The sequence below is a fragment of the Triticum urartu genome, chromosome 2, assembly GCF_003073215.2.
Source record: "Triticum urartu cultivar G1812 chromosome 2, Tu2.1, whole genome shotgun sequence".
In the NCBI taxonomy this organism is placed as follows: Eukaryota; Viridiplantae; Streptophyta; class Magnoliopsida; order Poales; family Poaceae; genus Triticum; species Triticum urartu.
The window spans coordinates 71,245,950-71,317,577 of NC_053023.1; the positions used below are offsets into that span (position 1 = coordinate 71,245,950).

General features: G+C 52.7%; 1 protein-coding gene across 1 annotated transcript; it reads right to left on the bottom strand.

Moving 5' to 3' along the window:
• Positions 1-14,838: 14,838 nt before the first annotated feature.
• On the bottom strand, positions 14,839-45,162 carry LOC125535098. Its single transcript, XM_048698148.1, has 3 exons — positions 44,802-45,162; positions 44,444-44,519; positions 14,839-14,978 (listed from the first exon to the last, which is right to left on the bottom strand). The coding sequence occupies exons 1-3, from the start codon at positions 45,087-45,089 to the stop codon at positions 14,839-14,841; spliced, it is 504 nt and encodes a 167-aa protein (XP_048554105.1). The 5' UTR covers positions 45,090-45,162.
• Positions 45,163-71,628: the final 26,466 nt, after the last annotated feature.

The window sequence follows — 71,628 nt, forward strand, 5'->3', positions numbered from 1 at the left end:
AGACTTAGTGAAAACAACTAAGTCTCTGAAAACAGATTTCCCGGGTGCCTCTCTTTGCAAGCTTGCACAAGTCACGACACACATCCTAAAAATGCATGGGTTGCACCTCTGGAAAGAAGACAAAATCCTTAACAAAACATATGAAGGACTCACAGGCATAGCATGCACACAATAATCATGGAAAAAATGACAAAAGTCTAAGATGAACTAGCAGATCTGACAAATAACTCACGAAGCCTCCTTCTAACAGCATTTTGGGCAACAAGATGAACTCAAATGAAAATGATGCAATGGCATGAAATGATGTACTCGTCGAGACGAACATTTTGATATACTATATGCCCAAATCGGAGCTATGGATGCAAAGTTACGGCAGGTCAAAGTTAGCACAAAAATTAGGGTTAGGAGGGAAAGTCAACCGGAAATATCTCCAGATCCAGATCTGCACGGGTTACGAGGATCGTCGGGGTGCACTGTTCGCCAGAGTTCTTCGGAGATGGCCGGCCAGAGTGGAAGACGAGGCGGCCGGAGAGAGGGAGGCCGGACTTGGCGCAGTTCCCGAGGGGCGGCGAGGCGGCGTGGGGCGCGGCTACCGGAGTTCGTCGCCGGCGATGCCGCACGGCGGCCGGAGATTGAGAGGAGGCGGCGGGGCGAGCGAGGCTCCCAGGCGGCGCGGGCGAGGGAGGCAGGCGGCGTGGAGGTGAGTGGCGCGGGCCACGTGGCGGGATGCGGCTGGCTGGGCGCGGCGGCGGACGCGTCCGACCGGGGGCGGACGTGTCCGTCGGTGGCGGGGATCTGTTTTTTTAGCTAGGGTTTCGTGGGAGGAGATGATCCGAAAACGGGGGGGGGGGTTATTTATAGGCATAAGTGGAGCTAGGAGAGTCCAAATGAGGTGCGGTTTTCGGCCACGCGATCGTGATCGAATGCTCTAGATGATGGAGCAAAGTTTGGTGGGTTTTGGGCCAAATTGGAGGGGTGTTGGGCTGCAACACACACGAGGCCTTTTCGGTCCCTCGGTTAACCGTTGGAGTATCAAACGAAGTCCAAATGATACGAAACTTGACAGGCGGTCTACCGGTAGTAAACCAAGGCCGCTTGGCAAGTCTCGATCCAATCCGGAAATGTTTAATCCCCACACACGAAAGAAAGCTAGAAAAGACCACCGGAGGAGAACGGAGCGCCGGAATGCAAAACAGACAACGGGGAAAATGCTCGAATGCATGAGATGGACATGTATGCAAATGCAATGCACTTGATGACATGATATGAGATGCATGACAAAGACAACAACACATGGAGACAAAGACCCGAACCCGAGAAATAAATATAACTTAACGCCGGAAACGGCAAGAGTTGGAGTACAAATTGGGAAAGTTACATCCGGGGTGTTACAACAGTCCAACACTACGAAAAGATCTCGTCCCGAGATCTAGGACTGAAAGAACTCCGGGTACTCAGAACGGAGGTGATCCTCGCGTTCCCAGGTAGCTTCACGGTCGGAATGGTGTGACCACTTGACTTTGAGAAATTTGATTGACTTGTTGCGAGTCGTGCGTTCAGTCTCTTCAAGAATAGCAACTGGGTGCTCACGATAGGAGAGATCTTCTTGGAGCTCAATGTCCTTGAAGTTGACGGTGCGGTCAGGAGTCTTGAAGCACTTTCGAAGCTGAGAGACATGGAACACGTCATGAACATTTGCAAAGTTTGAAGGAAGCTCGAGTTGATAGGCGAGGTCGCCTCTCTTGCTGACAATCTTGAAAGGTCCCACGTATCTAGGGGCAAGCTTCCCTTTGATACCAAAGCGACGAGTACCTTTCATAGGAGAAACACGGAGGTAAACATGATCTCCGATCTCGAAAGCCAAATCACGGTGCTTACTATCATAGTAGCTCTTCTGGCGGGATTGGGCTGCTTTGAGGTTATCACGAATGACTTTGCACATTTCTTCTGCTTCTGTGATTAAGTCATTACCCAAAAGCTGACGTTCACCGGTTTCAGACCAGTTGAGAGGGGTACGGCACTTCCTTCCATACAGAATTTCAAAAGGGGCCTTGCCCGAACTTGCTTGAAAACTATTGTTGTAGGAGAATTCAGTATAAGGAAGACAATCCTCCCACTTCATGCCGAAGGAGATCACACAAGCCTTGAGCATATCTTCAAGAATCTGGTTGACACGCTCGACTTGACCGCTTGTTTGAGGATGGAAAGCAGTGCTGAAGCGGATGTTGGTGCCCATGGCCTTCTAAAAAGAATCCCAAAACTTGGAGGTAAAGATGCTGCCACGGTCTGAAGATATCACTTGAGGAATACCGTGCAGAGAGACAATACGAGAGGTATAGAGTTCCGCCAATTGAGCTGCAGTGATCGACTCTTTGATAGGCAGAAAATGAGCCACTTTGGTGAGTTTGTCGATGACAACAAATATAGCATCATTGCCACGCTTGGACTTTGGAAACCCAGTCACGAAGTCCATCTCAATGTGGTCAAACTTCCATTCTGGAATGGCAAGAGGTTGGAGGAGACCAGCTGGCCTTTGGTATTCTGCCTTCACCCTTCTGCAGACATCACATTCATTCACGAATTGAGCGATCTCGCGCTTCATTCGAGTCCACCAATAAGCTTTCTTGAGGTCCTGATACATCTTCGTGCTCCCAGGGTGGATGGAGAGGAGAGAATTGTGAGCCTCGTTCATGATCACTTTACGAAGTTCACCTTTGGGCACAACAATACGATCCTCGAAGAAGAGAGTGTCCTTGTCATCAAGGCGGTAGCACTTGTACTTGGACTGACTCTTGGAAATCCCAATCTTCACCTTTTTCACCATAGCATCGAGAAGCTGGGCTTGGCGAATCTGGTCTTCTAAAGTAGGAGAGACTTGAAGGTTGGCAAGGAAACCTTGAGGAACAACTTGCAGATTAAGTTTGCGGAAAGCTTCACAAAGCTCGGGTTGATAAGGCTAAAGAATCAGACTGTTGCAATACGCTTTCTTGCTCAAAGCGTCAGCAATCACATTAGCCTTGCCTGGAGTGTACTCGATACTCGGATTATAATCTTGAATCATTTCGACCCATCGAGTTTGCCTGAGGTTGAGATTAGGCTGAGTGAAGATGTACTTGAGACTCTTGTGATCAGTGAAAATGTCCACTTTTCTTCCCAATAGAAGATGTCTCCAAGTCAAAAGAGCATGCACAACTGCCGCCAACTCGAGATCATGAGTGGGGTAGTTCTTCTCATTAGGCTTCAACTGGCGAGATGTATAAGCAACAACTTTCTTCTCTTGCATCAATACTGCGCCAAGACCTTGGAGAGAGGCATCACAAAAGACCTCGTACGGTTTGGATTCATCAGGCGGAGTCAGAACTGGAGCAGTGATCAATTTCTCTTTCAAAGTGTTGAAAGCAATATCACACTCCGGAGACCAAACGTACTTGACATGCTTCTGAAGAAGATTTGAGAGAGGCTTCGCGATCTTAGAAAAGTTTTCAACGAATCTTCGGCAATAGCTTGCGAGACCGAGAAAACTGCGGAGTTGCTTCACATTCTGAGGAGGTTCCCAATTCACAATTGCAGACACCTTCTCGGGATTCACGGCAATGCCCTTGGCAGAGATGATATGACCAAGATAAAGAACCTCATCGAGCCAAAATTCACACCTGGAGAACTTGGCATAGAACTGATGTTCTCTGAGCTTATCAAGAACCAAACGCAAATGCTTGGCATGATCTTCCTTGTTCTTGGAGAAAACCAGAATGTCGTCGAGATAGACCAAAACGAAGTCATTGGTGTAGGCGTTGAAGATGAAGTTCATCATGCGAGAGAACGACGGAGGAGCGTTGGCGAGGCCAAAAGACATGACAGTGTATTCATATGAACCAAAGCTTGTTCTGAATGCTCTCTTGGGAATATCTTCTTCACGAATGCGAATCTGGTGATAACCCATACGGAGATCAAGCTTGGAGAATACTTGGGCACCTTTGAGTTGTTCGAATAGCTCATTGATGTTGGGAAGTGGGTATTTGTTCTTGATGGTCTTCTTGTTCACTGGACGGTAATCAACACAACGTCGGTCCGTTCCATCCTTCTTCTTCACAAAAAGAACACCACAACCCCACGGAGAAGAACTAGGCCGGATAAGACCCATTCTTTCTTGCTCATCGAGTTGCTTCTTCAGCTCCTTCAACTCTTCAGGTCCGAGCTTGTAAGGACATTTGCACACAGGTTCCGTGCCAGGCTCAAGTTCAATAACAAATTCCACTGGCCGGTGCGGAGGCATTCCTCGGAGCTCTTCTGGAAAGACGTCTTGATATTCGCAAACGACTGGAATTTGAGAGATGGCATCCAATTCACCCTTCTCATTGAGAGAAAACAGACGGATGGTATTATCCCGAGCGGCAAAGACAATTACATCCTCAGATGAATGAGTCAATTGAATCTGCCTGGCTGCACAATCAAGCTGAGCCTTGTGCTTAGAAAGCCAATCCATCCCGAGAATAAGATCAATATCCGAGTCACCGAGAACCATTGGAGAAGCCAGAAACTTGAAATCACCCATCAAGATAGAAATATCCGGAACCATCAAACTAGAACTCAGACGCTTAGCTGGAGAGATGACTTGCATAGCTCTAGGTAAAGCCTTAGTACTAAAATTGTTCTCCGATGCAAATGGGAATGACATGAAGGAATGCGATGCACCAGAGTCAAAAAGTACTTTTGCGGGAATATCATTAACAGGAAGGTTACCCATGATCACATCTGACGAGTCCTCTGCCCGAGCTGCATTCATCAAATTGACCTTGGCATGCTTGGGGTTATGCTTGGCCACAGCTGTACTTGCCGATCTGACAGGAGGAGGAGGAAGACGCCTCTGGTTGAGACACTTGTTGGCATAGTGACCCTTCTGTTGGCACTTGTTGCACGTGACCTCTGAAAGCGGACGGTGATACGGAGCACTCGATCTTGGAGCTTGAGACGAAGCCTTGTTCTGAAAGCCAGGGTTGGGTGGGTGGGAAGAACCACTGCCACCTTTGCTCTTCTGCTGATACGGCTGACGGAACAGAGGAGGAGGAAGCCAAAACTTCTGCTGCTTGGCCACTTGAGTAGAGGAAGAAGGAGTAACATCTCTGACTCGCTTCCTGGAAGCATCACACCTCAACTGAGCAGCCTCTTGCTTCAGTGCGATGTTGTAGAACTCATCGTATCTCAAGGGCTCGAAGAGGACAAGTGCGAGCTGAATTTCTTCTCCGAGACCACCCCTGAACTGATATATCATGCTCTTCTCATCAGGCACGTCCTGCTTGGCAAAGCGGGCAAGCTTCTGGAACAACTTGTTGTAGTCATAGACAAACAAAGAGCCTTGCTTCAGATTGTGGAATTCCTCACGCTTGCTTTCAACCACACTCTACGGAATATGATGAGCTCGGAAATCTCAACGGAAATCATCCCAAGTGATAATACGTCCACCTCTGGAATCCTTGTACTGCTGGAACCATTCTGCAGCTTCATCTTTGAGTTGGAAGGAAGCGAACTTGACAAAGTCCTCAGGCCTGACGTTACTGCACTCGAAATGCTTACACAGATCCACAAGCCAATCGTCAACATCGGTTGCCTCAACACAATTGCTGAAAGTCTTTGGCCTGTTAGCAAGGAACTGGTTGAGTGTAGAAAAGTGACTCTGATTGCTGCCTTGATTCCCTTGACTGCCTTGATTGCGGTCTTGGAGAATTTGCATGATCAGCTGTGTGTTTGCATTGGTTGCGGCCATCACAGCTTGCCATGCCTCTGGAGGAGGTGGAGGCGGTGGCGGATCAGGATTCGGAGTCGTGCGCGTTGGAGGAGCCATCCTGAAGAGGTTGACCACATTAGCACATTGATAGATAAATATTGAAGCTGAATCCAACGGAATGAAAATTGCAACATATAGTCTTCACATCCGAACAAAATGAACGAATGCATTCCTCTTCAAATGGTCACGTATCCATAAATTGAGAAGCCACGTAGAATTAAGGTAGAGAAATAAATCAACAAGGTACGAATCAAGAACGAATAATCGGTAAGAAATCCCAATCTTTAACCAATATCCGTGGAAGAAGAACTAGAGCTACTAGAATTCCCACCTATGAAACTCCCGAACCTTTCCGGTTATGCAATCAGGTGTTGGGGATACAGGGGAAGCATAATATCTCACCCAAACTAGCAAATCCTACATCCAGCTATATCCATCCTTCAACACATAACCAAGAAACCTTCGGAAACCATCTACCTCAACCTTCGAAAAGCATCCGTTATACAAGTTATGGCGATACTCCCGAACTCCCGCCCCATTACTGGGTGGCGTCGAGGTTATCTCACCAACGAACTGCATAAAAGAGATTTTCGATGTCGGCGAACATATCTCAAGTATTCCAGAATAGCAACGATAAAATTATGATGACAACACCTCAGAGCTCAACTCCCCGGGACACTTCCACTAAACCCCTGATAGGAGGCACCAAGACAATGTTCTCATCATAAGCCATCGGAACGATTCCAAGATACTCGCGTGATCCTAAAATTTTTTTTTAGTGAAATTTGAGAAGAGAAGAGTCAAAACTCTATGTCAGGATGCCTTACCAGAGCGATGAGGAGACTGGGAAGTAAAGGAATTCCTAAGCTCTCCGATATATAATTCCTAAGTGACTCAAAACATTTTTCTAGACACAACTCGGCTGCTAAAAACGATCAAGCAATGGGGCCCCTAAGGTCGGGGAAGGCTCTGATTACCAACTTGTAACACCCTCGATGCGACTATAGCTCCCACGTGTCGAGGCACGACTTAGAGACATAATCGCATTGAAGGCATATGTCGCAAGTTAGGCAATCTTCACAACATCCCATGTAATATGAATAATAAAGGGGAGAACATAGTTGGCTTACACTCGCCACGTCAATCAAGTACATAAATAACATTACATCATCCAAAACACTCATGGCCCGACTACGGCGCCAAAATAGAAGAAAAACCAACACGCTACAATGGTCCCAATCACCCCCAACTGGGCACCACTACTGATCGTCAGGAAAAGACACGTAGTAACGCTGAGAGTCTTTGTCGAATACCCACTTGAGCTCGTACTCGTCACCTGGAGCGGAATCACCTGGACCTGTATCTGGAGTTATAGTATCTATGAGCCACAGGGACTTAGCAATCTCGCACCCTCGCGATCAAGACTATTTAAGCTTATAGGAAGGAAAAGGCAAATATATGTGGAGCTGTAGCAAGCGACTAGCATATATGGTGGCTATCTTATTCGCAAAAGAGAGCGAGAAGAGGAGGCAAAGCGCGAGCGTGAAAAACTAGAGGAACAACCTGCGCAAGCATTACTCCAACACCGTGTCCACTTCCCGGACTCCGCCGAGAAGAGGCCATCACGGTAACACACGCGGTTTATTCATTTTAATTAAGGCCAACTTCAGGTTTTCTACAACCGGACGTTAACAAATCCCATCTGCCCATAACCACGGGCACGGCTTTTGAAAGTTCAAATCCCTACAGGGGAGTCCCAACTTAGCCCATGACAAGCTCTCACGGTCAACGAAGGAATAGACCTACTCCCAAGACGTTCCGATCAGACTCGGTATCTCGGTAACTCAAGACACTTCGACAGGCTAAAACAAGACCAGCAACACCGCCCGAATGTGTCGACAAATCCCGATAGGAGCTGCACATATCTCTTTCTCAGGGCACACTCAGATGAGACTAGCTACGAGTAAAACCAACCCTCAAGTTTCCCTGAGGTGGCCCCGCAGGCAGCTCAGTTCAGACCAACACTCAGAGGAGCACTGGCCCGTGGGGGGGCTAAAATAAGATGACCCTTGAGTCTGTAGAACCCAAGGGAAAGAAAAGGCTAGGTGGCAAATGGTAAAACCAAGGTTGGGCATTGCTGGAAAAGCTTTAATCAAGGCGAAATATCAAGGGGTTCCCATTATAACCCAACCGCATAAGGAACGCAAAATCCGGGAACATAACACCGATATGACGGAAACTAGGGCGGCAAGAGTGGAACAAAACACTAGGCGAGAGGCCGAGCCTTCCACCCTTTACCAAGTATATAGATGAATTAAGATAACATAGCAATATAATGATATCCCAACAAGTAGATAAATGATGTTCCAACAAGGAACGGCCTCCAATCTTCACCTGCAACTAGCAACGCTATAAGAGGGGCTGAGCAAAGCGATAACATAGCCAATCAACGGTTTGCTAGGACAATGGTGGGTTAGAGGTTTGACATGGAAATTTGGAGGCTAAGCAAAAGTTAGGCATCGTAGCATTGGCATAGCAAAGAGCGAGCAAACTAGCATAGCAAAGATAGTAGTGATTTCGAGGTTATGATCATCTTGCCTGCATAGTTGTCAGAGTTGACTGGATCCTCAAAACCAAACTCAACGAGCTCCTCGGTAGCGAACTCGTCTTCCGGCTCTACCCAAACAAGACAAACAAGCAACAAGGATACAATCAACCACGTGCAAGACCAAGCAATATGATGAAATGATGATATGCTATGCGGGATGCGATGCGGGATGCAAAATGCAAGATATGACAGGAAATGCATGAACCTGGCCTCAACTTTGAAAACCAAGTGTGCCACTGGAAAGAGGGGATGAAATCGCTTGAAAACGATATAAAGATCATTGGAATCGGAGTTACGGTTTGGAAATGGCAAGCATTTTAAGAATGACACCAGTCTGCAATTTACAGCAAGTAGGCATCTAAATGCAACGAAACGAACATGCTACAGCCACCAAACGTGACAAAAAAATACATGGCAGGGATGAACAAAAGATTCTTACCAAAACACTAGCACTGAGCCACGGCCAATTCATCCATTATGAGGTTCAAACAAGCATGGCAAAAACGCAAATGCAAAACAGATTCCAGACTTAGTGAAATTAACACTTGTCTGAAATTTCAGATCACGAAGCCCTCTTCGGAGCAGCAAAACAACATGATACATGACCTGATTAGGACAAGTAAGAACATGGAATGTATCTACTCAACAAGCTTAACAAAAGTACCTAAGTGACCTTGAGCCAAAAGGGATCACAGAATATACTAACAAGCACACGAACATAGCAAAAACATAATCAGTTTTCAGACTTAGTGAAAACTGAGACATGCTGAAATATAACTCACGAAGGCATGTAAACGAGCTCGATGCACTCACTACGGTACAAGTAATGGCAAGACAAGCACACATCCATTAAGAAGGCATAAAATTCTAGCTAGACATGGCAAGAACAATGGCATAGCATGCACGGATCAACTACAATAACATCGGCAAAATCGCAAACAAGTTGACGATCTGCCCAGATTCACCACGATGCAAAAGTAGAGCTCGATTGACTCAAGCTAGATTGCTCCATAATTGCAAATAAAGACATGGATGGATCGAGCATAACATGATTAACAAAACTCCTTTACTGATCATCCTCAAAAGTGGCACGGATCACTAGGAAACAAGCTTAACATATGGCATCATGAACTAAATAATCCCAGACTTAGTGAAAACAACTAAGTCTCTGAAAACAGATTTCCCGGGTGCCTCTCTTTGCAAGCTTGCACAAGTCACCACACACATCCTAAAAATGCATGGGTTGCACCTCTGGAAAGAAGACAAAATCCTTAACAAAACATATGAAGGACTCACAGGCATAGCATGCACACAATAATCATGGTAAAAATAACAAAAGTCTAAGATGAACTAGCAGATCTGACAAATAACTCACGAAGCCTCCTTCTAACAGCATTTTGGGCAACAAGATGAACTCAAATGAAAATGATACAATGGAATTAAATGATGTACTCATCGAGACGAACATTTTGATATACTATATGCCCAAATCGGAGCTACGGATGCAAAGTTACGGCAGGTCAAAGTTAGCACAAAAATTAGGGTTAGGAGGGAAAGTCAACCGAAAATATCTCCACATCCAGATCTGCACGTGTTACGAGGATCGCCGGGGTGCACTGTTCGCCGGAGTTCTTCGGAGATGGCCGGCCGGAGTGGAAGACGAGGCGGCCGGAGAGAGGGAGGCCGGACTTGGCGCGGTTCCCGAGGGGCGGCGAGGCGGTGTGGGGCGCGGCTACCGGAGTTCGTCGCCGGTGATGCCGCACGGCGGCCGGAGCTTGAGAGGAGGCGGCGGGGCGAGCGAGGCTCCCAGGCGGCGCGGGCGAGGGAGGCAGGCGGTGTGGAGGCGAGTGGCGCGGGCCACGTGGCGGGATGCGGCTGGCGGGGCGCGGCGGCGGACGCGTCCGGCCGGGGGCGGACGTGTCCGTCGGTGGCGGGGATCTGTTTTTGTTAGCTAGGGTTTCGTGGGAGGAGATGATCCGAAAACGGGGAGGTGGGGGGGCTATTTATAGGCATAAGTGGAGCTAGGTGAGTCCAAATGAGGTGCGGTTTTCGGCCACGCGATCGTGATCGAACGCTCTAGATGATGGAGCAAAGTTTGGTGGTTTTGGGCCAGATTGGAGGGGTGTTGGGCTGCAACACACACGAGGCCTTTTCGGTCCCTCGGTTAACCGTTGGAGTATCAAACGAAGTCCAAATGGTACGAAACTTGACAGGCGGTCTGCCGGTAGTAAACCAAGGCCGCTTGGCAAGTCTCGGTCCAATCCGGAAATGTTTAATCCCCACACACGAAAGAAAGTTAGAAAAGACCACCGGAGGAGAACGGAGCGCCAGAATGCAAAACGGACAACGGGGAAAATGCTCGAATGCATGAGATGAACACATATGCAAATGCAATGCACATGATGACATGATATGAGATGCATGACAAAGACAACAACACACAGAGACAAAGACCCGAACCCGAGAAATAAATATAACTTAACGCCGGAAACGGCAAGAGTTGGAGTACAAATTGGGAAAGTTACATCCGGGGTGTTACAAAGGCGGCGTCTCCCGAGGCCCGCCCTGGAGCGACGGCGGGTGCGGAGTCGCGGCCCATGGTTCCTGTGGCCGGGGCTCCCGAAACCCTAGCCTTTCCTCGCGAGGCGACGCCTGAGGGCGCCCGCCTGGCTGACTCCTCCAACGCTGATCATCTTGCCGCTTCTTCCGCACCAGAGGCCGACCCCTGCGCCGAGCGCTTAGGTCGGTTCCGCGTAGATTTCGAGGCCCTCCGCAAGAGAAAGGAGGCCTTGGGTGGCAATGACCGCCCTTGTCGCCCGTTGAAGCGTAGGAAGTACTTTGCCATGGACGAGTAAGTCTTCTTATTTCTTTGCTCATTTACTTTGCTATCCCTGTGACTGATTGTGGCCCTTTCAGGCCCTGCCCTGCGAAACTCGCTGAGTCATCCCGGGAGCCATCCCCCAAGCTTCGCCTTCTCCGCTGGCCCTGGGCTCGCCGAGCTCGAGCGGCTCCCCTGCTGCCAGACTGGTTGGTGGAGTGGCCCGCTCCATAGGGCACCTTGAGCCTGCGCGCCCGCTGGCCTTTCTTCATGAGTCCTCCTGGGGCACATCCAGTTTGCCCCGCGTTCCTCCTCTGATCATAGATGGTGAATGGCCGAAGTGTGTCTTTGGCTCCTCCTCCGTGGGTGGACCGACGCCAGGCTGGATTCCTAGAGAGGTCCATTTGGCGATGACTAGGGCGCCAACCCCAAGCCCCGCGCCGGGAGGGGGCTTGCTGCCCTGGGGCCCTCCGCGTGCTCCGGTGGAAGAGGGTGATGCAGAAGACGTGCTCAGGCGCGCTCGGGAGAGACACGCCCTTCGCAAAGAGTTCCACCAGAGGGCGGCGGATGAGGTGAGCCGGATCGGGGCAGAGCTTGCTGACGAGGATGCGTGCCTCGAGGCCGAAGGTTTGCGCCTTGCTGAGGAGAGGCACAAACTAAAGGTAGCCGTCACCCTCGCACGTCACCAACGTGATCTCGACAACGCGAAGGCTGAAGCGTCGCTGGTAGCTGCGTGGGAGGCCTGCTCCCAGGCCGTCGAGGAGGCTCGGGAAGCAGACCGACGGCGCAAGGATGCGGAGGAGCGCGCATGGGAGCTCCAAGCTTGGAGCGACTCCCTGGAGCAGCAAGTGGAACTGCGCCAGGCGGCCCTTGAGTCGATGGAGGGGGCCTCTGTTGACCGGGCGGAGCTTCTGAAGCGCGAGGAGGCGCTGACGCTGGAAGCCGCCGAGCGCAACCTTGACCTTGAGCGGTTGGAGACGAGGGAGCGCCTGGTGGCCCGGGCAGAGGATGACGTTGCCGCGCGTGAAGCCCGTGCCCAGGAAGAAGTCGATTGCCACGTGGTGGAAGCTCGCTCGACCTTCGAGCGCGAATATGAGACGAGGTTGGGGCTGATCATGGCCGAGGCCGAGGGCAGGACCACAGCCCTCAGGGCCAAACTGGCCGAAGTGACGCGGCGTGCAGACTCCTCCGCAGCCGCCCTCAGCGCGGCGCAGGCGGAGGTGTCCTCTTCCCGGGCCGAGCAGCTTCTTCTCCAACAGAGGGTTGATGATGCCGAGGCCGTCGCGCAGCGGAATGAGGACGAGATTCGTCTGCGACGGGTTCTGGAGCATGTGCATGCCCCCATGCTTCAAACGCTCCGAGAGAGGGCCAACACAGCTTTGGGCAATATCTGCGAGGCTGCTACTAAGGAGCCGCACGAGGTCAACTACGCCGCCAACCTCCAATTTTTCACCGATGTGGTGACGCTTCTGGAGAACAGATCTGAGAGGTCCCGTTGGCTTGTCCAAGAGAGGAGCCGAGCCTTGCTCGGGCGTGCCTTCTCCCGTGTCTTCAGCCATCTGCAGGACAGGGACCCCCACTTCGACTTCGACGCTGCCATCTCACGCGTGCCCATTGCCGTCCGGGGCGACTTGGCGTGGTGGGTGGAGGACAACGTGGGCGCCCTCGTCAGGGCCTTTGCGTCTGATGACGACGGCGTGGTCGTGGGCGCCAATGAAGGCTGCATTGTGGACGAGCCTGGCACCGACGGAGATGCTGGCGGTGGCGGCGACAATGTCAACGATGCCAGCGATGCCTCAGAGGATGCCCCAGAAGACGCGGTGAGTGATATGTCCGACTGACCGCATGTCACTGCTGTTTATCCTGCATGAAGAAGGTTCGGGCTTGGCCCTGAAGAATGTAAGAGCATTTTGGGAGGGGGAGCCCCTCATGTAAAGGTTTGCAATTAGTACCCTGGTAAGCATAATGTTGCACGTGAACTTAGCCACTATCCCGGTGATGGGTCAGCTGACTTGTGTACCTTCCGACCCCAGCAAGTCCCGAGCGGGCCTGCGGGGGCCGCTGCACCTTGGGTGTCTTCTGATTAACTTGTAGATCCCGCGATGAAAACCTCCAGAAAGGGTGCGGTAACATTGGTCCTGGTTGTGAACGTGCCTTGCCCGGCCCGGCTCACAAGGGGATCACGAAGGGGGCAGCCGAGGTTAACTTTGGACGCAAAGCCAAAACCAGAACGCGAGAGATTGCTCGAACGAGACTAAACACCCCTTCCCCCAAACACACGGAAGCATCGAGCTCAAATCCAACTTAAATCCAAATCGAAGAACTTTGTCAACAAGGAAAGGCAAAAGCAAAAGGCCGCATCTAGCACCTAGACTAGTCTTCGACGTCTTCTCACCAGCGCGGAGCTAAGTGCTGCCACTAGGCGTGGGCGGGAGCCCCCGAGGCCCGAGGGTGGCTCTCCGGAGACTCCGGGGCATGTACAGCCCCACTCATTATTACGTGAGAGTGTCACGGGCAGTGAGCTTCACAGGCACTGGGCCTTCTTCACAGGTACTGGCCTTGCTTCATATCGCCAGACGAGGGCCCCGCCTTGTGCCTCACTCTGCCGCCATCGATGGCGACCGGAAACCAAGGACGACGCCAATGGGGCAGAGCGGTCGCCAGCGGTTCCCCCGACGACCACGGGTCCCCTGCCGGGGGCAGGCCCTGGGGCACCTCCCCGGCAGGGGGCCTACCTCCTGAGAATGCCTTGCTCCGACCGCCGCGGGGACGAACCAGAATCTCGGCCCCTCTCTTGCAGCCCCTTCTCCCTCCTCCTGAGGGGTATGAGGCTGCAGAATTGGGGCAGCCACCTGCTGCGGCGACCTGTATCTCCTGTGACTCATGGTTAGCATAAGCTTGCTCCTGAGGGATGAGTGGTACCCGATAGTTGCCGCTGCCGGTGCGGTTGTCGAGGCTCTCTTGGGATTCCTGAAAGAGCTCAGCTCCTGGCGTCTCCTCGCCCCAGCCTGTCCCGAGGAATGAGCCATGATCTTCTTCTAGTGCGCACCCCTGATCCACCATGCGGGGCACGTAAGCTTCTGGGGTCACCGCCCTGTGCGCCTCGCCGTAGCGCCCCGCATGCCACGCAGCCTGACTTGGAGCGCCGTTTTGGGGGTGATGGCGTGGCGGTCCGCTGAAGCCGAAGGCCACGGCGGGCACCCCTTCGCTGGCTTGAGAAGGGGCCGGCGTGACTTGTCGCCTGGTGCCGGCGGAGGTGTTGGTGCTGAACGGGCCCTGGAGTTTGCCGGAAGTTGCGTGCACGCGCACGACGCTGCCATACGGCCCGCCTTGGGTCTGGGGTGGCAGCGGGATGTAGAAAGGAGGCGTTCCCGAGGCGGCGGCATCTAGGAGCTCGGCGACTCGCTCCAGCACCACGTCACGGCCGCCCTCCAGCAGCCGACACCGTAGCAGCTCTCGGGCCACCATGAGCGTGGCCCTGGAGTTTGCTAGCTCCCGTCAGGTGTACGGCGCCGTGGCCACGGCGTGGTTTGAGGCCCTTGCCGCGGCCCGCACCTGCCGTGGTGTGAGGGCAGGTGGCATTTGGTCGCGTCGCCCGCGCCCCGCAGCGTTCTGCGGAGCGCAGGCTGCCTAAGGCGCAAGGTTGAGGTCGCCCTGGGCCGGCGACACGGCGTGGGCGGGCCACGCTACCCAGCGGTCGGTGTTGGCAGCCGGGTCGCTTGACATCTGAACGGCGAGGCGGACGGAGAAGGATTCCGGCGCACCCCTACCTGGCGCGCGAAATGTCGGATTTCAGGTTCCGGCAGACCCTTGAGGTTCGAACACTGGGGTGCGTGTGGAGATCTCTCCCCTACCGATCTACGTCCAATCCCCTCGCGTGATCTAAGCTAGAAACAACGAACAACACAAGGGACACGAGGTTTATACTGGTTCGGGCCACCATTGTGGTGTAATAGCCTACTCTAGTGTGTCGTGCGGTGGATTGCCTGTGGGGCTGATGATGAACAGTACAAGGGAAGAACAGCTGTCAGCGTTCTGGGAACCGGGGTCCCCAGACTTGCCTGCCTGTGGCCTGCGGCGTGGCTCAAGTGGGGGCCCAACGCGGCCCATCTTCATCAGCTCAAGATCAAGACCCTTGCGAGGGGCCAAGCCTCGCAGGGGGGGCGACCGGAGGCTTCGTCAGAGGCAGCCTCGTCAGGCAGGCTCATGAGGAGGCGGAGAGATCAAGGCAGGGGTACCTCACGAGGAGCCCGTGACGCAAGCCATGACGATCGAGACCAGGCGGGCGCCGGCCTGCGCAGTGTCCTTGTTTCCCCTTTGGTGCAAATGGGGCAAGCACAGGCCAAGGCATCGGGCAAAGGTTACCATTCCGGTGCAACGAGACCAATACCAACAGAGTAGTAGGACAGAGGTCACCGTGGAGCCCAAGACGGCGTCATCACCAGTACTTTTGGCAGCCAAAGACCACCTTTGGTCAGGATAACTTGTACTAGATGTTCCCCTTCAAAACGGACAATTGTTGGCTCCCTTCCCGCTCATTATTTGGGGAGAGGCCCAGGGCCTCTATAAATAGAGCTAGCCACCACAGATAGAGGGATCGGACAGAGACACAAAGAGGGGACATACCTAGACATCTAGAGATCTGGTAGAGCCCTAGCAGAGAGAGAAAGAGAGAGGCGATTGAACTCACCCAAGAAGTTCATCGCACTAGCTCAAGAACACCTCTCGCGAGGCTGTTCGTCCCTTGTACTGTTCGTTATCAACCCCTGAGGAAATCCACCACACCACACACTTGAGTAGGGTATTACACCACAACATGGCCCGAACCAGTATAAACCTCGTGTTCCTTGTATTGTTCGTTGTTTCCGGCTTAGATCACGCAAGGAGATTGGACGTAGATCGGTAGGGGAGAGATCTCCGCGTGCACCCCAGTGTTCGAACCTCAAGGGTCTACCGGAACCCGAAATCCGACATTTGGCGTGCAAGGTAGGGGTGCGCCGGAATCTTTCTTCTGTTGTTCGCGTGCGATCTTCCGTCGTGTCCATGGCTGACGCTCGCCGGGCTCGTGCCGAGCGCCGGGCTGCTCTCGCCACCCGCGTCGCCCAGACGGCACCCGTCGGCGGACGCCGTCGTCGTTCCCCGTCGACTGCCGCCAACGCCACCACCGGCCCGGCGGGGAACGAGCAGCAGGCCTCGTCCCAGCATCCTTCGATGCGGCGGGAGGGCCGCACCGCCACACCGTCGCTAACTCCAGCGCCGCCCATCGTCGCAGCTCTCCTGGGTGGCTCCCAGGCACCACCCTCGAGCCATCACGTCAAGCCGTTCACCCACCGGATCAGCACCGCCTCCAAGCGCCGAGAAGCCCCCCCGGGCTGGGTGGCGCCCGAGACCGATCTAACCTTCGACTCGGAGGACCACCCCTTCAACCCCATCAGTTCGGGCGCGCTCCCAATGCTGTGCACCCCCACAATCTGCCAAGTGGCCATCACTAGGACCCTCATCGACGGTGGTGCCGGCCACAACGTGCTCTCGGTGCAGGCCTTCAGCCTCCTCCACGTGCCGTGGAGCGGCTCCAACCTAGCAGGCCTTTCTCGGGCGTCGGAGCCGGTTCCACCACCTCCTTGGGACAGATTCGCCTCCCTGTGACCTTCGGCACCTACAACAACTTCCGCACGGAGCTGATCGACTTTGACATCGCCCCCATTGGCCTCCCCTACAACGCCATCCTCGGCTATCCGGCCTTGGCTCGGTTCATGGCAGCAACTCACTCGGCGTACAACCTCATGAAGATGCCTGGGAGCAGCAGCGTCCTCGCCCTGTCATGAGACACAAGGGATGCGCTGTAGGTGCTCCAGCTTGTTTTCAGGTGGCCGCGGTGGCACAGCCCACTAGCACCGATGCCCTTGAGCCCAAGGGGGCTGCACCGGCTAAAAAGAAGCAGCTATTCACCCAAGACAAGGCGGAAACCAAGCAGGTACCAGTCGACGAGGACGGGTCCACTAGCACCACCTTCACCATAGGGGCCAACCATGAGCCCGAGCAAGAGGAGGCCCTGGTGAGGTTCCTGCGTGCGAACAAGAAGGTGTTCGCATGGGAACCTAATCAGTTAGCAGGGGTCCCAAGGGAAGTGATTGAGCATCACCTCAATGTGTGCCCCAATGTGCGCCCCGTGAAGCAGAAGGCGAGGCGGCAGTCCACTGAGAAACAGGCTTTCATCGTTCAAGAGACCTGGAAGCTAGAGGCGGCAGGAGTTATCCGCGATGTCCGCTACCCTGATTGGCTGGGTAATCCGGTCGTTGTGCCAAAAAAGGGAGGAAAGGAGCGCATGTGTGTCGACTTCACCAACCTCAACAAGGCCTGCCCGCAGGATCCATTTCCGCTCCCCCGCATTGACCAGATAGTCGACTCCACCGCAGAGTGTGACCAATTGTCCTTCCTAGATGCCTTCTCGGGCTATCACCAGATCAAGATGGCGGTATAAGATGTGGAGAAGACGGCTTTCCTGACCCCGTGTGGAGTGTACTGCTATACGTGCATGCCATTTGGGTTGCGCAACGCAGACACGACCTTTAAGCGGCTGATGCACATCGCCTTAGGCCGGCAGCTTGGGAGGAACGCTGAAGCTTACGTCGATGACATTGTGGTGAAGTCTCGTGAGGCAAGAACCCTGATACAGGACCTAGAAGAAACCTTTGCGAGCCTCAACGAAGTGGACCTACGGCTCAACCCGGAGAAGTGTGTGTTTGGAGTCCCCTCAAGCAAGCTCCTGGGTTTCCTCGTATCCCACAGGGGTATCGAGGCCAACCCAGAGAAGGTCAAAGCAGTCAAAGACATAGCCCGCCAAGGACCCTCAGAGAAATGCAGAAGCTCACCGGGCGTGTAACTGCACTGGGGCGCTTCATCTCCAAGCTGGGGGACGAGCGTTGCCCTTCTTCAAGCTGATGAAGAAAAAGGGCCCCTTCGAATGGATTGAAGAGGCCGACAGGGCATTCCAAGACCTGAAGAGGTACCTTACCAGCCCACTAGTGATGGTAGCTCCGCGTCCTCGGGAGCCCCTAGTGCTCTACCTTGCGGCCACCCCCTACTCCGCTAGCGCAGCCCTGGTGGAAGTCAAGGAGGAGCGTTGTGCCAAGGCCGCATTGACCGTCCGAACTGAAGCAAAGCAGAGCCGGGAGGGCCTCGCGAAGGCCGCAACCACAGCCAGAAAGGAACAGCCGCAGCAGGAGAACGCACCTGAAGCAGGAGGGGCCTCTTCAGGTGACCAAGCACTGGGGGCTCCGTCGTCTCAAGAAATGCCTCGACCTCTGGAGGACGCAAGCTACGCCAGCACCCTCAACCTCATCGAGCATCCAGTGTACTTCGTCAACATGGTGCTACGGGACGCAAGGGCGCGGTACCCCATGCCTCAGAAACTCCTCCTCGCGCTACTAGTGGCCTCACGCAAGCTGCGCCACTACTTCCAAGGCCATCCCATCAAAGTCGTCTCAGCATACCCCTTGGAAAGAGTACTCAGGAGCCCCAACTCAGCTGGGAGGGTCGCTGAGTGGAACATTGAGCTACAGGCATTTCAGCTAGAATTCAGTATGACCAGAGTCATCAAGGGAGCCGCACTTGCGGATTTCGTGGCAGAATGGGCAGAAGCGCCGGGTCTCGAGGCAGGCGAAGACCGATCACTTTCCCCGGGAAGCGAAGCACCGGACGGCTTGGTCATGTACTTCGATGGGGCGTTCTCCCAACACAGCGCGGGAGCTGGCGCAGTGCTCGTATCCCCTACCCAGGACAAACTCTACTATGCCGTACAACTCTGCTTCCAGCACGGAGAAAAGGTCTCCAACAACATAGCGGAGTACGAAGGCCTAATAGCAGGCCAGAAGGCCGCAATTGGCTTAGGGGTAAAGCGCCTCATCATCAAGGGCGATTCGCAGCTCCTCGTCAACTTTTCTAACAAGATATACGAGCCAAAGGACGAGCACATGGAAGCCTACCTCGCTGAGGTTCGCAAGATGGAGAAACAGTTCTGGGGCTGGAGTTGCAACACGTGCCCCGGGGCACCAATCAGGAAGCTGATGACATTGCCAAGAGGGCATCTCGGCGGCTGCCTCAGGAGCCTGACGTCTTCGAGGAGCAGCTCTTCAAACCCTCGGCGGTGCCGCCACTGTCGAGCATGGCGCAACCAAGGGAGGAGCTCCCTCAGCCGCCTGCCTCAGGAGCCCCGATCTGCGGCCCGGCTTCAGGGGCACACCTGCTCCTAGCGTTAGAGCCTCAGGAAGGGTGTTGGATCCCAGAGCTCAAGAACTACCTGATGCAAGGGACTCTGCCGGAGAACGAGGAGGAAGCGGAGCCTGTGGCGCGGCAGGCCACAGCTTATTGCATCAAGGATGGAGAGCTCTAGAGGAAACGACCAAATGACATGTCCCTACGTTGCATCTCCCGAGAGCAAGGGAAGGAGCTACTGGTGGACATACATGGCGGAGACTGCGGGCACCACTCGTCGTCACAAACCCTCGTCGGCAAGGCGTTCCGTAGTGGATTCTACTGGCCCACAGCGCTCGTCGATGCCGTTGAGTTGGTGAAGGCTTGCGAGGCCTGCCAGTTTCATGCTAAGCAGATCCATCAGCCTACGGGGGGTCTACGGACTATACCCCTCTCATGGCCGTTCGCAGTTTGGGGGCTGGACATTCGGGGCCCGTTTCCTCGGGCGCCAGGGGCTATTGCTACCTCAACGTCGCTGTGGACAAGTTCAGCAAGTGGGCTGAGGTGGAAGCCGTCCGCACAATCCCGGCAGGCTCTGCAGTGAAGTTCATCAAGGGCCTCGTGAGCCGATTTGGAGTGCCCAACCGCATCATCACCGACAATGGTTCGCAATTCACCAGTAATCTCTTCAAACCATACTGTGCTAACCTTGGAACGCAGATATGCTACGCTTCGGTAGCACACCCCCGGAGCAATGGCCAGGCCGAGCGAGCCAACGCGGAGGTCCTGAGGGGCCTCAAAGCTAGGACCTTTAATAAGAAGCTGGAGGCCTGTGGCAGGGGCTGGTACGACGAGCTCCATTCCATGCTGTGGTCAACCCGCACAACTATGACCAAGCCGACTAGCGAGACCCCGTTCTTCCTCGTCTACGGAGCAGAGGTAGTTCTCCCTCACGAAGTCCGGCGTCGCTCCACACGGGTCCTGGCGTTCAACGAGACGCAACAGGATGCCATGCGGGGGATGGATCTCGTGCTGGGGGAGGAGCGCCGCCGGGAAGCCGCGCTGCGGGCGGCAAGCTATCAACAGGCGCTGCGATGATACCACTCCCGCAACATCCGCCCCAGAACTCTTGATGTAGGGGATCTCGTACTCAGACGGGTTCTCTCCAGGGAGGGGCTGCACAAGCTCTCTCCCATGTGGGAGGGCCCATTCAAGGTTGTTCATGTCTGCAGGCCTGGCTCCGCGTTCTTGGAGACCACGGAGGGGGTACCAATCCAAAACGCGTGGAACATTCAACATCTCCGGAGTTTCTATCCCTGAGCGAGGCCTAGCACCTAGGAAAGGCCCGGTGCCTGTGAAGAAGGCAAATGCCTGTGAAGCTGCCGTGTTTTGGGAAAGGCCCGGTGCCTGTGAAGCTGCCGCGTTTTGGGAAAGGCCCGGTGCCTGTGAAGAAGGCAAATGCCTGTGAAGCTGCCGCGTTTTGGGAAAGGCCTGGTGCCTGTGAAGAAGGAAAATGAATGTGAAGCTGCCACGTTTTGGGAAAGGCCCGGTGCCTGTGAAGAAGGCAAATGCCTGTGAAGCTGTCGCGTTTTGGGAAAGGCCCGGTGCCTGTGAAGAAGGCAAATGCCTGTGAAGAAGGAAAATGCATGTGAAGCTACCGCATTTCGGGAAAGGCCTGGTGCCTGTGAAGAAGGCCAATGCCTGTGAAGCTCGCCGCCCGTGACACTCTCACGTAATAATGAGTGGGGCTGTACACGCCCCAGAGTCTCCGGAGTGCCGCCCTCGGGCCTCGGGGGCTCCCACCCACGCCCAATGGCAGCACTTAGCTCTGCGCTGGTGAGAAGACGTCAAAGACTAGAATAGGTGCCGGACGCGGCTTTCCCATTTGCTTTCTGTAGTTGGCTTGTTTATTTCCGTTTGAAGTTTTATCGAAGCTGTTGACATTCCTGGCTTGTGACTCTTTGTCTTTCTCGCTCGCTTGCCTCATTTTCTCCCGCACAAGTCTCGCAAGGGAGGTTCACGGGCGCCCTTGCGAGTGTTTTCTGCCCCGATCGTTTGGAGCTTTCCTATCCATGTCTTCTGCGGGAGCACCCCTCCCAGTCCGTGCCTCACGGGCATCGCGACATGAGCGTAGGACCTGGGTCGATCGCCCCCACAACCAAGACCAAAAGTTACCCCTCCTACTGATCCTTGCAGGGCACAAAGCGCATGGCGAGGCCACGGCCTCGAAAGGCGAGGACCGCGTCAAGCCCCACCGAGCTAAAATAATTCCCGCACATGGGTGCATGGCGCGGGAACACAACGCAGAAATAGCGGAAGCAGCATGATGGTTAATAGCATCAGTTCTAACACGCCCCCGCAGGGCCCTATACTACCTTTTATTTCTGCGCAGGAAAAGAAGGAGAGCAAAATGGGCGCGATTCGTCGTGCACCAACCCACAGCGAAGGTTCAAGCTGCTCCTGGCGTTGCAGGGACTTGTCAAGTCGTGCGATCGCCGAGGCATTGTGGGGAAGCGCAGATGCCCACATCCAATCAATCGCCACGCGGCACCCAAGGCCGCAGGCTGTTGGTGCCCGCGGCGCTTCGCGCTCGCCCCTTCGCTTCCCTGCTAGGCCAAGCCCGGGCGCTCCTTGGGCCCGGGGGCTACTGTCGGCGTTCTGGGAACGGGGGTCCCCAGACATGCCTGCCTGCGGCCTGCGGCGTGGCTCAAGTGGGGGCCCAATGTGGCCCATCTTAATCAGCTCAAGCTCAAGACCCTCGCGAGAAGCCAAGCCTCGCGGGGCGGGCGACCGGAAGCTTCCTCAGAGGCAGCCTCATCAGGCAGGCCCGCGAGGAGGCGGAGAGATCAAGGCAGGGGTACCTCACGAGGAGCCCGTGACGCAAGCCATGACAATCGAGACCAGGCGGGCGCCGGCCTACGCAGTGTCCTTGTTTCCCCTTTGGTGCAAAGGGGACAAGCATAGGCCAAGGCATCGGACAAAGGTTACCATTCCGGTGCAACGAGACCAAAACCAACAGACCGGTAGGACGGAGGTCACCGTGGATCCCAAGACAGCGTCATCACCAGTGCGTTTGGCAGCCGAAGACCACCTTTGGTCAGGATAACTTGTACTAGATGTTCCCCTTTGAAATGGCGAATTATTGGCGCCCTTCCCGCTCATTATTTGGGGAGAGGCCCAGGGCCTCTATAAATAGAGCTAGCCACCACAGATAGAGGGATCAAACAGAGACACAAAGAGGGGACATACCTAGACATCTAGAGACCTGGTAGAGCCCTAGCAGAGAGAGAAAGAGAGAGGCGACTGAACTCACCCAAGCAGTTCATCGCACCAGCTCAAGAACACCTCTCGCGAGGCTGTTCTTCCCTTGTACTGTTTGTTATCAGCCCCTGGGCAATCCACCACACCACACACTGGAGTAGGGTATTACACCACAACGGTGGCCCGAACCAGTATAAACCTCGTGTCCCTTAAGTTGTTTGTTGTTTCCAACTTAGATCACGTGAGGAGATTGGACGTAGATCGGTAGGGGAGAGATCTCCACATGCACCCCAGTGTTCGAACCTCAAGGGTCTGCCGGAACCCGAAATCCGACAACAGCCTCGCGAGAGGTGTACTTGAGCTGGTGCGATGAACTGCTTGGGCGAGTTCAGTCGCCTCTCTCTCTCTGCTAGAGCTCTAACGGACCTCTGGATGTCTATGTGTGTCGATCTGTCTTTCGATCTCTCCGATCCCTCTATCCTTCCTCTGTGGTGGCTAGCTCTATTTATAGAGGCCCTGGGCCTCTCCCCAAATAATGAGCGGGAAGGTTGGCAACAATTGGCCATTTTGAAGGGGAACATCTTGTACAAGTTATCCTGACCAAAGGTGGTCTTCGGCTGCCAAAAGCACTGGTGATGACGCCGTCTTGGGCTCCACGGTAACCTCTGTCCTGCCGCTCTGCTGGTCTTGGTCTCGTTGCACCGGAATGGTAACCTTTGCCCGATGCCTTGGCTTGTGCTTGCCCCCTTTGCACCAAAGGGGAAACAAGGACACTGCGCAGGCCGACGCCCGCCTGGCGCCCGCCTGGTCTCGATCGTCATGGCTTGCGTCACGGGCTCCTCGCGAGGTACCCCTGCCTTGATCTCTCTGCCTCCTCGTGAGCCTGCCTGATGAGGGTGCTTCTAAGGAAGCTTCCTGTCGTCCACTCCACGAGGCTTGGCCCCTCGCGAAGGTCTTGAGCTTGTGCTGATGAAGATGGGCCGCGCTGGGCCTCCACTTGAGCCACGCCGCAGGCCACAGGCAGGCAAGTCTAGGGACCCCCGTTCCTAGAACACCGACACACACGTATACCAGCCATTGTACCTCTATAGTTAATTGGGCCTCCCTCTTCCCCCACCACACACCGATAGTCGAGCACTGCAGGTAGGTATCCATGCCATAGAGACAAACTGCAAATGTCCCATCTCACGTTCCAGTAGGCCAGCCACTCTATATCTTTGACATGGGCACACACAAATTTGTTGGCACTCTTTATCGATCGCGCGCGCGCAGACACACACACACACATCATCCCTCTCTTTGATTCTATGGACAGCTCAAGTCGATGATACCTCCACTCTCTTCTCGTGGATCGCCCCCTCTATATATATGTTATATCCAAGACTCTATTTCACACACATTGCATACGTTACATTTTTTGATTGACCCCCCCAAAAAAACTCTCAAGAACACACACACTATATCTCTCTAGGTTTGTATCTCTCTCACACAACCCCACGTAGGTGGTGTACGTATACAAGAAGAGAATAGGTGCACCGTGCACGTACTCACGCTTCGTGCCAAGCCACACCCGCGCGGGTACACGGTGGAGCTCATTTATTTACGAAATGGCAGCCCACATGCTAATTTGAACGCCTGTAGCGGTTGTTTACCTAGGGAGGTCGTGTACCACGCGTCCACGAAACAAAGTTCGACTTGACGCGTTGCCGCATTATTTTTAAATGAAGTTATAGTGCTCAATGGCACGTACACAGAATATAAAACGATTTTTATGGAGAAAAAGGTAGTCCGCTCACAATATACAATGGAGCCTGCCTGCCTGGTTTGTCGCTCTTCAGAGTATCTCACACAAGGCTGCGGTGGCCTCTCTCTACCGTTGGTCACTAATCCGGCTGCATCCCGACCGTCGGGGGAAAGGGAGTGCGGTGGCCTCTCTCTCTCTCACCGTTGGTCACTGATCCAGCTGCATCCCGTCCTCCGGGGGAAAGGGAGGAAGTGCATCATTTCTCCGTTCGATGGTGCTGAGGCAGCACGTCCCGATCTGCGGTACACGCCGTTCTCTCTGACCAAGCTCTGGCGCGGCAGGGCCTACGCCACCTGCTCGTAGATTCCGCCCGCCGCTGCTCACCTAGTTACATCCCGACAACCTCCAGGTATCCCCTCTGGCCTTGCTCCATTGCCCGTCTTACCACGTCGCTGCATGTGGATCTTCCATAGTTATTTGCCCAAAACATAGCTCGTCTGGCGTACTTTCCATATTGCATTCTCACCCTCACACCGTTTTAGACAAACACAACCGTGTTGTTATCTTCCCTTAGGACAAGGAATATGCTTCTTTTTTGTCGTCGCATGTGTCATCAACTGTTATTGGCCAGTAATTGTTTCCTTTCTACCTCTTTTTTGCAAACAGGGCTATCCATTTCACCTCATTGCTATTGCGACCTTTTGGTGAACTGCACAAATCACTTTTTCTTCAGAGTGTTTTGTGTAGTTGTACTAAAATGTCACACGGGCAACGTCTCTACATTTTAGTGCGACTACACAATGGGAGATTGGTTTTGCTCTATCCTCCTCATCCAACTCCGAGCCTAATCTTCTCCAACTAGTTAGTCTTAAGAGAAATTGCAAAGGTGACTGGCTTCTATTTGTGTGTTTATTGTTTCATCAGCAGTCCACTATTATCATAATCACACTTAATATCTTTGGAACAGGGACGCTCAACTCTATTTTAGTGGATTTGCACAAAATGATCGGAATGTTGCATGCTCCAGACAACTACTTTTTTTTCCCAACATGCCTTGTTGATTTAGACAGAGCTGGGGGGACGTTGCTGCCAATGAAAGCATGGATCAATTTTAATTTAGCACCTTCTCACAACTCCGTCTTCAGCTGTGATGTAATTATTAGCTCTAATCTCCTAATAATTGACATGCATTAGCAAGGAAGTTAGTTTTTTATTGTTTCCGAAAGAGCATCGATGGCAAGACACGCGAAACAAAAGCTGAAAGCTCACACCATTGTACAATTTCATGTCGCTGGAAAATTATTTGTATAGTATTCAATTATGTAAAAAAATGATGGAAGCTTGATAGCATTGCCAGAAGCGTCTTCATCATCCGGGTCCATGTGCCATGCACACAATTATACTCCTTCGTTCCTAAATTGTTGTCTTTTTACAAAATTCAAATGGGCATATTTTAGGGTGTAGATTCACTCATTTTGCTTCGTATGTGTACTCCCTCTGTTCCTAAATATTCTATTCGTCTTTCTAGAGATTTCAACAAGTGACTACATACGGAGCAAAATGAGTGAATCTACACTCTAAAATATGTCTATATACATCCGTATGTGCCAGTCCATTGAAATCTCTAAAAAGACAAATATTTGAGTAGTCACTCGTTGAAATCTCTAGAAAGACAAATACTCCGGAGTATATTTAAGAACCGAGGGGGTAGTGCACAACCGCATGGGAGACTCAGCCTGGCCATTGCGCCGCATTAATAGTGAGTAATGAGCACTCAAATCATAAGCCCCACCTTTCCCACTGTAAGTTGCTCTGAAGAAGCAACCATCAATACGCTCTTCTTTGAATCCACTCATACTACTCCATCCGTCACTATTTATACAGAGCGCTTCAGAAAAAAAACTATGGGACCAAGGAGCCTAGCGATCGGCCTGAAAAATAGCATTGGTAGTTATAGCACGTCATCTATTACTAGAGGGAATAATGCATACACAGATGCATGCAGTGCTTCCACCCCGGGTACACACATGCATGCACTTACTCCACTCCGTAGTAGTACAGTACATGGAGAGAAAATTGTGGACTTGATTGCGGTTACCACGCCCTAATTAATTGAGCATTAAACCAAACACGTCTAAAGTCTCTCTGGTGGTGGAAATGCATTGAGAGAAACGCATCATAATGAAGCACGCTCTGTAAACTGTGACGGAGGGAGGAGTAGTATGAAGGTGCAAAACAAAGTACGCGTATGGATCGGTCAACGCACCTCCTCTTGGCATATCACTGACATGTGGGACAGGAGTGTGAGCAAACCGATCTCAATTGACGGCAAAGAGCCAACCCGCCGTTCCTTGAGAGAGACAAGGAGCGAGAACACACATACGGGCTTGCACGGAGGCCAAGATATATTCGAGCATGGTTGGTTGATCGATATCATTCATTACATGTTGGGCTGCCTTTTTCCGCCCTTCTCCGGAATAAACGTGTACTTTATCAGAGATAAAAAAATAAGAGTACAGACGCTCCACCATGTGGTTCTAGTAGTAGTACTACTCGTACTACTGTGCTTGGCTCTTCGCCTCTTCATGAAGTCGAACAATGATGGTACTCCGCATGTTGGGTACGACAGTGTATGCCTCTGACAATCTGACACCGAATGGACTGATGCATGTCCACCGAGGGTAGGTTGCATTAGTCAAAAGGCGTAAGCGAGCTTCACCTTGTCGTACAAGCTTCTCCTTGTTCTGCGAGTTGACGGGACACACCAAAAAGTAGTGCTAGTCCATACTCCCTCCTTTCTGGTTAATATGGCTTAATCTTTTTTGCGGGTAAATGAGAGAGCTTTATTCATATATAAGCATTCTTAGGATGATCAGCCAAGACACTGGTCACTAGAAAGCAAGGTACCCCGCAAAAAAAGAAGTAGGAAGTGAGGTGTTTCATCAAGCCAGCTCTCGGCCACATTCAAAGTGCAGCAAGCACGGTTCGCACGAAGATGCGCCGCAAGGTTTGCTGACCTGTTTACATGCTGAATAACAAAAAAGAGGAAAATATTACCGAGCGCTACTATTTGTAAGAGGATATGAGCCAGAATTAAGCGAGAATTGTGGTGAGTCTTCCATGTAATCAACTTCCATTATCACATGTGAGAACCCTCGAAGAGAACCAAATGTGTTGAAAATTGCTTTATCACATTTTAAAATTATAATAAGAGTGCAGACGCACCTCCATCCGGTTCCTAGTACTAGTATAGTATGTACCTTTTATAGACTATAGTAGTAGTACTAGTAGACTTTGCGCTTGGCTGTTCGCCTATTTGGGAAGTCGAACAATAATAGCACTAGTAGTATAGTGTATGCTTCTGGCAATCTGACACCGAATTAACTGTTGCAGGTCCACCGCCTGAGCGAGGGAGAGCTTGCATTAGTCAAAAGTTTCTCCTTGTCCTGTGAGCCACCGCGCGCAAGCTTCTCCCGTCCTGCAACCTTCTCCTCATTCGGCAAGTTGACGAGACACAGCAAAGTAATGCTAGTCCATACTGCCTCCTCTCCGGTTAATATGGCTTAATTTCAAATGAGATAAATACACTGCCTGTCACTGTATATTCGTAAAAATACGGTCAGTAGACTTCATAATACGCTCATTGCGCTCAATATATATATATATATATATATATATATATATTCCGGTGTTTATACGGTCACTATCTCACCCTGACTGAGTATGTGTGTGCATGCACGTGTAGGTTGAGCACTTGAGCGTGACCGTGTGTGTTCCGTCGTGTGCTTGGACATGCATGCATTAGGGCGTCACGCGCGTTTTTGCGTCCATGTGTACATGTGACTGTTGCATACATGTAGGGGGAGTACGTGTAGGGGCCACTAAGGAGCAGACAAATCACACAGTAAGTTAGTCGGAAGAAGCAACCATCATTTCACTCTTGAATGACACATACGCAATATAAAATGGTTAATATGGAGAGAAAAAGAAAACCACTATATATACACTAGCAAGAGCCTAAGCTACAAGCATGCTTGCTTAGGTTGCTCTCTTCACAAGCATAGAACGACGTGCCTGATCCCGCAGCTGGGGGAAGGGAACAATGTTCTGCGTGGACGCGGTCGACATCGGCGAGGGAGAAAACCCATAGTCAGTGCCGTAGCTCCATCTCCATGTCGATCTTTCTCTACTTCTACCGGCTTCTACTTGTGATGAGTTTATGTCTCATGAACTAGTGCCAGTACTATTACTCTAATCACACTTCTTCAATATCTTTGCCATCAGGGATGCTCAGGTCGATTTTAGTGGAACTACACAAAAGCATCGTATGATCCGAGGGTGCCAGTCGTCTTTCCTTCGACAGGTTCTACCTGGCCAGGAAATTAAATCATGTTTAGGGTTTAGGGTTTAAGTCGTAGTGACCCCATCAGTAGTTTTTCTTTCGTACATGCTCTCACAACTTTTTTCTTTAGTTGTGAAGTAAATATTGGCTATGATCTGTGAATCATTGAGATGCATCAGCATGCGTGTTAGTTTTCCTTTGTATTTGATGGAATGTTGTAATGGGGCAACCTTGGAATAGGAATGAAAATGGAGGGGAAAGTTTCCGTTTTTCCGGAGAAAAAATGGAAACGGAGAGAAACCAACGTTTCGTTTCATTGGATCGCGCCATCGAGCAAAACCAACGTTTAAATCACGTCTGTCGTGTTCATGTCTCACCCTCCTCCATGGCTCGACCTCACATGGTCGCTCAGCATGCCACTCACCGCAAACCGAGTATACGATAACTTTCCCGCCTGCTTGTCGATGGATCGCGCCATGGATTACTAGCACTACTGAAAGAGATTGACGAGTTGGGGGAGGACATCTAGCTGTAGCACGGACTCCCAATAACATTTTACATGCGTGTTGTAGCCGGCTATTGCAACCTTTGAACGCGGAGCAGCCGCTTGCACCCGAAAGCGGCGCGGGCGACGCTCTCTCGGCCGGCGCGCCGCTTCAATGCCGGCGCCAGTGAGAGGTCGCGTCTGCTCTGGCCGGACATGAATCTGGCACGGACCGTTTCGGGCGGGAAGCACGCGCGGGTGATGAAGAGCGTTCGGGTTGGTCAGGACTAGCCGTGACAACGGTCCGGACGTGCGCAAACAAGAGATGTTGTACGTTAATATTGCTGCGTATATAATTAATAGCGTAAATAATGTGCCAGTTGGAAAAATATGATTGGAGATGGAGATGGAAATGGAATTTTACGTAAACACGGATATGCATGTCTATGTCTATGTGTGTGTGCGCGACGACTCTCGCGACCTGGAAGCGGGGGCGTGTTTTTGATCGAGTTTTCTTTCTTGGTACGTTAGAAAATCAGTTTGTCTAATTCACATGTAGATGTTATTTAAGCATATCACATCTAAGCTCCCACAAGTATATGATGTAGCAACAAGAAACAAAAAAAACTAGGAAAAAAATAGACCACAAAGAGAGTGGACATCAACTTAGATGTGACGTAACTATGTCACATCTAGATGTGTCCTAGACAAACCCTTAAAAAATTGTCCGCCAGTTTTCTTTCTTTTTTCCGGGAACGCGCGTATTCTATTTAAAACCACTACTATGGAGAGATTTTTTTACTCCATTATAGCCTCTTGTTTGATAGAGTTTCTCGCGTCTCGCTCTCTCACCCTCTCCATATCAAAACAAGATGACAGTGTCCACTCTATCTCTCTCGTCACCGGTGGTCACAGATCCGGCCGAATCCCGTCCGTTGCGGGAGGTGAGGAGGTGCAGCGTTGACATTGTCGCCGTCGGTGATGGAGGAAGCCGATGCGCACCGTCCTCTCGGAGCCGGCGCTGGCGCGGACGAAGATCCTCCGCGCCCTTGTTCGCTGCCGTCGTGTGGGCAGATCCCGCCCGCCCGCCTAAACGACATCTCGCCCACCTGAGGTATAACTTCTTGTACTGGTCCAGCTCCCCAGGTCGCTGCGTGCGGGTTTTCTTCTATGCGACTACTCCCCAGCTCCCCATGCATAGTAGCTATGGTTCGTCGGCTAGTCCAACATCACCTACTAGTACCATTATAGAGGAAATGCCACTCGAAAAGTTTTCCTGATTTATGCCTCACTGGAGGTATACATGTTGTTTCGACAAAAAGTACATGGTGGTTGTGCGGTCATTGTCCATATGGTGGTAGTACTATCACTGGTTTAGTTCCCATCAAGATAATTATGATGCTTCTGTTTGTTGGTGTACTTTTCATTAATTCTTATTGACAATTGAGATGTCGTTGCTAACCCTTTTTTATATTTTTGGAAACAGCGATGCGTGTCTCCATACCCGGGCATGTCTTCCTCAATTTTAGTGGAACTGCACAAAATTGGATGGCCATTGTTGTTCCACCTCACTGTCCTCTGCCACGTGGTTCTTCCTTCCTCGAGCTTGATTACCGAGAAGAAACAGACCACAGTGAGGATTTGTCGAACTTCATAGGTGCCTCACCCAAACTTGATGCCAAATGGATGATGCATCACCACGATGACCTATCGATGCTCATGGTTGCGCCTCATGGTTGCATCGGCTGGTGAAGCTGATCGATTTTCAATGAAAAACAAGTTGTCTTCCATCAGTGCTCTTTGCTTGTTATGCACAAAGATGATATCCTTTGTCAGTTCACCTTGGTTGCATTGGAGACGCAGTCGTCTTTCACGTTGGTGCAATTTTATCACACAATTGGCTATGAACCAAATGTTTCCTTGAAGAAGGATCGACGTTGGTACTAAGAGCATAAGTTTGTATTGATTTCTAAGCCTTCTCACAACTTTGTCTCTAGCTCCCCTGTAATTTTATTTGTCCAGCTATTAACTTTGATTTAAAAAATGGTGTGGACTAAAAACCCGGATGGACGTAGTAGCCCTCCATTTTTATTTACTCCGCATATTAGATTTGACTGAAGTCAAACTTTGTAATACTCTCAAACCTTTCCGATAATTATTGAAATTAAAATTCTTTATTTGTACACACTCTCACACGTTTCCGGTAATTTGGCGCATGTGTGGTTGTTCACTTAAGGGAGGGTAGTGTACACACGTGAAGGACAGCAAGTGCGACCAGGACGCGTGGGCGTGGATCATTAGTTCATCGCAAGTAGTACTAGTTTTCTTTACTGTACATTAAATAAAGAGTTTTGTTTCGTACTTACACAATTTAAAACGACTGTTATGTAGAGAATAAGAAAACCACTCCACTATATATTAGTCGTATACACGAGAGTACTATATGGACGTAGCTTCATTGACTTAGTGCGGCTGCCTTTGGATTTATGACATGTGGGCCCAAAATGTGGCTGGCTCACCTGTCATACAGCCAAAAGCAGGTGTAGTGAAGGCACCGGAGCTCAGTCTGTACTACAGTAGTATATATATAAGCGGGAGCCTCAGCGCTTGTTCGCTATGGTTTGCACTCTCCACACGCTCGCCGCACTACATATATGTTACACGCTGGAGGCTCAGCGTTCATTTGCTAGGGTTTGCTATATTCACAGTCTCTCACCCTCTCTTCACAAGATCTAAACAAGAATGTGTTGGCCTCTTGTCTCTCTCTCCCCCTCACAGCTGGTGAAGGAGGCGTCCGTATCCCGTCGCACCGGGAAGGGGTGGAGTGCAGCGTTCACTCTATCGCCTTCAGCGAGGGAGGCAATCCACTGCCGGCTGCGCTGTTCTCTTGCACCCAGCGCCTGTGCAGGAGGGCCACCGACCCCTTCTTCCTCGCTTCTGTACGTAGTGTGGGCAGATCCGGCCTCCCGCCGCAAGCCTTGCCACATCCCGACGACCCTAAGGTATAAGTTTCTTTGAAACTGTCGTTGCTCTAGCTGCATGTGGATCTTTTTCGATCTTTAGTCGAATCTAGGTCTTGGTTCAAAGAGGAAAGAAGGGTGCGGTGGGCTGGAGCAAGAATCTAGGACGTGGTTCAATGAGGAAAGGAGGGGCAGAAAGTAGTATAGACTGGCTATCCAGCCGCTTTGTATGTCAAAAAGGGAAAAAGGGGGTAACCCGGTACACACATCTGTAAGGAACCGATCTCTTTGTTGAAAAGGGAAAGAAACTGGGGAGTCGGGTAGTTTGTGCAGGACTAGATTTGCTGCCCTCACATAGGAAGAAGGTTCAAAGCAAACAAATATGGGACCAGCGCATATATGCTGCTTGGCTACATACTCTGCATCACCCATTTATATGTGTGGACGCACATGGTGCTGGCATGTCCCATACAACTATTTTGCTGTTGTTAATCTAAGACTGCCACCAGAACATTGAAGCAATGCCACTGTTAAAAGTAAATTACATTTTTTAACAAATGTTGTTTCAAGAGAATGTCTCTGTTAATATGAATCAATGCAAATGTTTTAGAAATGCTACTGTCATACTTTGTTTTCCATCCAAGACAAGTTAGATGCTTCTTTCTGTCACTGTTTGTTTCATCCTCCTTTATCGGCAAGTAATTGTTTCTTTCGGTGTTCTGGGAACAGGGGTCCCCAGACTTGCCTGCCTGCAGCCTGTGGTGTTGCTCAAGTGGGGGCCCAGCGCGGCCCATCTTCATCAGCACAAGCTCAAGAACCTCACCAGGGGCCAAGCCTCGCGGGGCGGACGACCGGAAGCTTCCTCAGAAGCAGCCTCATCAGGCAGGCTCGCAAGGAGGCGGAGAGATCAAGGCAAGGGGTACCTCACGAGGAACCCGTGACGCAAGCCATGACGACCTAGACCAGGCGGGCGCCAGGCGGGCGCCGGCCTGCGCAGTGTCCTTGTTTCCCCTTTGGTGCAAAGGGGGCAAGCACAGGCCAAGGCATCGGGCAAAGGTTACCATTCCGGTGCAACGAGACCAAGACCAGCAGAGCGACAGGACGGAGGTCACTGTGGAGCCCAAGACGCCGTCATCACCAGTACTTTTGGCAGCCGAAGACCACCTTTGGTCAGGATAACTTGTACTAGATGTTCCCCTTCAAAATGGCCAATTGTTGGCGCCCTTCCCACTCATTATTTTGGGAAGAGGCCCAGGGCCTCTATAAATAGAGCTAGCCACCACAGAGTAGAGGGATGGCCAGAGATCTGGTAGAACCCCAGCAGAGAGAGGGAGAGAGGCGACCGAACTCACCCTAGGAGTTCATCGCACCAGCTCAAGAACACCTCTCGTGAGGCTGTTCTTCCCTTGTACTGTTCCTCATCAGCCCCTGAGGCAATCCACCACACCACACACTGGAGTAGGGTATTACACCACAACGGTAGCCCGAACTAGTATAAACATTGTGTCCCTTGTATTGTTCGTCGTTTCCAGCTTAGATCACGCAAGGAGATTGAATGTAGATTGGTAGGGGAAACCTCAAGGGTCTGCCGGAACCTGAAATCCGACATTTGGCGCGCCAGGTAGGGGTGCGCCGGGCCCTTCCTCCTGACGACCCGCTCTCCCCCGACATCGCATCCCGCCCTCATGGCGGACAACGCGCCGCCTGCTCCAGCAACAGATGCCGACACTGGGGCCAGGGGGCTCCGGGCCTTGGCCCCTGCCTTGTGACAGGTGCAATGGCCGCGCAAGTTCAGGCCTGAGACACCACTGCGCTACGATGGCGCGACAGATCAGATGATTTTCCTACTGGCGTACGAGGAGGCCATCCTCCGAGCCGTGGGTGATGGCCAACTGGTTACCCATGGCCCTCACCGGCGTCCCACGCGCGTGGCTCCTCCACCTGCCGACGGCCTCTGTCACCTCCTGGGAGGAGCTGCGCGACCTCTTCCTCGCCCGTTTCGCCGCACCAGCGCCGCCCGTCGTCGCAGCTCTCCTGGGTGGCTCCCAGGCACCACCCTCGTGCCATCACGTCAAGTCATTCACCCACCGGATCAGCACCGCCTCCAAGCGCCAAGAAGCCCCCTCGGGCTGGGTGGCGCCCGAGGCTGATCTAACCTTCGAATCGGAGGACCACCCCTTCAACCCCATCGGTTCGGGCGCGCTGTCGATGCTGTGCACCCCCACCATCTGCCAAGTGGCCGTCACCAGGACCCTCATCGACGGTGATGCCGGCCTCAACGTGCTCTCAGTGGAGGCCTTTAGCCTCCTCCACGTGCCGCTGGAGCGGCTCCAACCTAGCAGGCCTTTCTCGGGCGTCGGAGCCGTTTCCACCGCCTCCTTGGGACAGATCCACCTCCCAGTGACCTTCGGCACCTGTGACAACTTCCGCACGGAGCTGGTCGACTTCGACATCTCCCCCATTGGCCTCCCCTACAACGCCATCCTCGGCTATCCGGCCTTGGCTCAATTCATGGCAGCAACTCACCCGACATACAACCTCATGAAGATGCCTGGAGCAGCGGCGTCCTCACCGTGTCAGGAGACACAAGGGATGCGCTGTAGGTGCTCCAGCTTGTTTTCAGGGCAGCCGCGGTGGCACAGCCCACTAGCACCGACGCCCTTGAGCCCAAGGGGGCTACGCCGGCTAAAAAGAAGTAGTTGTTCACCCAAGACAAGGCGGAAACAAAGCAGGTACCAGTCGATGTGGACGGGTTCACTTGCACCACATTCACCATAGGGGCCAACCTCGAGCCCGAGCAGGAGAAGGCCCTGATCAGGTTCCTGCGCGCGAACAAGAAGGTGTTCGCGTGGGATCCTGATAAGTTAGCAGGGGTCCCAAGGGAAGTGATTGAGCATCACCTCAATGTATGCCCCAATGTGCGCCCCGTGAAGCAGAAGGCAAGGCGGCAGTCTACTAAGAAACAGGCTTTCATCGTTGAAGAGACCCGGGAGCTAGAGGCGGCAGGAGTTATCCGCGAGGTCTGCTACCCTGATTGGTTGGCTAATCCGGTCGTTGTACCAAAAAGGGAGGAAAAGAGCGCATGTGCGTCGACTTCACCGACCTCAACAAGGCTTGCCCGCAGGATCCATTTCCGCTCCCCCGCGTTGATTAGATAGTCGACTCCACCGCAGAGTGTGACCTATTGTGCATCCCAGACGCCTTCTCGGGCTATCACCAGATCAAGATGGTGGTAGAAGACGTGGAGAAGACGGCTTTCCTGACCCCGTGTGGAGTGTACTGCTATACGTGCATGCTGTTTGGGTTGCACAACCCAGGCGCGACCTTTCAGCGGCTGATGCACATCGCCATAGGCCGGCAGCTCGGGAGGAACACTGAATCTTACGTCGATGACATTGTGGTGAAGTCTCGTGAAGCGAGAACCCTGATACAGGACCTGGAAGAAACCTTTGCGAGCCTCAACAAAGTGGACCTACGGCTCAACCCGGAGAAGTGCGTGTTTGGAGTCCCCTCGGGCAAGCTCCTGGGTTTCCTCGTATCCCACAGGGGCATCGAGGCCAACCGGGAGAAGGTTAAGGCAGTCGAAGACATGAGCCCGCCGAGGACCCTCAGAGAAATGCAGAGGCTCACCGGGCGTGTAACTGCACTGGGGTGCTTCATCTCCAAGCTGGGGGAACGAGCGCTGCCCTTCTTCAAGATGATGAAGAAAATGGGTCCCTTTGAATGGACTGAAGAGGCCGACAAGGCATTCCAGGACCTCAAGAGGTACCTTACCAGTCCACCAGTAATGGTAGCTCCGCGTCCTCGGCAGCCCCTGGTGCTCTACCCTGCGGCCACCCCCTACTCCGCTAGCGCAGCCCTGGTGGAGGTCAGGGAGGAGCACTGTGCCAAGGCCGCATCAACCGTCCGAACTGAAGCGAAGCAGAGCCAGGGGGGCCTCGCGAAGGCCGCAACCACAGACGGAAAGGAACAGCCGCAGCAGGAGAACGCACCCGGAGTAGGAGAGGCCTCTTCAGGCGACCAAGCACTGGGAGCTCCATCGTCTCAAGAGGTGCCTCGACCTCTGGAGGACGCAAGCTACGCTAGCACCCTCGACCTCGTCGAGCATCCCGTGTACTTCGTCAGCACGGTGCTACGGGACGCAAAGGCACGGTATCCCATGCCTCAAAAACTCCTCCTCGCACTACTAGTGGCCTCGCGCAAGCTACGCCACTACTTCCAAGGACATCCCATCAAAGTCGTCTCAGCATACCCCTTGGAAAGAGTGCTCAGGAGCCCCAACTCAGCTGGAAGGGTTGCTGAATGGAACATTGAACTACAGGCCTTTCATCTAGAATTCAGTACAACCAGAGTCATCAAGGGAGCAGCACTTGCGGATTTCGTGGCAGAATGGGCAGAAGCGCCGGGTCTCGAGGCAGGCGAAGACCGATCACTTTCCCCGGGAAGTGAAGCATCGGATGGTTGGGTCATGTACTTTGATGGGGCGTTCTCCCGACACGGTGCGGGAGCTGGCGCAGTGCTCGTATCCCCTACCCAGGACAAACTCTACTACGCTGTACAACTTTGCTTCCAGCACAGAGAAAAGGTCTCCAACAACATAGCGGAGTACGAAGGCCTAATAGCAGGCTTGAAGGCCGCGATTGCCTTAGGGGTGAAGCGCCTCGTCATCAAGGGCGATTCACAGCTCCTCGTCAACTTCCCCAACAAGATATACAAAGCCAAAGGATGAGCACATGGAAGCCTACCTCGTTGAGGTTGGCAAGATGGAGAAACAGTTCTGGGGGCTGGAGTTGCAGCATGTGCCTCGCGGCACCAATCAGGAAGCTGATGACATTGCCAAGAGGGCATCTAGGCGGCTGCCTCAGGAGCCTATCGTCTTCGAGGAGCACTCTTCAAACCCTCGGCGGTGCCGTCACTGTCGAGCACGGCGCAACCAAGGGAGGAGCTCCCTAACCCGCCTGCCTCAGGAGCCCCGGTCTGCGGCCCAGCCTCAGGGGCACGCCTGCTCCTGGTGTTAGTGCCTCAGGAAGGGTGTTGGATCCTGGAGCTCAAGAACTACCTGATGCATGGGACTCTGCCAGAGAGTGAGGAGGAAGCGGAGCGTGTGGCGCGGCAGGCCACGACTTATTGCATCAAGGACGGAGAGCTCTACAGGAAGCGACCAAATGACGTGTCAGTATGTTGCATCTCCCGAGAGCAAGGGAAGGAGCTACTGGCGGACATACATGGCGGAGACTGCGGGCACCACTCGTCATCACGAACCCTCGGCGGCAAGGCATTCCGTAGTAGATTCTACTGGCCCACGGTGCTCAACGATGCCGTTGAGCTTGTGAAGGCTTGCGAGGCCTGCCGGTTTCACGCTAAGCAGATCCATCAGCCTGCGGGGGGTCTACAGACCATACCCCTCTCATGGCCGTTCACAGTTTGGGGGCTGGATATTCTGGGCCTGTTTCCTCGGGCTCCAGGGGGCTATCGCTACCTCTACGTTGCCGTGGACAAATTCACCAAGTGGGCTGAGGTGGAAGTCGTCCGCACAATCCCGGCGGGCTCCGCGGTCAAATTCATCATTGGCCATGTGAGCCAATTTGGGGTGCCCAACCGCATCATCATCGACAATGGTTCGCAATTCACCAGTAATCTCTTCAAAATGTACTGTGCTAACCTTGGAACGCAGATATGCTACGCTTCGGTAGCACACCCCCGGAGCAACGGCCAGGCCGAGCGGGCCAACGCGGAGGTCCTGAGGGGCCTCAAAGCCAGGACCTTCAAGAAGAAGCTGGAGGCCTGTGGCAGGGGCTGGTACGACGAGCTCCAGTCCGTGCTGTGGTCAATCCGCACAACTGTGACCAAGCTGACTGGCGAGACCCCGTTCTTCCTCGTCTACGGAGCAGAGGCTGTTCTCCCTCATGAGGTCAGGCATCGCTCCGCACGGGTCTTGGCGTTCGACGAGATGCAGCAGGATGCCATGCGGGGGACAGATCTCGTGCTGGGGGAGGAACGCCGTCGAGAAGCCGTGCTGCGAGCGGCAAGGTATCAACAGGCGCTGCGACGATACTACTGCCGCAACATCCGCCCCAGAACTCTTGAGGTAGGGGATCTCGTGCTCAGATGGGTTCTCTCCAGGGAGGGGCTGCACAAGCTCTCTCCCATGTGGGAGGGCCCATTCAAGGTTGTTCATGCCTCCAGGCCTGGCTCCGCGCGCTTGGAGACCACGGTGGGGGTACCCATCCAGAATGGGTGGATCATTCAACATCTCCGGAGGTTCTATCCCTGAGCGAGGCCTAGCGCCTAGGAAAGGCCCGGTGCCTGTGAAGAAGGCGAATGCCTGTGAAGCTGCTGCATTTTGGGAAAGGCACGGTGCCTGTGAAGAAGGTGAATGCCTGTGAAGCTGCTGCGTTTTGGGAAAGGCCCGGTGCATGTGAAGAAGGCGAATGCCTGTGAAGCTGCTGTGTTTTGGGAAAGGCCCGGTGCTTGTGAAGAAGGCGAATGCCTGTGAAGCTGCTACGTTTTGGGAAAGGCCCGGTGCCTGTGAAGAAGGCAAATGCCTGTGAAGCTCGCCGCCCATGACAGTCTCACGTAATAATGAGTGGGGCTGCACATGCCCCGAAGTCTCCGGAGTGCCGCCCTCGGGCCTCAGGGGCTTCCACCTACGCCCAGTGGCAGCACTTAGCTCCACGCTGGTGAGAAGACGTCGAAGACTAGAATAGGTGCTGGACGCGGCTTTCCCATTTGCTTCCTGCAGTTGGCTTGTTTATTCCCGTTTGAAGTTTTATTGGAGTTGCTGACATTCGTGGCTTGTGACTCTTTATCTTTTTCACTCACTCGCCTCGTTTTCTCTCGCACAAGTCTCGCGAGTGAGGTTCGCGGGCGCCCTCGCGAGTGTTTTCTGCCCCGATCGTTTGGACCTTTCCTATCCGAGTCCTCTGCGGGAGCACCCCTCCCAGTCCGTGCCTCACGGGCATCGCAACACGAGCGCAGGGCCTGGGCCGATCGCGCCCACAACTAAGAACGAAAGTTACCCCTCCTATTGATCCTTGCAGGGCACAAAGCACACGGCGAGGCCGCGGCCTCGGGAGGTGAGGACCACATCAAGCGCCACCGAGCTAAAATGATCCCCACACATGGGTGCACGGCGTGGGAACGCAGCGCGGAAATAGCGGAAGCAACACGACGGTTAACAGCAGCAGTTCTAACACGCCCCCGCGGGGCCCTATACTACCTTTTATTTCTGCGCATGAAAAGAAGGAAAACAAAATGGGCGCCATTCATCATGCACCAGCCCACAGCGGAGGTTCGAGCTGCTCCTGGGGCTCAGGCGGATCCCTCCTCTCGCTTCACCGGGGCGCGACGGCGGGCTGACCCGCTACCTTCACCCAGGCGGGCGCGATGGCGCGGGGGCTGGTCGCGGCCACCGCTGGAGGAGCTGCTGCCGGAGAGGGAGTCGCCTTAGCTCAGCGAACCCCGAGCACCGCCTCCTGGACGCCCGTCGCCGTCTTCGTCCTGGTTAGTACCGGGGCTGGGCAGGCGGCCGCGGTCGTCGTCTTCGTGGCAGCACCCAGCACGGCGACCGTCTTCCCCAAACACTCTCACGTAGAGGGTGGCGTCGCCATCAAACTTGAAGTGCAGGGTGCACCACCGGCCCAGGCCGCGCGCGTGGGCAAATGTTTGCCAGCCGTGGGTCAGGGCCCCATTCCCAGAAACGGAGACCTCCAGCGAAGCCTAGGAGGCCCTGTTGCAGCAGTCGTCTGCCTGGAGCCAGAAGCCGCACCGGGCGCTGGCCGGCAGATCACCTACGAAGAAAACGGGGGAGCTGGAGCCGGGTGCTGCTTGGGTACACTGACCACACGATGAACTCCAGCAGCACCTCCGCAGAGCGAAAGCGTGGCCTAGGGGGGCGCACAACCACGGCGTGCCCCCCATCGGCGGCCGGGCGCTCACCACCGAGCAGGGAACCGCCTCCATGGACGCGGGAAGCCACTGCGGGGACCGTGGAATACTTGCGAGGGCGGCCTCGGCCGTGCTTGGCCGGGGGGGTCAGGCCCAGCCTGGGGGGCCTTTCCTTTCTCCACGGCCGAGAATCTCTTTGGAGCCATGGAATCGGCGAGTAGCCGAGAAGAAGAAAAGGAGCAGCAAGAAGGGACGGGCTAAGGGGACTCGCGCGGCCCCGCACTTATAGACGGAGGAGGCCAACCGTCGAGCACCACGATCGCAGGTAATCATGATCAGTTTCTCTGCATGCAGGGACTTATCAAGTCGTGCGGTCGCCGAAGCATCGTGGGGAAGTGCAGTCGCCCGCGTCCAATCAATCGCCACACGGCACCCAAGGCCACAGGCTGTTAGGGCCCACGGCGCTTCGCGCTTGCCCCTTCGCTTTCCTGCTAGGCCAAGCCCGGGCGCGCTTTGGGCCCGGGGGCTACTGCCGGCGTTCTGGGAACGGGGGTCCCCAGACTTGCCTTCCTGCGGCCTGTGGCGTGGCTCAATTGGGGGCCCAGCGCGGCCCATCTTCATCAGCACAAGCTCAAGACCCTCGTGAGGGGCCAAGCCTCGCGGGGCGGACGACCGGAAGCTTCCTCAGAAGCAGCCTCATCAGGCAGGCTCATGAGGAGGAGGAGAGATCAAGGCAGGGGGTACCTCACGAGGAACCCGTGACGCAAGCCATGACGACATAGACCAGGAGGGCGCCGGCCTGCGTAGTGTCCTTGTTTCCCCTTTGGTGCAAAGGGGGCAAGCACAGGCCAAGGCATGGGGCAAAGGTTACCATTCCGGTGCAATGAGACCAAGACCAACAGAGCGGCAGGACGGAGGTCACCGTGGAGCCAAGACGGTGTCATCACCAGTACTTTTGGCAGCCGAAGACCACCTTTGGTCAGGATAACTTGTACTAGATGTTCCCCTTCTAAATGGCCAATTGTTGGCGCCCTTCCCGCTCATTATTTTGGGAAGAGGCCCAGGGCCTCTATAAATAGAGCTAGCCACCACAGAGTAGAGGGACGGCTAGAGATCTGGCAGAACCCCAGCAGAGAGAGGGAGAGAGGCGACCGAACTCACCCTAGCAGTTCATCGCACCAGCTCATGAACACCTCTCGCGAGGCTGTTCTTCCCTTGTACCGTTCCTCATCAGCCCCTGAGGCAATCCACCACACCACACACTTGAGTAGGGTATTACACCACAACGGTGGCCCGAACCAGTATAAACCTTGTGTCCCTTGTGTTGTTCGTCGTTTCCAGCTTAGATCACGCGAGGAGATTGAACGTAGATCTATAGGGGAGAGATCTCCGCGTGCACCCCAGTGTTCGAACCTCAAGCGTCTGCCAGAACCCGAACACCGACAGTTTCCTTTGTTGCCTCTGTTAAAACAGGGGTATCGATTCAACTTGTTGCTATTGCGACATTTTGCTTCGCTACTTGAAACACTTATGTTTTAAGAGTGTTTTGTGCAGTTCAACTTGAATGTCACACCAGTGACTTTGCTTAATTTTGGTGGAACTGCACAAAAGGAGGTCGAGATTTGTTTCCAGTCTTCGTGGCGAGTTTTTTCAAATCTTGGTCTCAACCACATGATGTGTAGTGTGCTTTGAGATGCTGTGCTACTTGTTTTGGTACTGTTTTAAATAAATGTTGAATTGAAGCTATTGTATTGCTGTCTTTTCCCATTAAGTAGTGAACAAAAATGGGACCAACCGAGACATGATGCTTGTTGCTTTGTTACAACAAATTCAGCATCACCCCCTTTATAAGCCAGCAATTGATGCCACTCTCAGAATTAACTAGTGAATCTTATTTCAAAACTGCAAAACTTGTTAGGGATTGGCGGGATTACCATTTTTGTGGCCGCATGTTTCATCCTCCTTTATTAGCCAGTAATTGATTCCTTTTTTTCCTCTGTTTAAACAGGGATATCTATTCCAATTGTTGCTATTGTGACATTTTGCTTTGCTACGCAAAACACTGTTCTTGATTTCAGTGCAACTTCACAAAACGAGATTGGATTTCCTATTCGTGTTGGCAGATTCGTATTTTATCTTGTCCGTCTCATGAAAGGTCAGTACAGGCCTTCATCCACATGATTGTGCAGTGTGCTTTGAGATGTTGTGCTACTTGTATTGGTACTTTTTAAATAAGTGTTGAATTGAAGCTATTGTATTGCTGTCTTTTCCCATTAAGTAGTGAACAAAAATGGGACCAACCCAGACATGATGCTTGTTGCTTTGTTACAACAAACTCTGCATCACCCCCTTTATAAGTAGATGGAAGCACATACTGTTGTTGCGCCCACACTCCCCTGGAACTGTTTATGCTTTTCGTTAATCTAATGCCGCTGGTAAAATTAAGCAATGCCACTCTCAGAATTAATTAACTACTGAATCATAGTTCAAAATGTCAACACTTGTTAGGAATGGTACTATCCTGCTTTGTAGTTCTTTCTACATGTTTAACCAAAGTATTGTTAAGATAATGTCTATTAAAATGAATCAGTTGCATTGTTTTAGGAATGGTGCTTTTCTGCTTTGTCGTTCTTTATACATGTTGAATCAAGGCATTGTTAAGATAATGTCTCAGTCAATATGAATGAATCACACTGATGGAGAATTGCTACTCTCCTGCTTTGTTTCCCATTAAGATAAAGTAGATCAGTAGATGCTTTTCTTCTGGGAGTACAAGTCATCAACCATTTTTTCTCAGCAATTGTTTCCTTTATACCTATTGTTGCTTACAGGGATATCAAAATTAAAGCTCGGTTTTATTCCGACTTCGATTTTAGTTGAACTGCACAAAAGGAGCCAATGTGTAAGGCAAACTACTGCATTACTGGGTCAAGTTGGTCGTTCCACTTTGCAAAAACAAGCAGTCACTGGTTGCGCTACATTATAGAAGGAATGGCCGAGAAGCTTTACAGATTATTATTAGACAACGGTGACATGACTAGTCTGCAGAGACCATTGGTAATTTAACAACACATGGAGTGCCCTAGGCAAAAAGTGCCCAAACAAGTACAAGAAGCTACGACAGGACTCCATGATCATAGGCATTACATATTTTGAATGGGAAAAGCTTGTCAAAGTTTAATCATTGATGTTAGCAACAAGACGTTAGTTTAATATATTGGAATTGTTAAACGTTGTCAAAATTTGCTCATTGATGTTAGCCAAAAGACATGCATTTGATATTTTTGAGTGGCACGCCCTTGCTGTGAGCAGCGTTGAGTGTTTTTTCCTATTCCTGTGTTCAGTTTAGAAGTAAATAGTTACTCTGCTGAGATATTCCTTGTCAGCGTTCTGGGAACGGGGGTCCCCAGACTTGCCTGCCTGCGGCCAGCGGCGTGGCTCAAAGGGGGGGGGGGGCAGCACGGCCCATCTTCATCAACGCAGACCCAAGACCCTCGCGAGGGGCCAAGCCTCGCGGGGTGGACGACACGGAGCTTCCTCAGGCACGGCCTCATCAGGCTGGCTCGCGAGGAGGCGGAGAGATCAAGGCGGGGTACCTCACGTGGTGCCCGTGACGCAAGCCGTGACGACCAAGCACTACAAGAAATATGTCAACTTATGACCACCACTATTGGTCACTGAAAGGTCACAAATTTCCATTTATGACCTTTTTGTGACCAAAAACATAAGGTCAAAAGCTGGGCGTCGTAAACTGACTATAGCGACCTTTCTTCTGGAATGGTCGCAAACGTTTATGACCAAAATAAGTCCACTGTGGCGTTTTGGTCACTAGCAACCTCCCCAGGCCACGTAGGCATCCAGCGTGGCAAGCTGATGTGGCACAAGATTCAGCCTGGTCCAATTCAGTTTTCTACATGGGCCTAGCCCATTAATTTAGCCTTTCTATATTTTTTTCTATCAATTTTTGGTCAACTTCATGGGCCTGGCCCAACATTGCAGCCTTTTTTATTATTGGGCCTTGGCCTTTTCGTCTAAATAATTATAATTTCCTTTTTTTTATTAAATGGGTCCACCAGTCAGATGGGTCCCAGTTGTCAGGTTTGGGTCTGGTAAGTGAGTCCCATCTATCAGGCTCATATTCTTCATATTTCAACTAGTATTTAACTTGGCAGACAAAAGCACACATAATACTTCAAATAAGAGCAACCAGATCACGTTGCCAATACATATGACCATGTGTAATACAGTACTTTACAAGATCTACATGTGTAACGAGCTCTACAAGTGTGATACAATACTGCTTTACAAGAAAATGACGACATGCCGGACTCGCTGGACAACCATAGTCAAGGCTGGGAACAAACAAAACGGCAACATGGCTTCCTCTATCAGGGCTGCCGATGCTGCTCCTTCCCCGCCGCTGCCGCACAGGTGAATTTCCTGCACAAGTGAAATTGGACTGAATCTGTAAACTTATTTATACTCCTGGACTGTGTTTGGAATGAATTTGGAGTACAAGGAAACCAAAACAATATCTGGACTGTGTTTGGACTAAATTTGGAGTACTCCTGGAGTGAATTTGGACTGAATTTAACTGAAACAATGATTAGGACAATGAACAGTACACAAAACATTATAGTCCAGAACCATATGTGACGGACGGTACCCCAACATTACACAAAGGATGGTCAATGATCAAGACTAGTGTGCAATGATATATACCTTTGGTGACCGGGCTAGAATAATGGACCATAGCCTGAGGATCACGAAGTTCGTCGTCTTGACGTACTCGTGCACCTTCTTCATGATGTGTTGTGCCTCCACTATACTCTCCATCGTCATCTTGTCCGAGGACTTGTCGATGATCACCTCTGAGCATATCTCACCTATCTTTCTCTGCTTGGCCCGGACCATCGTGCCCACCGCTAGTAGCAAGGATGCTGCCAGTGCATAACCGACCCACTCGCTGCAATAGAAAAGATGAAACTTGCATATTATTCCAAGTCCCATTTTCAACTTGAGTACACACAAATATGTAACCAGGATTCAATGAAAATGATGCTTATAATCTTAATGATGCACTAAGCAGACTAATGGAAATATATATGGGAGGTATTTAGAAACATGTTTAATGGAAATATCCAGCTTGGAGATATTCAGAAGCATGATAGTCATAAGCATGCTGAATTAATCACATTTTTGTTCTAAAAAATGGAGAGAATAGATGTGCCTCATGAGTAATCCTATGAGATAACTAGAAGAAAAACAGTGAAGGGAATCTGTAGTATAATTCGTTCGGAACAATACTCAAGCCAGTCAGGTTAAGCAACATATGCATGAGTTTCATCTTTAGGATTAATAGAACAGGACAGATAAATTAATGTTTTTCTGAAACTATAAGAGACATAGCAGCACACATAATGTAACTATTCAAGTTTTCAACTATAAGAGACTATAGACTGTCAGTTATAGAACTCTGTATCAGGTAGGCAGTAAGCATGCTTAAAAATCACATGGACATACCTATGCATATTTCCCATACTACATAAGTACTAAACAAACTAACAAGTGCTCACTTGAAAACCTTCCATGCACATCATAGTAGCACTTCCCTCATGTCATAGAAAAAACATTTGCCAAGTAACATCATACTGCTGTTCACATACAGCGAGAGAACCTTCCATGCAAACTCCCATTGTTTTAACCCACGGGAGAAAAGAAAGGTCCTTATCATCAGGTCCAAAAGAAGCAGAAACATTCGAACAACTAGAGAAACACAGTACAACAGCAAAAGCATTGAAAGAGCAGCAGGCTTGGACTGACACATGTCATATCTTATAAACTTAGGCAAGTGCTCTCAGGTTATCCCTAACATCATGCACTAGCTTGGGTAATTAACATCAAACAATACATATCAATACAAGGCTAGGCAAGATAATAAAGACTTGGGAAAAGATAGCAGAGTTATAAAAAATGATATGTGCCCTTAAAGAGAGGGCAGTGTCAAGTGCGGCCACGACATAGGCATTAGCCGCACCCACGACCCCTGGACACTCTCACAGCCGAAGAGGAGGTGCCTTGCATATGGTCTCCTTCGAGTCTGCGAGAGAAAGAACGAGGTGAAGGTCAGTACGCATCAAGGATGCTGCTATTCTGGGTTAAGCTAAGTCAAGGGCATAAGAGATTTTAGTAAAAAAAACATGTGAACATCTTATACAAACTATCATCATTTATAAAATATAAAAAACAAATATGCAAATAGTTGTACAATGGTTGAGTGCTCATCTTATATTATAGTAGGCAATAGCATTTAGCCATAACCATTACTAAATTCTGCCATAAAATCAAAATCAAATTGTATTGAACAGCCGCATCAAATTCAGTTTGGAGCCCAATCCTGAGTAGGGTTGTAAGAATCATAAGACAATTTCGACAGCGAAGTGGATCGCTAAATACTAGTATTAGAGTATCCAGTACAAGCATCTGCTAGATGCATAGTTTGTTTATCTCATACAGCAGTGCAATGTGCAACATAGATTACGAGTGGTAAGACAAATTGGTACAGAATTGAAAGCAATCAGGCAGTTCAGTACAGGTGCGCAAACTCGTTTTTCAGTTAGAAGCTCGCTGCCCTAAACAGTCAGGTAGTGCAGTTTTTTAACTGAACCAAATTCAGTTTAGAGAACAGCCGCAGAAATCCAAAAACAGGATCACTGCACCGAGTAAACTGAAACTGCATAGCCGTCTAGTTTAGAGAACTAAAACTTAGCTAAATGAATTATTTACACTGCTAAATGAATTATTTAATCAAATGGTTATTCACACTGCTAAATGAATTCCCTGTGTACACCCTTCAATATTAAATGATGATTGTACATGACAAAAACAAACACCGGTAAGGTGGAAGATATGAAGATCAAATCACAATTAATAACAGTACCAATAGGCAAAGATATGAAGAAGCAGTGTCAGATCAATTCATCAAGGAGCATCTAAGTACAGACAATTGTCAGACATCAGAATGCACGGCCACCGTTCCACAACAAACATCCCACTGCAACTGCAGTTACCGGTGGCTTCAGGATCAGGGACACAAAAAACATACAGCAGCAGCAGCAACATCTCAAGTTCAATAACTTGCTGCCTTGCTGCCCAACCTGCTAGCTAAGCTAGTATAGACATGAACAAGGGGTATTACACACAACAGACTAACTGACACATGAAACTAGACGGCATCAAGAGTTCACTTACTCCATTACTAGGTGAGAAGGGAGGGGGTAAAAAGTACGGCCTCATTTGCACTGTCAGGGGCAAGGAACGGGAAGTAGGGAATAAATATTTTTGCAGAGGGGGAGAGGGAGAGGGGGCACTCACTGACGATGGCCTGGCAGTAGGCCTGGACCACGGCCCTGCCGACAACGGCGCCGCCCATGACGAGGAGTTGCCCGATGAGCCGTCCGACCTGCGGAATCACCCATCAGCAGAGAGAATTAGCCACGCCGACGTGGTTAGGGATCAAATCGAGAGACGGATCGAAAGTCCAGCGCACGTACCATCTCGCCCTGGTTTCGCTCCTCCCCTCCCCTCCTCTCCGGCGGCGGCGGAAACCCTAGGCGGGCAGGCACGATTCTTGTGGGAGACGTGGGGCCCGTGAGGGGGCGGGGGCCGCGAGGGTGAGGCTGTTAGGTGGTGAGAGGGGCTTGACGCCGGCGGCAGCGGTGACGGCGGCGGCAAATCGCTCTCTGGCTGGCCGGTGGCTGAGACGGATTTGGCATGGGCGAGTTGTGGGGGGAGGAGGAGGAGGAGGAGAGTCCGGGCCACGGCGGCGCCCCTCTCTCCGTTGCGGCGGTGCCTCTCTCTCAGTCTGGGGAGAAGGGGGCGGGGGCGGAGGCGGCGGCGGGAGTGGATCGGGGGAGAGGCGAGAGGGGGCGGCGACGATGGATCTGGGGAGGGGATAGGGTTTGGGTGGTTGGGCTGCCCCCGGGGTGGGGGTTGTTTTTCTTTCTTTCTATTTTTTTCTTTAGATAAATGGGATGGATAGATGGATGGATGGATGGATGGATGCCATGTCATCGATCCATTTCACAAACATTTCAACCAATAAGAACAAAGCTTATGTAATTGTGTTTTTCTATTTGTTTCTCTTATATTTTTTGCACGAGGGTGCATTTTGAAATGGCATAATTTGTTCAAAATATATCATACTTTGCATAAGAGTGCATCTTGGAATGGCAAACAATGTTGTCTAAGGAATTTTCCATTTTATTTACACGGAAAATTCATTTTCCATTTTTCGAGTGCCCGAAATGAGGTTTTTTTGTGAAGGACCTACCATATATTTGTTGCAAAATTATACCAAATCAGTTTTCTAAAATACTAGGACATATTTAATGCACAATTGACCAAATGGTTGAGTGTAAAAAGTTTTGATCCACCTCTCGTGAAAAAGACAAATTCCCGCCGATTCAGTAGGAAGCGGATTAAATTTGAACTATAGCTACCTCGTAGTTTACTCTTTATTTTTTCCAAAAATCATTTCAAGGTACATAAGTATCTATTTAATCAGAGAAACACCAAAAAAATTCAAGATTCAACCACTAGCTAGGAACAGTCATTCCCGCTGTTTTGACCGCATTTTCAAACGGGCATAAAAAATTCAAAAAAAATCAAAAAATTGGAAAACCTTCGCATTGTGTCATATGTGACCAAGTTACCAGCAAAAATTATAAACTTGTAATACGGTGATTATTTTTAAAAAATGTTCTCACAAACGAGCTATCAAGTGTGAGGATGCATGGCTTTCAACCCAAATGCTCAAACTTATGGCCACATTCATGGCATAGTTTGTTCAAATGATCTCATATTGTGCACAAGAGTGCATATTGGAATGGCAAACAATGTTGTCTAAGGAAGTTTTCATTTTCGTTGGTCAAAAAAACCATTTTCCATTTTTCGAGTGCCCGAAAGGAGGTTTTTTTGTTAAGGAACTACCAAATAATTGTTGCAAAATTGGACCAAATCATTTTTATAAAATACTAGGCCATATTTAATGCACAATTGACAAAATGGTTGGGTGTAAAATATTTTGATCCACCTCTTGTGAAAAAGACAAATTTCCGCCGATTCAGCTGGAAGCGGGTCAAATTTGAACTGCAGCTGCCTCATAGTTTGCTATTTATTTTTTCCAAAAATCGTTTCTAGTTACATAAGGACCTATTTAATCAGAGAAACACCAACAAAATTCCAAGATTCAACCACTAGCTAGGAACGGTCATTCCCGCCATTTTGACCGCATTTTGAAACGGGCATAAAAAATTCAAAAAACATCAAAAAATTGGGAAACCTTTGCATTGTGTCATCATATGTGGCCAAGTTCCTAGGAAAAATAACAAACTTGTAATACGGCAATTATTATAAAAAAGTGTTCTCAGAAACGAGCTATCATGTGTGGAGATCAATGGCTTTCAAGCTAAATGATCAATCTTATGGCCACATTCATGGCATAGTTTGTTCAAATGATCTCATATTGTGCACAAGAGTGCATATTGGAATGGCAAAAAATGTTGTCTAAGGAAGTTTTCATTTTCGTTGGACGAAAAAACATTTTCCATTTTTCGAGTGCCCGAAAGGAGTTTTTTTTGTGAAGGAACTACCATATATTTGTTGCAAAATTATACCAAATCAGTTTTCTAAAATACTAGGCCATATTTAATGCACAATTGACAAAATGGTTGGGTGTAAAATATTTTGATCCACCTCTCGTGAAAAAGACAAATTTCCGCCGATTCAGCTAGAAGCGGGTCAAATTTGAACTGCAGCTGCCTCATAGTTTGCTATTTATTTTTTCCAAAAATCATGTCTAGTTACATAAGGACCTATTTAATCAGAGAAACACCAACAAAATTCCAAGATTCAACCACTAGCTAGGAACGGTCATTCCCGCTGTTTTGACCGCATTTTGAAACGGGCATAAAAAATTCAAAAAAAATCAAAAAATTGGGAAACCTTCGCATTGTGTCATCATATGTGGCCAAGTTCCTAGGAAAAATAACAAACTTGTAATACGGCAATTATTATAAAAAAGTGTTCTCAGAAACGAGCTATCATGTGTGGAGATCAATGGCTTTCAAGCCAAATGATCAATCTTATGGCCACATTCATGGCATAGTTTGTTCAAATGATCTCATATTGTGCACAAGAGTGCATATTAGAATGGCAAACAATGTTGTCTAAGGAAGTTTTCATTTTCGTTGGACAAAAAAACCATTTTCCATTTTTTGAGTGCCCGAAAGGAGGTTTTTTTGTGAAGGAACTACCAAATAATTGTTGCAAAATTGGACCAAATCATTTTTATAAAATACTAGGCCATATTTAATGCACAATTGACAAAATGGTTGGGCGTAAAATATTTTGATCCACCTCTCGTGAAAAAGACAAATTTCCGCCGATTCAGTTGGAAGCGGGTAAAATTTGAACTGCAGCTGCCTCATAGTTTGCTATTTATTTTTTCCAAAAATCATTTCTAGTTACATAAGGACCTATTTAATCATAAATACATGGTTTGGTGGTGATACGTCAAGGTTTGGGCGGTGGCCGAGAGCCCCAACTCTAGAGCGCGTAAACTCGCATGCCCGTCGCATGGTCACCGCGTGACCGTAATGTTGCCATGTGTTCTGGGCGGCCTAGGCATGTCTAGTGGGTTGGCACTCCCCAGGTTGGTGCTAGAAAGAAAATTACAACATAAGATTCTCACGAGGAGACCAATCGATGCTCAAACATGAATTAGCAGCCAAGTGTTTGATTAGCGGTACGGGAAATGCACATGGCCAGTGGGCGTGAGTTTTGGATGACGATGATAATCTACTAAGAAGAATGTCTTCACAAATTTTTAGCTCAAAAGGAGGATCCTAGGTGGTACTTTCTTTGCAAAGTACCACGCTGGACAAAAATATGAATGTTGAAGCTGGGCTCAAAATAATGAATGGAGTGAGCTGAAATTTTGTGGAGGATAGTTATTTGAACATAGGAAAGCATTGTAGAAAATTGATACCATTTGGAGATGCCAAAGTAGTACTTCCTTCACAATGCTCTTCTATGGACAGAAACTTGGGAAAACTAGTGAGAGAGATTGGATAAATGAAATGAGCTCAAAATTGGTGTGTTAAGTTACTTAGGTATGGTCATGCGCAGGTAAATTTTCAGATCATTTGGGTAAGCCTAGCTAGTACTTACTTCACAAAGCTTCTCTCGAGGTAGAAACTTTGGAAATTTCCCGAGAAAGATTTACTAGGAAAATTGAGCTGAATATTAGCATGTGGCAATGATTTGGGTATGGAAGAGTGCCCGAAAAGTTTGAGGGTAATAGGAGGGGTATATATAACACTTGCTTTGCAACGTGCAGATTGGCCATAAAATATAAATTGAACCTGGCTCACATAGATGATTTGACTGAGCTGCAATTTGGAGGAGGGTGATAATTTGGGCATATGAAGGAACTGTATAAATTTCATGTCATTTAGAGATATAAAAAAGGTACTTCCTTCACAATGCTTCTAGGTGGACAAAAACTATGAAAATTTGCCGAGGAAGATTTGCTAGGGAAATGGAGCTGAATTTTGTCATGCGGTAATGATTTGGATAGGAAAGAGTGCCCAAAAATTCAGAGGGCAATCAAGAATATATAAATAGCACTTCCTTCATAAAGTGTTGTTGTGCACAGAATAGGAAAATGAATATTGTTGAATTAGTTTTGAACTAGGCAAGGAAGGATTTTTACATATTTGATGAAGATATGCCCCAAAGAATTTATGAGATTTTTTTGGGAATTTTGGGAATGATAGAAATATAGGTTGCTTCACAACCTAGGGCAAAAACTGCCACATGGACATGACACATAGGCAAAACTGATGAGATGGCGCCTAGTCATCACAACCCACCACAATCTACAAGGCTATAACCATCTATATTGGTCATTAACAACTAGAAATAAGGCAGCGGACTAGCACTATTTGCTTTGTGACCATTTCGTGTAAGAAAATTACGACCTTTCTGACCAAAATGGTCGCAATGGTTTAGGGTTTGGAGCCCCCTGAACAGCTTTTGACCAATTGGTCTAAAATGGTCATAAATTTATGACCAATTCTTCGAGGGTCACTGACAGAAGGTCATAAGTTGACATATTTCTTGTAGTGAAGGGTGCCAGGCGGGCGCCAGCCCGCGCAGTGTCCTCCTTTCCTCTTTGGTGCAAATGGAGCAAGCGCAGACGAGAGCATCAAGCAAAGGCACCCGTTTCGGTGCAACGAGACCAAGACCAGTCCAACGGCAGGGAGGAAGTCATTGTGGAGCCCAAGCCAGCGTCACCACCAGAGCCTTTGGCAGGCGAGGACCAACTTTAGTCAGGATAAGTGTACCAGATGTTCCCCTTCGAAATGGCCAATTGTTGGCGCCCTTCCCGCTCAATATTGGGGAAAAGGCCCAGGGCGTATGCCTATAAATAGGACTAGACACCCACAAGGAAGAGAGAGACGAAGAGGATGGTCGGATTCAGAGAGGGAATCAAGAAGAGAGAGAGAAGGGTGACCGAACTCCTCCTAATAGTTCATCCCCCCAGCCAAGAACAGACCCTCGCGAGGCTGTTCTTCCTTGTATTGCTCATCATCATCAGCCCAAGAAGCAATCCACCACACCACACACTGGAGTAGGGTATTACACCACAACGGTGGCCCGAACCAGTATAAACCCTGTGTCTCTTGTGCTGTTCTTTCCATAGCTTAGATCTTAGCAGGGCGGAGGGGTACAGGCAGGTAGAAGGCGAAATCTCCGCGCGCACCCCAGTGTTTGAACTGCCACGACATTTGGCGCGCCAGGTAGGGGTGCACCGGAGTTTTCCCTTCCGCCACCGCCACGACTTGCCTCGCGATGAGTGGCGCGCCGCCAGCTCCGGTCGCCGGCGCCAGCACGGGGGCCAGGGGGCTCCAAGCCTTGGCCCCAGCCCTGCAACGGGTATGGTGGCCGGACAAGTCCAAGCCAACGACGCCGCCGCGCTACAGCAGCGCGACTGATCCGCTAGCCTTCTTGCTGGTGTACGAGGAGGCCATCCTCGAAGCTGGAGGTGACGATAGGGTCATGGCCAACTGGCTCCCCATGGCCCTCATCGGCGCTCCGCGCGCATGGCTGCTCCACCTACCGGCAGCCTCAGTGGCCTCTTGGGAAGAGCTCCGCAACCTCTTCCCCGCCTACCACACTACACCAACACCCCCGGTCGTCGCGGCCCTCCTGGGCGGCTCGCAGGCGCCGCCTACGAGTCACCATGTCACGCCGTTCATCCGACGGGTCAGCGCCGCTTCCACGCGGTGGGGGGCTCTCCCGGACCGGGCGGCGCCCAAGGCCGGCCTGACCTTTAGCTCGGAGGACCACCCCTGCAACTCGGCCTGCTCGGGTGCGCTCCCCATGCATTGCACCCCCACCATCTGCCAGGTGGCCGTCACCAGAACTCTCATCGATGGCGGTGCGGGCCTCAGCGTGCTCTCGGTTGAGGCCTTCAACCTCCTCTGCATACCCCTGGAACGGCTGCAACCTAGCCGGCCCTTCTCAGGCGTTGGGGGCGGATCATCCAGCTCCTTGGGACAGATCTGACTCCCAGTAACCTTCAGCACCTACAACAACTTCCGCACCGAGCTGGTCGACTTCGACATCGCCACCATCGGCCTCCGCTACAACGCCATCCTCGGCTACCTAGCGCTGGCCCAGTTCATGGCCGCGACGCACCCGGCGTACCACCTCATGAAGATGCCCGGGAGCAGCGGTGTCCTCACCGTGCACGGGGACACCAGAGACGCGCTGCGATTGCTCAGGCTCGCCTTCAAGACGGCGGCGTCGGCACAGCCTGCCGACTCGGAGACCCCCGAGCCCAAGGGGGCTGCACCCGCCAAGAAGAAACAGTTGTTCACCCAAGACAAGGCAGAAACCAAGCAGATACCCGTCGATGAGGACGGGTCCACCAATGCCACTTTCACCAGAGGCGCCAACCTCGAGCCCAAGCAGGAGGAGGCCCTGGTCAGGTTCCTGCACGCAAACAAGAAGGTATTCGCTTGGGAGCCTGACCAGTTGGCGGGGATCCCTAGGAGCGTAATCGAGCATCACCTCAACGTGTGCCCCAACGTGCACCCAGTGAAGTAGAAGGCAAGGCGGAAGTCCACAGAAAAGCAGGCCTTCATCGTCCAAGAGACCCGCAAACTAGAAGCCGCAGGGGTCATTCGCGAGGTCCGATACCCGAATTGGTTGGCCAACCCTGTCGTTGTGCCAAAGAAAGGAGGGAAGGAGTGCATGTGTGTCGACTTCACCAACCTCAACAAGGCATGCCCGCAAGATCCGTTCCCGCTCCCCCGCATCGACCAGATCGTCGATTCCACCGCAGAATGTGACCTGCTATGCTTCTTGGATGCCTTCTCTGGGTATCACCAGATCAAGATGGCGGTAGAAGACGTTGAAAAGACAGCCTTCCTAACCCCGTGTGGGGTGTACTGCTACACATGCATGCCATTCGGGCTGCGTAACGCAGGGGCGACCTTTCAGCGGCTGATGCACATCACCTTGGGCCCGCAGCTCGGGAAGAATGTTGAGGCTTACGTCGATGACATTGTGGTGAAGTCTCGGGAGGCCAGGACCCTGATACAAGACCTGGAGGAAACCTTCGCGAGCCTCAATGCAGTGAACCTGCGGCTCAACCCAGAGAAGTGTGTATTCGAAGTCCCCTCGGGCAAGCTCTTGGGTTTCCTCGTGTCCCACCGAGGCATCGAGGCTAACCCGGAAAAGGTCAAGGCAGTCGAGGACATGAGCCCACCAAAGACCCTCAGAGAAATGCAGAAGCTCACTGGGTGCGTGACCGCGCTAGGGCGCTTCATCTCCATGTTGGGGGAGCGAGCGCTGCCCTTCTTCCAGCTAATGAAGAAAAAGGGGCCCTTTGAATGGACTGAAGAGGCCGACAAGGCGTTCCAGGATCTCAAGAGATACCTGACCAACCCTCCGGTCATGGTGGCTCTGCGACCTCAAGAGCCCCTGGTGCTTTACCTCGCCGCCACTCCCTACTCTGCCAGCGCAGCCCTAGTGGCGGTTAGGGAGGAGCGTTGAATCAAAACCACAACAGCAGCCCGGGACAAGGCAAAACAGGAACCAGGGAGGCCCATAGAAACCGCCACTGCAGCTGAGGAGGATCAGTCGCCGCAGAGGAGGGCACCGGAGGCGGAAGAGGCCCCTCTCCCAGATGGCCAGCCTCGGGAGGCCTCATCGCCTCAGGAGGCACCACGGTCTTCGGAGGGCGCCACCAGCACTGACGCACCCAACCTCGTTGAGCACCCAGTGTACTTCGTCAGCACGGTGTTGCGGGACGCGAGGGCACGGTACCCCATGCCTCAGAAGCTCCTCCTCGTACTACTGGTGGCCTCCGCAAGGTGAAAAGGTCTCCAACAACATAGCGGAGTATGAAGGCTTAATAGCGGGCTTGAAGGCCGCAGCTGCCCTGGGGGTGAAGCGCCTCACCATCAAGGGCGATTCGCAGCTACTTGTCAACTTCACCAACAAGGTGTACGAGCCGAAAGATGAGCACATGGAAGCCTACCTTGCGGAGGTCCGCAGGATGGAGAAGCAGTTCTGGGGGTTGGAGTTGCAGCATGTGCCCCGTGGCACCAATCAGGAGGCCGACGACATCGCCAAACGGGCGTCCAGGCGGTTACCTCAGGAGCCTGGTGTCTTCGAGGAGCAGCTCTTCAAGCCCTCAGCCCTGCCGTCATTGTCAAACACGACTCAGCCTCGGGAGGAGCTCCCCCAGCCACCTGCCTCAGGAGCCCCGGTCTATGGCCCGGCCTCAGGAGCACGCCTGCTCCTGACGATGGAACCTCAGGAGGGGTGCTGGATCACGGAGCTCCGGAGTTACTTAACACGAGGGACCTTGCCGGAGAAGGAGGAGGAAGTGGAGCGTGTGGCACGGCAGGCCACGGCATACTGCATCAAGGATGGAGAGCTCTACCGGAAGCGACCAAACAATGTATCCCTGCGCTGCATCTCCAGGGAGCAAGGAAAGGAACTGCTGGAAGATATACACGGCGGAGACTGTGGACATCATTAATCGCGGACCCTCGTCGGTAAGGCGTTCCGTAGTGGGTTTTATTGGCCCAGCGCACTCAATGACGCCGTCGAACTGGTGTTCCACGCCAAGCAGATCCATCAGCCGGCAGGAGGCCTGCAGACTATACCCCTTTCGTGGCCATTCGCAGTCTGGGGGCTGGACATCCTGGGCCCGTTCCCTCGGGCGCCAGGGGGCTACCGCTACCTCTACGTCGTCATGGACAAATTCACCAAGTGGGCTAAGGTAGAGGCCGTCCGCACCATCCCCGCGGGTTCCGCGGTCAAGTTCATTAGGGGGATCGTGAGCCGGTTCGGGGTGCCAAACCGCATCATCACAGACAATGGTTCGCAGTTCACCAGTAACCTCTTCAAAACATACTGTGCTAACCTTGGAACGCAGATATGCTACGCTTCGATGGCGCACCCCCGAAGAAATGGCTAGGCCGAGCGAGCCAACGCGTGGTCCTGAGGGGCCTCAAGGCCAGGACGTTCGAGAAGAAGCTGGAGGCCTACGGTAGAGGTTGGTACGACGAGCTTCAGTCCGTGTTGTGGCCCATCCGCACAACCGCGACCAAGCCGACTGGAGAGACCCCGTTCTTCCTGGTCTACGGAGCCGAAGCGGTCCTCCCTCACGAGGTCAGACGTCGCTCCGCGCGGGTCCTGGCGTTCGACGTGGCACAACAGGACGCCATGCGGGGGATGGACCTCGTGCTGGGGGAGGAACGTCGCCGAGAAACCGCGCTGCGAGCGGCGAGGTACCAACAAGCACTGCGACGATATCACTGCCGCAACATCCGCCCTAGAACTCTCGAGGTAGGAGACCTCGTGCTCAGGCGGGTTCTCTCCAGGGAGGGACTGCACAAGCTCTCTCCCATGTGGGAGGGCCCGTTCAAGGTTGTTCATGTTTCCAGGCCCGGCTCCGCGCGCTTGGAGACTCAGGAGGGAGTGCCGGTCCAGAACGCATGGAACATCCAGCACCTCCGGAGGTTCTACCCCTAAAAAGGCCCAAAGCCTATGAAGCAAGGCGAATGCCTGTGAAGATTATCCTTTTTGGAAAAGGCCCAGAGCCTGTGAAGCAAGGCGAAAACCTGTGAAGCTGTCGCGTTTTGGAAAAGGCCCAGAGCCTGTGAAGCAAGGCGAATGCCTGTGAAGTTGTCGCGTTTTGGAAAAGGCCCAGAGCCTGTGAAGCAAGGCGAATGCCTGTGAAGATTATCCTTTTTGGAAAAGGCCCAGAGCCTTTGAAGCAAGGCGAATGCCTGTAAAGCTGTCGCGTTTTGGAAAAGGCCCAGAGCCTATGAAGCAAGGCGAATGCCTGTGAAGATTATCCTTTTTGGAAAAGGCCCAGAGCCTGTAAAGAAGGCGAATGCCTGTGAAGCTGTCGCGTTTTGGAAAGGGCCCGGAGCCTGTGAAGAGGGCAAATGCCCGTGAAGCCTGCTTCCCCCAAGAAAGGCCCGGAGCCTGTGAAGAAGGCCAACGCCTGTGAAGCTCGCCGTCCGTGACACTCTCACGTAATAATGAGTTGGGGCTGTACACGCCCCGGAGTCTCAGGAGCACCGGCCTCAGGCCCTGGGGCTCCCTCCCATGCCCAGTGGCAGCACTTAGCTCCGCGCTGGTGAGAAGAGGTCGAAGCCTAGATTAGGTGCCGGACGCGGCTTTTTCATTTGCTTTCCGCAGTTGGCTTGTTCATTCTCATTCGAAGTTTATTGAAGCTGTCGCTGTCTTTGGCTTGCGGTTCTTCGACTTTTCACTCTCCTGCCTTGATTTCTCTTATGCAAGGCCTCGCGAGGGGGGGGCAGCCGAGCGCCCTCGCGAGTGTTCCTGTCCTAGTCATTCAAAGGTTTCGCGACCTGGGTCCATTACAGGAGCACCCCTCCAGTCCGTGCCTCACAGGCACCGCGACACGAACACAGGGCCTGGGTCAGTCGCCCCCCACGGCTGGGGCCGGGAACTATCCACGCGCGTGCACGTAGCCGGAAGGCACGATAACGGAAAGCGATGATTAACAGCAATAACCCAAACACGCCCCCGCGGGGCTCCACGCTACTGTCTTTTTACGCAGGAAAAAGGAAAAGAAAGAACAAATCAGGCGCAGCTCGCCTCACATCGGCCTGCAGGGAAGACTCAAGCTGCCTCCCGGGCTCAGGCAGACTCCCTCTCGCGCTTCACCGAGGCGCGACGGCGGGCAGACATGCTACCACCTCCCAAGTAGGTACGACGGCGTGGAGGCTGACCGCGGCCGCCGCTAGAAGAGTCGCCTGCCGAAGAAGAACTGGTGAAGCTTGGGGAACCCTGAGCGCCGCCAATCACGTGAGCGCTGTCCTCTCCATCATCGCCGGGGCTGGGTTCCCGGCCACGGTCGTCGTCCTCAGGGCAGCACCATGCGCGGCGACCATCTTCCCCAAACACCCTCACGTAGAGGGTGGCGTCGCCGTCAAACATGAAGTGCAGGGTGCACCGACGGCTCAGGCCTCGCGCGCGGGCAAACGTCTACCAACCGCGGGTCAAGGCCAGGCTCCTGGCTACGGAGACCTCCAGTGAAGCCCATGAGGCCCGGCTGCAGCAGCCGTCTGCCTGAAGCCAGAGGCCGCCCGGGGCGCCGGCCGGGAGCTCACCGAGGAGGAAGCGAGGAAGTTGAAGCCGGGTGCTAGTCGGCTCCGCCGACCACACAACGAACTCCGGCAGCACCTCTGCAGTGCGAAAACCGCGGCCTAGGGGGATGCGAGGCCGAAGCGCACCCCCCGGCTGCAGCAATCGGCCCGTCGCCGTGCTGAAGACCACCACCACAGCCGCGGGGAGCCACCGTGGTGGCCACAGGATGCTTGCGAGGGCGCCCTCTGCCGCGCTTGGGTGGGGGAGAGGTGGGCTTAACCCGGCAAGCCTTCCCCTTCTCGGCGGCCGAGAACCTCCTCGACGGGGCCATGAAGAAAAAGGAGAAGCAAGGGGGGATGAACTGGAAGGGCGCGCGCCGGCCCGTACTTATAGCCGGCGAAGGCCAACCGCCGGCCTCCACGATCACAGGTAATCATGACATGATTTGCATGATTTGCTGCAAGTTGAACTAGGGGGACGCGCGGCCGAAGCGCGCCTCCGGCCGCGGCAGTCCGCCCGTCATCGTGCTGGAAATCGCCTCCACGGCCGCGGGGAGCTGCCGTGGTGGCCACAGGATGTTTGCGAGGGCGCCCTCGGCCGCACTTGGGCGGGGGAGAAGCAGGCTCAACCTGGCGAGCCTTCACCTTCTCTGCGGCCGAGAACCTCCTTGACGGGGCCATGAAGAAGAAGGAGAAGCAAGGTGGGATGAACTGGAAGGGCGTGCACCGATCCATACTTATAGCCGGCGAGGGCCTACCATCGGCCCCACGATCGCAGGTAATCATGACCCGATTTACATGCAGGGACTTGTCCAATCCGTGTAGTTGTCGACGCACCGTGGGGAAGTGGAGACGCCCACGCCCAATCAACCGCCATGCGGCGCCCAAGGCCGCAGGCTGTTAGGGCCCGCGGCGCTTCGCCCTTGCCCTTTCGCCTCCCTTCACGGCCAAGTCCGGGCGCGCCTTGGGCCCGGGGGCTACTATCGGCGTTCTGGGAACGGGGGTCCCCAGACTTGCCTGCCTGCGGCCTGTGGCTTGGCTCAAAGGGGGGGAAGCACGGCCCATCTTCATCAACGCAGACCCAAGACCCTCGCGAGGGGCCAAGCCTCGCGGGGCGGACGACACGGAGCTTCCTCAGGCACGGCCTCATCAGGCTGGCTCGCCAGAAGGCGGAGAGATCAAGGCGGGGTACCTCATGTGGTGCCCGTGACGCAAGCCGTGAAGACCAAGGGTGCCAGGCGGGCGCCAGCCCGCGCAGTGTCCTCCTTTCCTCTTTGGTGCAAAGGGAGCAAGCGCAGACGAGAGCATCAAGCAAAGGCACCCGTTTCGGTGCAATGAGACCAAGACCAGTCCAACGGCAGGGAGGAAGTCATTGTGGAGCCCAAGCCAGCGTCACCACCAGAGCCTTTGGCAGGTGAGGACCAACTTTAGTCAGGATAAGTGTACCAGATGTTCCCCTTTGAAATGGCCAATTGTTGGCGCCCTTCCCGCTCAATATTTGGGAAGAGGCCCAGGGCCTATGCCTATAAATAGGACTAGCCACCCACAAGGAAGAGAGAGACGAAGAGGAAGGTCGGATTCAGAGAGGGAATCGAGAAGAGAGAGAGAGAAGGGTGACTGAACTCCTCCTAGCAGTTCATCCCCCAGCCAAGAACAGACCCTCGCGAGGCTGTTCTTCCTTGTGTTGCTCATCATCATCATCCCAAGAGGCAATCCACCACACCACACACTAGAGTAGGGTATTACACCACAACAGTGGCCCAAACCAGTATAAACCCTGTGTCTCTTGTGCTGTTCTTTCCATAGCTTAGATCTTAGCGGGGCGGAGGGGTACAGGCAGGTAGAAGGCAAAATCTCCGCGCGCACCCCAGTGTTCGAACCTCAAGGGTCTGCCGGAACCCGAAATCCGACATTCCTGCGTTAAGAGTTTGTTCTGAATATTGTCTATGTAATGCCAGCCCTTGTGTTTGATTGCAAAGTTGAGCTTGGAATGTTGGGGCATGCAGCATCACAAGCTGTTCGCCGTGCTTCCTGAGAATAATGCTTTGTATTGTTTTGCATGTCGATCTAATGCCAGTGATTTTCTTGTTAAGAAGATCATCCTCTTATGTTGTTTCCGTGCTGAAGAAGTTCATCGTCTGATGTTTCATTCATAGCCTATACGACAAGTCGGGTAGGTTAGGCATGAAACCATATGATCTTTTGAGCAACTCATGATATTAGGCTGTGATTGGATCATCGTTTTCCAACCAAAACCGCTTGTAAAACTGACGCTTGTAAATTAAAGCGGATGGTCTCGGGCGAAGGCGCTTGGTTGGTCGATTTTGACTAGTGAAATATCGGAAGTACTTCACACATGATAAAAACGCTGAACGACACTCGGATGATTGCTAATCCAGTCGTTAGCCGCTGTTTCAGCCTTGCCCATGGATGTCATGATACGCACGTCATGCATGTATCGTCTGGTAATGTCGTCCATATAGCAGTGCTCGTAAAATATACACTGGTCTCTCAAATTACACGCGTAACCCGCCGATTTTACTTACAGACCTCGGGCCCTCGGTTTCATTACACCTGTATTTTACGCGTTGTTTCCGATGACATGTAAATTACACTTGTATGTTAATATAGGTTTGAAATAAACCAGAGCTCCAAAGCGCGGCCTTACCTTTTCATGTCGTCTTAGTTTCTCGAAGGTGCTCATAGGTGTCCGGTGATCCTGGCTTCCTGAATGAGCAGCGGGCGCTGTATCAGACCATCCATAGGGCCCGCGAGGCCCTCTCCGTTGTCCTTCGAGTTGTTGCGCTCGCCGTGGCGCAGAGCATTGTTAACATCGTCAGCGAACATGAGGATTCAGGAGATGACTTTATTTTGACTGGATGACACTAGGGACCCACTAGGGCCATAGCCGTACGTACGCAAGTGCCTCCTTATTATGTACAACTATTTTTTTGCTTTCTCCTGGTTTCCTGACATCACGGTCCCACACCATTGTCAACCTATGTAGTCAATATAAACGAGAGAATTGCACAAGGTGTGGCCGACAGCTGGACCATGCAGCTCGAGCAGTATTTGTGTTTTTGAGGCATGAGCACTGTAGAGTTTTACTTGGCAATGATTTCGTTGTTGTTCAGAGGAGAGCAGGGTATTAACTGGGCGGGTTGTGGCCTGTCTAGCCCAGGCCAGATATCCAGCCCAGATACTAATTTCTTCAAGATGAAAATGGCTAGCCTAGCTATACGTCCTTTTGAGGAATACCCAGGCAAGGTCAACTTGTTATTCTCCGCCCCGCTGGGCTGCAAATCTTCCCTAGGAGGGATGCATTTGGCTTAACAGGAAAATGGGCTTTAAAAATAATAAATGGGATGCAATTATAAAAACTGGGCAGTAACTATAAAAAATGCACCAAACATGAAATTAGTTTATAAAATATTATTTCTGGATTTTGAAAATCTTAAATTTTTATTGTTGCGCGCGCAATGTTTCGTTGGATTTTTACGTAATACAAATTTGTATTTAATCCGACTAGAAATTTCGGGATAAAAATATTTCGGATCCCATCAAAATGTGGGAAATTTTATTGAATTCTGTCTTCAACGGTTGGTTGAAATTATTAATCGTTGTCCTAGCTAGAAAATGGGTTGTACTTTTAACAAACTGTAAACGGGCTGTTGTAAATTTCATTAGAATTCAAAAATGGGCTGTACATTCTTACAAAACGCAAATGGGCTATAAGTTCTCTGCCACACACTTGTGGGCCTACTAAGGGCTGTATGCAAGGCTTTGTCAACTTATTATAGTCAACACACGGTTCTAGCAGCAGTGGCCATTGGATGTCTATCCAACGGATGTCATGCTTCTTCTTCAATCTCGGATATTCTTAGCTTCGGCCGCCCAAAAAATGATTCCTCCCCCTGACATCTGGGGCGCATCGTTTCGGAGGCTGACCTGTGGGCCTACTAAGTTGGAGTGTACCAAGGGCTTTGTCAACTTAGTCAATATAAACGATTCTAGCTTTAGTGACCGTACGATGTCCATCCAACGGTCGTAGTGCTTCTTCAACCTCTGGTCTTCTTGGTCCAGCCTCCCAAAGCAGCGCCGGTCCTGCCGCCTGCTCCTGCCTCCCGTGGCCGGCTGTCCTGCCGCGGAGGCCTCACCGCCCCCATACTACTCCCACCGCTGGCCAAGCCATCCCTCCACTCACCCACACCCCCTGTTATTCTGCGGCGATGGTAGCCTCACACCGCAGTCGAACCAGTGAACGCTCGTACTCCTCTCCGCGTGGGCATCTACTGCCGCGTCTTGCCCAGCTCCGCGTCGTCCCCTTCCTAGGCCTCGCCATCGTCCATCGCCGTGGTGCTCTCGGCGCGGTGTGGTCAATGTGCTCAACGACCGACTTCCATCGGAAGAGTACTGTACGTGGAGAGGCTGACAGCTGGGTCCACGGCAGCCGCAAAGAAGTGCCTCCGTATCACGCGGAAAATAATTATTCCTCCACCTGACAGCGGGGACCCACCGGACGGGCCACCAGTATTTTGCAAAGAAAATCATTTCCCCATGACTGCTGGGACCCACCGGACGGGCCACCGTATTTCGCAAAAAAAACGCCCCCCCCCCCGCTGTCAGCTCGGACCCATCGGAAGTGCCTCCTTATTACGCACAAAAAATGAATACTCCCCCGGCTAGCTGGGACCCACCTTGGTGGGAGGCTGACTTGTGGGCCCACTAAGTTGACCGGGACGAAGGGCTTTGTCAACTTAGTCAATATGAACGATTCTAGCTCCAGTGACCGTACGATGTCCATCCAACGGCCGTAGTGCTTCTTCAACCTCTGGTCTTCTTGCTCCAGCCACCCAAAGCAGCGCCGGTCATGCCACATGCTCCTGCCTTCCGTGGCCGGCTGTGCTGCCGTAGAGGCCTCACCGCCCCCTACTATTCCCACCGCTGGCCAGGCCCTGCGGCGATGGCAGCCTCACACCGGAGCCGAACCTGTGAACCCTCGTACTCCTCTCTGCGTGGTCTTCCACTGTCGCGTCTTCCCCGGCTCCGCGTCTTCCCCTTCCTAGGCCTCGCCATCGTCCACCGACGTGGTGCTCTCCGCGCGGCGTGGTCAACGTGGTCCAGGAATGACTTCCATCGGAAGAGTACTGTACGTGGAGAGGCTGACAGTTGGGTCCACGGCCACAACCCAGTTATTTTGTGATTTGCCAAGTAAGTCGCTTTGTCAGGCCTATTGGGCTATAAGTCTTTCAAGACGAGGAGAGCTTTCATTCGGCTGGCCAAGAAAATGACCCATTAGTAATGAGAAATGGGCTGTACATTTTTAAAACACATCAACCAGCAATTAGTTTCAAATATATTTTTTTCATTTCAAGATTTTAAATTACACTAATTTTTATGCGTGGATAATTTGTTGGGTTTTATATTGATGTACATTTATTTTTAAAATCAGTTTGAATGTGAGTCAAAATTTCGGGATTAAAAACAGTTCGGATTGCATCGAAATATGCAAAATTTCGTATAATTTTTTAACCATGGCCACAATATGGGCTGTAATGCTAACAAAAAGAATATGGGCTCCGAAAAAAACCTTAAGAATTAGCAAATGGGCTGTAAATTATTAGAAATAATGGCAGATGGGCTATATGCTATTTTCCACAGATTTGAGGCTTTCCTAAAAAAAGGTTGACGCACAAGCACTGACTATTGGATGTCCATCCAACGGCCGCCGTGCTTCTTCAAGCGCCGGTGGGACTGCCTGCTCCCTCCTCCCCGCGGCCGGCTATGCTGCCGCGCAGGCCTCACCGCCCCACCGTACTCCCATCGCTGGCCTAGCCATCCCTCTACTCACCCACACCTCCTGTTATTCTCCGGCGACAGCAGACGAACCAGTAAACCCTCGTACAGCCGTACTCCCCTCCGTGTGGGAAACAACTATTGTCGGATTTCGGGTTCCGGCAGACCCTTGAGCTTCGATCACTGGGGTGCGCGCGGAGATTTTGCCTCCTACCTACCTGCACCCCTCCGCCTTGCTAGGATCTAAACTATCGAAAGAACAACACAAGAGACACATGGTTTATACTGGTTCGGGCCACCGTTGTGGTGTAATACCCTACTCCAGTGTGTGGTTGTGGATTGCCTCTTGGGCTGATGATGATGAACAATACAAGGAAGAACAGCCTCACGAGGGTCTGTTCTTGGCTAGGGCAATGAACTGCTGGATGGAGTTCAGTCACCTTTCTCTCTCTCTCTCTCTCTCTCTCTCTCTCTCTTTCTCTCTCTCTCTCTCTGCTTCCAACCAACTGACTGATCGAACCCCCTCTAACGAGCCACTTCCTTCCAACGTCCCAACCCCCATGCTCTGTGGGTGGCTGGTCCTATTTATAGAGGCCCTGGTCCTCTTCCCAAATATCGAGCGGGAAGGGAGCCAACAATGGCGGGCTAATTTGAAGTGGGACAACAAGTATTAGCTATCCTGACAAAAGTAGTCTTCGCCTGCGCAAAGCTCTGGTGATGACGCCGTCTTGGGCTCCACGGTGACCTCCGTCTTGTAGTCCTCCTAGTCTTGGTCTTGTTGCACCGAAATGGCAACCTTTACCTGATGCCTCGGTACTCTGCGGCTGCGCTTGCCCCCTTTGCACCAAAGAGGAAAGGAGGACGCTGCGCGGGCTGGCACCCGCCTGGTGCCCTGAGTCGTCATGGCTTGCGTCACGGGCACCTCGTGAGGTACCTCGCCTTGTTCTCTCCGCCTCCTCGCGAGCCAGCCTGATGAGGCCGTGCCTGAGGAAGCTCCGCGTCATCCGCCCCACGAGGCTTGGCCCCTCGCGAGGGTCTTGAGTTTGTGTTGATGAAGATGGGCCGTGCTGGAGTAAATAGCATAAAACTACTACTTTACAGGCTAGGGTTTCAGAAAACTACCGGTTTTCAATTTTTCTCAGATAACTACCAAATGGGTGGTTGGCTGTTTCAGAAAACCCAAATCGTGGAGTGCTTAGCTATTGATCATGATTATGAAAGTCGGACCCGCACCTAAACTCACCGTCAGTTTGACCGTTTAGTTTGACCGTTACCTGACGTGTGGGCCCCACACATCAGTGTCTCTTTCTCCTGCTCTTCTCCTTCCTTCTTCTCCTCCCTCCCCGCAGCCCCGCCTGTGCCAACTCAAGTCATGGCCGCCGGCCACCCTGCTGCCCACTCCGCCGCTCCTTGACCTCCACGGCGACCAGAAAAAACAAAGGCCGGCTCTTGGTGCAGCTCATCTCATCCACTAGTGAAAAAAATAAAGGCTAGCTCCACCTCCTTCGCGCGTCCATGGCCACCTCCTTCGCGCGGCCATGGCTGCCGGCCCTCGCTGCTGCCCACGCTGCCCCCTTCTGCGCGGCCATGGCGTCCGTCTCTGCGCGGAGGCCGGCCACGCCACACGCCAAGCCAGGGAAGGAGCGCCGCGCGAGGAGCAGCCGGCACCCAGGAGCACGGCCGCCGCCAACCACGCGCCATGGCCAGGGGGCTGGGACTCCGGCCGCCGCGCCCAGGAGCTGGGACTCCGGCCGCCGCCTTCAGACTCAATGGCCGGGGTGCCTTAGAAAGAGGGAGAGGGAGAGGACGCGCGGAGGGGAGCTCACGAGAGGGAGGAGGACGCACGACGGCTGTGGCGGCGCTGGAAGGGAGCTCCGTCGCGATGGGAGAGAGCTCCCCGTCAAGCACAGCGGCGGGTGGGCTCCTGTGGATCTTTAGCACAGGAGGGATCCGATGGCTTTTTTCAATTTCTTTGGAGGACCTGATTGCTTTTTTAAATTTGCAGGGACACTGACATATGGGCCCTAGATGTCATTTAACGGTCAAACAAACAGTCAAACAATCAGTTTTCTCACATGCGGGCCCCAACTGTCATAATCATGATTAATAATAAAGCACTGGACAATTAGAGTTTTTTGAAACAGCCGTCCCCTGACTTGGTAGTTATCTGAGAAAAATTGAAAACCGGTAGTTTTTTGAAACCCTAGCCTATAAAGTAGTAGTTTTATGCTATTTACTCGCCGTGCTGGGCCCCCCTTTTGAGCCACGCCGCAGGCCGTAGGCAGGCAAGTCTGGGGACCCCAGTTCCTAGAACGCCAACAGTAGCCCCCGGGCCCAAGGCGCGCCCGGACTTGGCCGTGCAGGGAGGCGCAAGGCAAGAGCGAAGCGCCGCGGGCCCTAACAGCCTGAGGCCTTGGGCACCGCGTGGCGGTTGATTGGACGTGGGCGTCTCCACTTCCCCATGGCGCCTCGGCAACCGCACGGATTGGACAAGTCCCTGCATGCAAAACGGGTCATGATTACCTGCGATCGTGCAGGTCGGCGGTTGGCCTTCGCCGGCTATAAGTACGGAACGGCGCGCGCCCTTCCAGTTCATCTCCCCTTGCTTCTCCTTCTTCATGGCCCCGTCGAGGAGGTTCTCGGCCGCGGAGAAGGGGAAGGCTTGCCAGGTTGAGCATGCCTCTCCCCCGCCCAAGCGCGTCCGAGGGCGCCCCCGCAAACATCCTGTGGCCACCACGGCAGCTCCCCGCGGCCGCGGAGACGCTTTCCAGCACGGTGGCGGGCAGATTGCTGCGACCGGGGGGTGCGCTCCGGCTGCGCGTCCCCCCATGCCGCGCTTTCACACTGCTGAGGTGCTGCCGGAGTTCGTCATGTGGTCGGCGAAACCGACATGCACCGGGCTTCCACTTCCTCGCTTCCTCCTTGGCGAGCTCCCGGCCGGCGCCCCCGGCGGCCTCTGGCTTTAAGCCGACGGCTGCTGCAGCCGGGCCTCTTGGGTTTCACCGGAGGCCTCCGCAGCCGGGAGCCTGGCCCTGGCCCGCGGTTGGCAGTCGTTGGCCCGCGCGCGTGGCCTGGGTCGTCGGTGCACCCTACACTTCAAGTTCGACGGCGACACCACCCTCCATGTGAGTGTGTTTGGGGAAGATGGTCGCCGCGCAGGGTGTTGCCCGAGGGCGACGACCGCAGCTGGGAATCTGGCTCCGGCGATGATGAAGAGGGCAGCGCTCGCGTGGCTGGCGGCGCTCAGGGTTCCTCAAGCTTCTCCGGTTCTTCTTCAGGCGGCGACTCTTCTAGCGGTGGCCGCAGTCAGCCTCCACGCCGTCGTATCTGCTTGGGAGGTGGTAGCTTCTCCGCTCGCCGTCGCGCCCTGGTGAAGCGCGAGAGGGAGTCCGCCTGAGCTCCGGAGGCAGCTCGGGCTTCCCTGCGGGCCGGTGTGAGGCGAGCTGCACCAAATTCGTTCTTTCTTTCCTTTTTCCTGCGCAAAAAGGACAGTAGTGTGGAGCCCCACGGGGGCGTGTATGGGTTATTGCTGTTAATCATCGTTTTGCTTTCTTTATCATACCTCCTGGCTATGTGCCCGCGCGTGGATAGTTCCCGGCCCCGGCCGTGGGGGCGACCGACTCAGGCCCTGTGTTTGTGTCGCGGTGCCCGAGGGGCACGGACTGGAGGGGTGCTCCTGCAAGGGGCCCAGGTCGCGAACCCTCTGAATGACTAGGATAGGAACACTCGCGAGGGCGCTCGGCTCCCCCCTCGCGAGGCCTTGCACAAGAGAAATCGAGGCAGGAGAGTGAAAAGCCGAAGAACCGCAAGCCAAAGACGGCAACAACTTCAATAAAACTTCAAATGAAGACGAACAAGCCAACTGCGGAAAGCAAATGAAAAGCCGCGTCCGGCACCTAGTCTAGTCTTCGACGTCTTCTCACCAGCGCAGAGCTAAGTGCTGCATTGGGCATGGGAGGGAGCCCCAGGGCCTGAAGCCGGCGCTCCTGAGACTCCGGGGCGTGTAGAATCCGAACTCATTATTACGTGAGAGTGTCACGGGCGGCGAGCTTCACAGGCGTTGGCCTTCTTCACAGGCTCCGGGCCTTTTCCAAAACACGATAACTTCACAGGCATTCGCCTTGCTTCACAGGCTCCGGGCCTTTTCCAAAACGTGATAGCTTCACAGGCATTCGCCTTGCTTCACAAGCTCCGGGCCTTTTCCAAAACGCGATAGCTTCACAGGCATTCGCCTTGCTTCACAGGCTCCGGGCCTTTTCCAAAACGCGATAGCTTCACAGGCATTCGCCTTGCTTCACAGGCTCCGGGCCTTTTCCAAAACGCGATAGCTTCACAGGCATTCGCCTTGCTTCACAGGCTCCGGGCCTTTTCCAAAACGCGATAGCTTCACAGGCATTCGCCTTGCTTCACAGGCTCCGGGCCTTTTCTAAAACGCGATAGCTTCACAGGCTCCAGGCCTTTTTAGGGGTAGAACCTCCGGAGGTGCTGGATGTTCCATTTATTCTGGACCGGCACTCCCTCCTGAGTCTCCAAGCGTGCGGAGCCGGGCCTAGAAACATGAACAACCTTGAACGGGCCCTCCCACATGGGAGAGAGCTTGTGCAGTCCCTCCCTGGAGAGAACCCGCCTGAGCACGAGGTCTCCTACCTCAAGAGTCCTGGGGCAGATGTTGTGGCAGTGATATCGCCGCAGTGCTTGTTGGTACCTCGCCGCTCGCAGCGCGGCTTCTCGGCGACGCTCCTCCCCCAGCACGAGATCCATCCCCCGCATGGCGTCCTGCTGCGCCTCGTCGAATGCCAGGACCCGCGCGGAGCGACGTCTGACCTCGTGAGGGAGGACTGCTTCCTCTCCGTAGACCAAGAAGAACGGGGTCTCTCCTGTCGGCTTGGTCGCGGTGGTGCGGATGGACCACAGCACGGACTACAGCTCGTCGTACCAACCTCTGCCGCAAGCCTCCAACTTCTTCTTGAACGTCCTGGTCTTGAGGCCCCTCAGGACCTCCGCGTTGGCTCGCTCGGCCTGGCCGTTGCTTCGGGGTGCGCCACTGAAGCGTAGCATATCTGCATTCCAAGGTTAGCACAGTATGTTTTGAAGAGGTTACTGGTGAACTGTGAACCATTGTCGTGTAGATGCGATTCGGCACCCCAAACCGGCTCATGATGCCCTTGATGAACTTGACCGAGGAACCCGCGGGAATGGTGCGGACAGCCTCTACTTCGGCCCACTTGGTGAACTTGTCCACAGCAACGTAAAGGTAGCGGTAGCCCCCAGGTGCCCGAGGAAACAGGCCCAAGATGTCCAGCCCCCAGACTGCGAATGGCCACGAAAGGGGGATAGTCTGCAAGCCCCCTGCTGGCTGATGGATCTGCTTGGCGTGGAATTGGCAGGCTTCACAAGCTTTTACTAGTTCGACGGCGTCATTGAGCGCGGTGGGCCAGTAAAACCCACTGCGGAACGCCTTGCCGACGAGGGTCCGTGATGATGAATGATGTCCGCATTCTCGGCCGTGTATATCTTCCAGTAGTTCCTTCCCTTGCTCCCTGGAGATGCAGCGCAGGGACACATCGTTTGGTCGCTTCCGGTAGAGCTCTCCATCTTTGATGCAGTATGCCGTGGCATGGTGCGCCACTCGCTCTGCTTCCTCCTCCTTCTCCGGCAGGGTCCCTTGCGTTAAGTAGCTCCGGAGCTCCGTGATCAAACATCCCTCCTGAGGTTCCATCGTCAGGAGCAGGCGTGCTCCTGAGGCAGGGCCACAAGCCGGAGCTCCTGAGGCAGGTGGATGAGGGAGCTCCTCCCTGGGCTGAGCCGTGTTTGATAATGACGGTAAGGCTGAAGGCTTGAAGAGACACTCCTCGAAAACGCCAGGCTCCTGAGGTAACCGCCTGGACGCGCGTTTGGCGATGTCATCGGCTTCCTGATTGGTGCCATGGGGCACATGCTGCAACTCCAACCCCCAGAACTGCTTCTCCATCCTGCGGACCTCCGCAAGGTAGGCTTCCATGTGCTCATCCTTCGGCTCGTACACCTTGTTGGAGAAATTGACAAGGAGCTGCGAATCGCCCTTGATGGTGAGGCGTTTCACCCCCAGGGCAGCTGCGGCCTTCAAGACCGCTATTAAACCTTCATACTCCGCTATGTTGTTGGAGACCTTTTCACCTTGCTGGAAACAGAGCTGCACGGCGTAATAGAGCTTGTCCTGGGTGGGCGATGTAAGCACCGCCCCAGCCCCTGCGCCGTGTCTGGAGAACGCCCCATCGAAGTACATGACCCAGCCTTCTGGCGCCTCGCTTCGCGGGACAGGGACCGATCCTCGTCGGCCTTAAGGCCTGGCGCCTCCGTCCATTCTGCCACAAAATCCGCCAACGCTGCTCCCTTGATGACTCTGGTCGTGCTGAATTCGAGCTGAAATGCTTGCAGCTCTATGTTCCACTCAGCGACCCTCCCAGCTAAATTGGGGCTCCCGAGCACTCTCTCCAGGGGGTATGACGAGACGACCTTGATGGGGTGACCCTGAAAATAGTTCCACAGCTTGCGCGAGGCCACCAGTAGCGCGAGGAGTTTCTGAGGCATGGGTTACCGCGCCTTTGCATCCCGTAACACTGTGCTGACGAAGTACACTGGGTGCTCAACAAGGTGGAGTGCGTCAGTGCTAGTGGCTCCCTTCGGAGACCACGGCGCCTCTTGAGACAATGAGGCCTCCTGAGACTGGCCATCTGGGAGAGGGGCCTCTTCCTTCTCCGGTGCGCCCCTCTGCGGCGGCTGATCCTCCTCAGCCGTTGTGGCGGTTTCTGTGGGCCTTCCTCGTACCAGTTTCGCCTTGTCCCGGGCTGCTGCCGCGGTTTTGATTCGACGCTCCTCTCTGACTACCACCAGGGCTGCGCTGGCGGAGTAGGGAGTGGCGGCGAGGTAAAGCACCAGGGGCTCTTGAGGGCGCGGAGCCACCATAACCGGTGGACTGGTCAGGTATTTCTTGAGATCCTGGAACGCCTTGTCGGCCTCTACAGTCCACTCGAAGGGCCCCTTTTTCTTCATTAGCTGGAAGA

Coding starts and splice junctions, on each gene's coding strand:
- LOC125535098 (XM_048698148.1), bottom strand. CDS start 45,089: ATGGGACTTGGAATAATATGCAAGTTTCATCTTTTCTATTGCAGCGAG. Junction 44,520..44,801: donor TTCTAGCCCGGTCACCAAAG/GTATATATCATT, acceptor TCACTTGTGCAG/GAAATTCACCTGTGCGGCAG. Junction 14,979..44,443: donor GGAAGCCATGTTGCCGTTTT/GTTTGTTCCCAG, acceptor TTCGCGCGCCAG/GTAGGGGTGCGCCGGAATCC.